The sequence below is a fragment of the Gossypium hirsutum genome, chromosome D12 (genome assembly GCF_007990345.1).
Source record: "Gossypium hirsutum isolate 1008001.06 chromosome D12, Gossypium_hirsutum_v2.1, whole genome shotgun sequence".
Lineage (NCBI taxonomy): Eukaryota > Viridiplantae > Streptophyta > Magnoliopsida > Malvales > Malvaceae > Gossypium > Gossypium hirsutum.
The window spans coordinates 1,870,391-1,932,828 of record NC_053448.1 but is presented as its reverse complement, the minus strand read 5'-3'; the positions used below and the strand labels follow the sequence as shown (position 1 = coordinate 1,932,828).

Here is a 62,438-nt window from a genome sequence, read left to right as displayed (position 1 = left end):
CGAGATTTGGGGACACCGTATTGATCTGAAGGTTTAACCTAATGGTGAACTTAATATCCGCCTTGGTTGAGCGGTGGTGTACGGAGACCTACACCTTTATTATGCCGTGCGGAGAGTGCACTATCACATTGGAAGATGAGCTATGTAACTTGGGTTACGAGTTGAAGGTGTTGTGGTCACGGGTCGAAGCAAAGTGTTGGAACCTTCAGTACTATGCCACAGATTGCTTGGACGGGCCCCTAGTGATAGGGAACAGAATTTCACATGCTTGACATTGGCATGGTTGAGAGCAAATTTTAAGGAGTTATCGAGCACCGTCACTGAGCACGAGGTGATGTGTGCTGCCCGAACCTATATTATGCAGTTGATCGGGGGGTACTTATGCTAGACAACACGTCTAATAGGGTCCATTTAAAGTACTTGCCTCTATTGGATGATTTCTCTTGTGCCGGTACTTACAGCTAGGGATCAGCAATGTTGGCCATATTGTACCGTGAGCTTTGCTGAGCAACAAAACATGGGGTTAGTAATATGGTTAGTTTTCTAGGTCTGTTGCAATCATGGGCTCTATACAGGATGCCGTTTCTAGCGGCTGTTAGGCACCAACCATAATCGTGGCCACTTGTAAATAGGTGAAAACAAAATTATAATTAACATTTAACAACTCATAAGTGTGGATAATATTTTCTCAAGTTTAACTGTTAATGTCGGTGTAGACTTGGCAACCTTGTAATCAATCAACAACTTCATGTTGTACTACTTGATGACAAACACACAGTCTGCCTTGTTCTCAAACTGTTGCCCAACGAACAACTCCTCCTCCAACTGCGAATTTGACGCCAATCTATGAGCAGGTACTATATCGGCGTACCTATGGAACTCGGATGCATGCGCTGCATCTGGATCTACGTCCAACATGTCGCCCCCAAGTTCATTTCATAAAACAATGCCACGACTCGAGTTATTGAATGAAGGGCTGTGAACATCTTCAACCTCCTTCGGGCCTTCATCATCAATATCGCCTGGAACCTCATCAACATTGGGGTCACTAAAATCTTCAACGTCCTGATCAGAATCTTCAACATTATTGGTCCTTTCCCCGACGTCTGCCTCTGTGCTTATTATCACCTCCGAAGTATTTGTAGACAGGGATTGGGGGTAGAGTTGTTATACGAACTCCCACCATAATTTGGATTTTCGGGTATCCGCGATGTCTCTTCGCATTCTAATTGGTCTGTCCATCCGGCATTAAGATTAAAGTCAAATTCATGATGTTGACTCATTGGACTAACATTCTCAACAGGTTTTAAGTCCTCTAACTCAGCAAGTAACTCAACTGGTTGAGAGTTCTCACTTCCAGTCGACCACCATAGTGTCCAAGTCATCATCATCTAATAGTTGCATCTCACAAAATTTCAATGGATCTGTAGAGATTGGAAACTTGTAAAATAATCTGGACATCGCCCTTCCACAACAGATAGTTATTTTCACACTGATCATTTCTGCCAGCTTCACATTTTTTTTGAATCACAACCCTACTCTTTGCCAACCTTGAAATACACAACTAAAATCACCTTCAACAATTTCACCATAAAAAAGAACGTACACAAAAAACACCTCGTTATTCATCTTCAACAGAATTTTTGAGCTCTCCTACTAAATACAACAACTTCACCATTCTATATATACTAGAGAACCAAGAGGTGAAGTCATTCTTATTGGCTCCAAAATAAAATATTAAATTTTAAAATTTTATATTAAAAAAATATATTTTAAAAAAATTACATTTGTAATAAAGTGGTGGAGCCATTCTAGATGAAGTCATTCTAAATGGATCCACCAAATAAAATATTATTTTTTAAAATTTTAAATATAGTTTAAAAAAACTTTTGAATATCTTTAAAAATAATTTTAAAAAATAATTTTTAAAATTTTTAAAATATACATTAAAAATATAATAAAACAAATAATAAATTTGAAAGGTTATATATTTAAAAATAATATATTTTAAATGTTTTATAATATTAAAAATATGTTTGAATTTTTAAAAAAATATATTTAAAATTTTAAAAAATAATATTTAAAATATTATAAAACCAATAATAAACAAATAAATAAAGCAAATAAAGGATAAAAAAACTGAAAAAGTAAATAAAGAAAAACAAAATATAAAAAAAGAAAAAGGACAAAGAAATGAAAGAAAGAATCAGAAAAAGCAACGAATGAAAAAAAAATAAAAAAAAATCAGGTTGTTTGAATAGGTTAGGGTGCATTTCAAAATTATCTGGCTCCACTAAAAAAAGGTAAAATTGTTTAAAGCTCCCTCATTTTTTTAAAAATCACAATATTTCCTTAATATTTATACTAGTGGTATCATTCTACATGGCTCCACCAAACAATTACTTTTTTTATACAGATTACTGACGTGGCATGTTGGTGACACTAAATACTTTGTCTCCACCAACTTTTACTATAGATTTTAGGTTATTTTCATATTTTATAAAAAAAATAGGTTATTTAAGTATTTAATTGTTTTTTTTAGGTTAGTTTTATAAAAAAAGCCGGTAACCTACCTATCTGCATTTGAAAAGGTATTTTAGCGACTCTACCATTTTTAGTCCTTTATTATTGAATTTCTGCGTCCTTATTTGCTCCTACCTTAGTTTAGTTTTATTACTAATATGGTTTATTTACCCGTGGTAGATTAATTATTTATTTGAATGAAATTATACAATAAAATTTTGAAAATTAAATACACTCTAAGCAAAATTTTTAGAATCAAAATAGTAGTTGAACTGGTCAAACTACTAGTTCGTATTATTAGATTAAATGAATCATTAGAAACATAAAAATAAAAATATTTTTAAAAATAAAAAATCGGATCAATTGATTTTTTAGTCTAGTTCTACAAGCATGTACTAGTTCGCAAGTCAACCAATCTGATGCCTTTCTTCGGACTGGCACCTCGAATGGTTCGACCGGTTCAAATAACCATGATTTTAAGTCTCTACACTTCATACATTTGAAATTAAGTACTCCAACTTTTATTTTCAAAAATTTAATTTCTCAACTTTATGGAATTAAAAAATTTGCTTTCAAATACATATAACCACATAATATTTAAATTGAAAAGCTAAGAATTTGAATTAATTAATAAAATTATAAAAACATAGAGACCAAATTAAAGTATAAAGATTAGATCTCAAAATGAAGCATATTAAAAGTACCAAAATTAGAATTTAACAAATTTTCATAAAATGAAAAAAAGAAAAGGTGTTAAGGAGGAAGTTACTCTGTAAACATTGTTTGTGCTCATGGTAGGACAGAAACTATCGGAGAGGATTCTGTCATTGTCCACCATCTAAATAAAAGGGTGTTAATCCCTTCTCAATCCTCAAGCCTTAAAAAAAACATAACACAGTACTTATCTTACTGTTATCAAACTCTCTACTTAATTTGATATCACACCAACTCTTACTTTTGAACCTAAACTAAAATCACAATAATAATAATCTTTTAATGTTTATTAAATAACTAAGAAATAAAACATAACCAATTATTCAATATACTTTTTACATTTTTAAATTGTACCTTTTCTTTCCCTTTTAAAATGTACTTGTTCTTTTAGAATTAACAGGCACAACTTAACTGCTTTAAAATATAGAAATACGAGTAATTATTTCTTCCTACAATTAATATAATATATTTTTGCACAACAAAATATCAATTCACTCCAAAAATACATGAATATTATTCTAAATAACATATATCCATTTTTTCTAAAACTTTTTTTTTTCAAAATATAAAATTCTAGTAAGGAAAAAGGTGAACTAATCCACACTAGTTAATACAAAGATCATAATTAATGCATTCTTTACGTTCAAAAAATAATAATTAATGCCTTTCTAATTCAGTACAAATTTAATATATAATAAAATAATTCTTAACTGATAACCAGATCCTTAATAAATACCATTACCATAATAATTTCTAGAAAAAAAACTACAACACCGTTGGCATGTAGAGTTAAAATAACAAGTAATTTTTTTAACTCAATTTTTTTTTATATATATTAAGATTTGACCAAAAATATCTATTCACTTAACGGAAAAAAGTTAAAATTAAAATATCTGCCCCAATAATTACAACAAGAGTTAATTTGATATGAACCAGCTTCTAACAGAGAAAAAACCAATACAGGAAAAGGAAAGGCAACTCCAGAATCGTTACAAAACTTCCTAATCAGCAAAACAAAATGAAAACAAACAGTATTCCATAACAAATTTGCAGATTCAAGGGGCCAGCGTTATCAAGAGAAAGGTTTAAGACTTACTGTTAGCAGTTGACTTGAGCTCCACGATGCAGCTTCGATCAGAGATATGCTGAAAAGATAGGCCCTTTCTGAATGTTCATCTTCCTTTGTGGAACCGTTCTTTTCAAAGTGAGAAAAATTATGCACCTTATTTTGGTTTGCAAAAATGTACCATCAAACCATGTAAGTCATGCCAACCTGCATGAGATGCGAATGGGGCACACTCAAATTTGCAATGCCCCTCCTGCAATTTTTTCTCAAGAAAGCATAGAAGTAATTGATAACTAGTTTCTTAATAAACCAGGAATCCTTTCTTGCCCTAATATCTCCATGACCAAGAAGATAAACAACTCCAGATTCCTTAGCTTTGCGTATGAACGATAGCTCCCTCTCTAAACCATGCTCCGCATCAGAAATTGATGGATCTACAGGCAAATCTGCCGTCACCTCCTCTGAGGTGCTTGCTTCAGAAATGGGATTATTACTAGAGCTCCCGAACTCAGCCAACAGTGGAACAGCAAGTGAGTAAACACTTCCATTGGGAGCTATGAGAACCCTTGAGAGAGAGGTATCCTCTTCATTATCAGTGTCTTCATCGCCATCACTTTCCAATTGCCTTTCCTGAGCTTCTCGACGAATGAACTTCTCAATACTCTCGATCAGCAGCTGCTCAAATGTCTGGTGATTTTCTTTACGGACATCCTTATAACCATACCTGAGAATGGAGAAAGGGATAAGGCTGAAGAAAAATGAAAAAAAGGAAGGAATTGCACGCATAGTAATATATAATCTACTTTTCCGATTTTATTGCCAGTGTAATATTGACAACTTCCAGTCAAGGTGGCATTTTAACGAGGGATAAGTCTCAAATTTACACCTTAACTTTAATCTAATACGAAATGTGATACATAAACTTTGATTTGATGCAATTGTACATGTAAAATTTTGATTTTGGTTCAATCATACAATTAAAACTTTGATTTTGATACAATTGTATGAATTTAGAAAAATAAATATATCCATTTATTTTCATGTGGGATAATGCAATTGTTTATGTAATATGTAAACATAAAGTGATGTTACATCAATCACATAGTTAGTGGTTTGTAAAAAATTGAATAAAATCACAATTTTTATGTATACAATTGCACAAAATCAAAGTTCACCTATCACATTGCACATTGGACTAGAGTTCTCGTATAATTTTGAGATTTATCTCTTTTTTACCATGCTAGTTAGTTTCTATGATAAATATTGCACTTCAAAGATTGAACCTGAAATGATGATAAATCCCAACTAACACAAAAAGGAACTGGGTTAGGCAAGATAACAGGTTTGGGGTTTCCAGCCAGAGCATCTTACCTGGCAATGCAACGAAAGATATGGTAACTCTTAGGGCAGACTCGCCTGAACAGGAATCTTTCACTCTGAGGCACCATAGGAACAGGGACATACTTTATGCAGACAAAGATGATCATGGAGTGGATTGCAGGGAGTGTAGTTAGAAAATGGCCAAATATAGCTGGTACTCCTTTTGCCAGCTCATTGTAAACCAAACCAATGCCAGGAGCTCTAATTGTCCCAAGATTGCAGCCCAATTCTCGCATCAAATCCATTGAGAGCTTTTGCTTCACTTCAGTTTCATACTTAAGCTTGCTACCATAATTCCAGATATACATAATGAGAAACATTATCACAGCAAAAACCAAGATTATCCAACTTCCATCTGTCACACTCCATAAAACTGAGGAGAAAAAAGTCAGTTCCAAACCCAGGAAAAAGATCACAAAGCTCAGGACAATTACAATGTTTATCTGCCATATGAGAAGCATGACAATGGTGACTAAAATTGTTGTCATCATCATGACTCCCAGCTCTGCTATACCTGAGAAAAAAAACCAAAACCAGAAAGATGAGAAAACTCGGATAAGATTGGCAGTTTGTTTCAGCTATCTTCCCCGTAAAACCAAAAAAATCTAGGTTTTTGAATTACATGACATCACAGATTCATTCAAGGATAACAGAAATTATACTGTCAGTGAAAGCAATATATATAAATATAGAGAGAGAGAGACTATGAGAAAATATTACCATATGCATTTCCAATCTCGTTAATGCTGGAGATAGAGCACACAACGATCAAGCAAACTACCAGCAAAAACCAGTTTATGACTGGGATATAGATCTGACCCATGAACTTTCTAGATGTATGAACGATTTTCAGGCGAGGGAAACAACCAAGAGCAGTTGATTGCTTTATGCATGAAAATGTGGCTGTTGTCATAGTTCGGCTGGCAATCAAAGCGGCAATATTAGCTACGAGGAAGATTGGCCAAAACATACCACCTATATGGAGCCAAAAAGTTCTCATTTAGAGGAAGGCAAGCAAGACAGTGTTCCAAATCAGAAAATAGGAATTCAACTATTTGGAGATCCACTACCCATTGATGATAAAGTTACCTGGAATTGAATAAAAGAAAGGCTGCTCTTCACCACTAGGATTATTAATAAGGTAGGCAGCTTGACCCAGATAACCCAACAATAGGCAAGGCAATACGAGAAAAACAAATGTAAGCTGCAGACAACCAACTATCACACAAATCAAAAGAAGTAACCTAGCAATTTCATCAGTCATTATAATGTATTAAAGTATGTATGAGAACCAGAAGATTGGTAACCAAGTTTTCTAGCTCCATTACCTGGATTGATTGCACCGAAAAATAGCAAAGATCTGCAAACATTGCCTCAGACCCTGAAACACAAACCATCAACAGCATCGAAAGATAAGATACAATGACCATTAATGCTCTACGTCAAATTCATCAAAGTTGAATCAAATGCATAACTTTTAACTTAACTGGGCTAACACCTAAAGACTTACATTCCACTGCAGCAAATTAAGCATTAGGAGATGCAACAAAAATGTACAGGGCAATGTGAGATGATAACTTGAAGGAAAACTTATTCAAAGCTATTATTGTGCAGGACAAATATGTTGCACTACAGCACTCTTGGAAATTATATTTAAGATATGAATGAAATTTGAATAAAATGACAGCTATCTTTTACTAATGTGTTACCTGTTGCACATAAAAGACAACCGCCAAGAGCATACCAAGCTTTAACTGAGTTCCTCTTGAAGTATAAATAGATGTGAACAGGATTAAATGCCTTCAAGACACTGGTGTCATACTTGAGAAGATTGTAAATTCCAATGCCTGCTAGAGAACAAAACCATATGAACAAAGCAGGGCCTACAGCAAGTCCCACTTTACTTGTTCCAAACTTCTGTACACTGAACAAAATCACAAGAAAGGCAACTGATATCATCACCACTTCATCTGCATATAAAGAAAAGATAAAAGTTAACTCAAAAAGCTAGCAATTCACTTGTAATAATATTGCAAAAATCATAAAGGAAAAATAAACTCTTAAAATTTAAAGGCAGGTAGGCAGGCAAAAGAAAAAGGGATAGACATGGGGCTCCATCATAACATGTTTATAGATCCATGCAGAATGTAGGATTTAACCCAACTTACAAACTACAGTCTAGCAAAAGTTAAATCATCGTCACAAATAGCACAAAAACAATTCTAGACAAAGGATCACTCAATAACCTAGAAGACCTACAAGCTAGTCAACCGCAACATGGTCTGATATTAAATGCAAAGAACAAGTAAATTTTAAACATGTGAATTAAGTTTCGCAAAATATTCCTCACCAACATGGTAAACTAAGAAACAAAAGCAACCTATCCGAGAGAATTAGCTAACAAACAGCATAAAATCAATGGATGGAAAATTGGATTGGATTTGAATGATGGGGGCTCTGATCAAATCAAAAGAGATTATATTATTAATATGTTATTTTAGTATTAAATAAATATAAACTTTAGTTAATAGTTTAAAGGTTTGAAACTCACTGCTTAAAATAATTTGAGTAATAAAACAATAAATAAGTATTTAATCCAGGTTTTGTCTGCTCAATTGGATTTTAAGTGGTTTGAGAAAACCAGGTTTACAGCATATTACTGGATTAGATGGGCTACAAATTCAACCGGTCTGACCAGCCAGTCCCATTTGATTTTTTATTAAATAGTGCAAGCAAAGTAATAATGATCTCTTAATGTTGATAACAGCAGGGAATTCCACCTACCTTGCTCAATTGCATCAACTCCAACCTTTAAACCACCAACAGCTGACATCACTACATCAGAAAAAATAAACATAAGTTATCACATAAATGTCAATATGCAAAAGCAGTATAGCAATGCTCTACTCAATCGTACCACAATTATTAAAAAATCAAGAGAATAGCATATGGAAACCTGACATTGCCGGTGTGACAACCCCATCAGCTATCACCATAGAAGTGCCGGCAAGCACTAACACCAGAAGAAGTTTTTTCAGAGTCAATGAAGTCTCTAGTCTCTCCTTTATTTTAAGTGATCTCTCAAGTTCAGCAGATGGCACCTTTAGCCTGAAGCTTGATATGCGAGCATCTGATGGTAGCTGATTTGGGAGAAGGCTGACCTTAGCATGTCGACAAATCAATGAGTACAATGCAAAAGTACCACCTTCAAGAAACCAATTGGAAAAGTTATGAAGCAATTAAGATGGAATATATATTCTACACATGTTTAAGGCCTGCATAAAAGCTCATAAATACTGTCTTGATTGGGAAAATCCAGCATACCTTCACCATCATCATTTGCCCAAAGAACCACAAGGACATATTTGATTAGGGGGATCAAGATTAAGGTGTATATAACAAGTGATAATGCTCCAATAACATCTTCATTCCCATTGATAGGTGCCTTGCTAAACATCACACTGAAGGTATATAATGGACTTGTTCCAACATCTCCAAATACAACTCCAAGTGTCTGAAAGGCAAGAACTATTTTCCTCCCCATACCAAAGTCCTGAGATCAAAATTAAGTGAACATATAAACACGAGAATAAAAACAAATGTACCTGGAATAAATTTAATAAAAATTTATCTTATTTCCAGTACCATGGTTATCATAGATAGCTATAAGAAAGTTTTTCACTTGATCCAACAAACATCACGAGAAACAAGATTTTTTATTTGCAACAAGAAAAGTACGATCTTTCAGTTAAATAAAGGTCATGAAAAACCATTAAAAGTCATATAGTCATCGTAATGCTACAAAACAACCTCCCTGCTAGTTAAGGCACCATTAATTTCAGACTATCCCATCCTTTGGGATGGTAATTCAAGAGAATTTATCAGCATCCCTCATAATCTTGTGATAGAATCTAGACTTTTCATAAAAGTTTAAACATTCAAGTGTAATCATAAATACTGTCCACATGGACAGTGACGGGATGGAATCTAGACTTGCTACCAGGTAGAGTGATAGAACAATCTCGCACTCAATGTAACAGTGCAAGAAAGGTAGAATTCAACAGGAATGTCAAAAGTAACAAAATTATTCCTTGAGTTTATCATGTGTAGCTTTTCTAAAAAATAAAACCAAAGCAATAATAAAACAATGCTAAGCAGTCCAGACAACAGAATGGCAGATGTTGGAAGGACTGAAGGAAGTATGTAATGTTTCCAAAACAAAGTCACAGTTGCCTCGCAAACTTTATTTATTAATTATCTTGAAAAGCATACTAAGGTTAGGCTCAAATTCAGAGTAAATAACTCAGCCTGAATTAACGCATTATATAGAAATACAGCCATAACTTACCTCAGTCAAGATTTCTGTCCAAAATAGACTGTAATTTTATTACCTTAAATTATATATTTAACAACTGAGATCACTAAATACTCATAATGTCAAGGGTTTCATTTCATTCATTCATTAACCTAGACTAAAACCATAATTCTTTCTGCCAACATACTATTGAAGCTCGACTTACCAAAGAAGAAATTATTAACTTCCCGCACAACCAAACAAATTAAAAAATAAGAAGTACTCCTCAAAGATACCAAAGTAAAAACCAATTGAATTCCAAATTCTCAAATTACAGTAAGCCAATAGTTTTATTAGATTAGCATAATAAAAGTGTGTCAAGCAAGTAAATCTGAAAACGAAACGACAATGTACCTCATAATCACTTCTTGGTGCACTGGGGACTTCGAGAGCTTCAACATCGAAGGAATCGATGCGTGGTCCAGTGCGAATCAAGCGCTGATCCTGAGTATCCTCGTCATCGGAATCTACTCCAGCAAGATGCGGCGCATCGTCATAGTCGTCGTCATCTTCCTCGTCATCGATCTCAGAATCGTCCTCATCTTGGAACACCCAACGAGATTCTAAAGAGTCCATCGAAGATAATCCAGCGCCATTAATCTCTTCTCTCCTCGAAGATGAACTTCCGCCGCTGCCGGCGCCGACCTCCGCCATGAGCAAAAAGGTAAAAGAAAAACAAGAGGTTGAGGCAATAAAACAACTAATAGGAAAAGGAGATGAAGGTTTAGAGGAAAGAGGCTCGGGAGATTTTAGGGTTTCGCATTTTGATCTTCGTTTTGATATGAATTTGCGTTTATCCTCTAATTGGAAAAAAAATGGGGATGATGCTTGGAGATCACGCGGTGAACGGAAATGGAAAACGCTGTGTTTCAACTTTCAAGCGTGCGTGATTTTTTAACTACTTCCAGTTCATTTTAACTATAAACCAGAAATAAAGAGTAGGATAAAGGAGGGAGTTGAATTACACGCGCTTGAGGAACTATTCGTCCCACGGTGTTAGCCTATGACTGTGAGGATCTGGCTTTTGACGTACGCGCGGCTTTTTGCGGACAGCTCTTTGAACGAATTTGATGTTGTCACGTTAAAAAAAATAGAAATAAAAGAAAATTAATCAAATTTATGTAAGAAGTATATTCATGAAAATTTACGTAAGAAAATTAAAATAGAATTTTTTATATATAACTTAAATTTAAAAAGTAAGCTTTATAGAACTAAATATAGTTATTAATTTAAAATAATAATTATAATTTAATATGGATATATATGTCTAATTCAACTTGTTATGATTTTATCTATTTAAATTTTATATTTAATAATGATAATTTCATTTTGATTTTAGAGCTTATATCAAACATAACTAAATGCATAAAAATACAATTAATAGTTTTTTAAATTTTAAATTGATAATTGAAAATAAAATGAGATTTTTAATTATCTTAATTATCATATAATAATTAATAATATATGTAACTAGTTAATATACCCTATAAAAATAATATAAATTTAATTTAAATATAAAATTTGATAATACATATTAGTAGTATATAAAATACATGTTTTATTATAAAGTTTGGAAATATTAGAATGATTATAATAAATAGAGGGCTTAATATAAGATTTGGTATCTAAACATGGCATTTTTTCCTAATTCAGTATCTAAATTTTTTTTAGTACAATTTACTACTTAAACTTATCAGCCGTTATCTAAATTACCGCTAACGGTGTTAATATTTTTTATGAGGTAGCACACGTAACTAATATATAGCTGACACATGGTATATGACATCATCAAAATTTCAGGCATAGAAAACACATAAAAATTTTAATTGTAATTTCTTAATTAAAAATTAATTTCCTTTAAATCTGTTTTGGGGAAGTCTTTACAAAACTTAGTCATTGAAAATAAAGAAACCAATATTAAAGTAAGATTTGTATTTTATCTTGAGTAAATCTAATGATTTTTTTTATCTGAAAATTTCTTTTTTTTTATAAACTCTTTTTCTAATTTTTATTTATGATTTTTCTTGTTAACCATTAAAGAAATAAATTGTGTTTTGCTTTCAAAGACCAAATTTTGAAAACAAAAAAATTGGTAGAATAAAAGAGAAATCCAAAAAGGGTTAAGCTATGATTTGATTATTGTACGCAAGCCTTGCTAGAAATTTAACAGTTAATTTTTAAACCATGTTTCGTTTACGGTTAGGCTTTTTATTTGTCTTTAGGAATTTGAAAATCAATAATTATATCATTATTGTTAGTACCGTAAATATCATGTGAATTGATATTTGGAGGAAAAAAAGTAATGTTTTAACCAAATTACTTATTTAGAGTTGGGGCTACTAGGATTTTGTTATTGAGTAAATATGGTGGAGTAAATATAAGCTTATTCATGTGTTGAGAACACGTTGGGGTGTCAATGATAAAACGTTTGGTTGTGTTTTATATGAGCAAGTTGGTGTTGTGAAAATCGGGGTTTCTTTGTCGAAAAAGTTGGTGTTGTGAAAAGTGAGGTCTCTTTGTACATTGGGTCTCCTTGTTCTTTCTATAAGTGAGTAGATTTACAAGAAATATGTGATAGCAGGAGGCATCCAATTATAATTTGTTCACCTCAACAGTTTGTATCAACTTTTTTTTTTTTTTGTTCTGTGATATGATACGAGTCTCATATTTCTTATCCTTTCAAAAAAAATTGAGGAATTGAGTAATTAAAAACCATGTTAAAAAATTGAGTAACTAAATTGATTAAAAATATGCACTATGATACATAAATATATATTGTTCTCCCTTCGTATCTCAAACTAAATATTATTGATTATATTTGAAACTAAAGACATAATGAACATATCTTGAAACATCAAAATAAATTAAAAACAAATGAGGTCATAAACATTAGAATTAAATGTTTCCAACAGTAATGTTTGCAGAAGTTGAAATACTTCAAAATAAACAAGTCTTCAACTAATTAAAGATCTACAAAATGGCCAAAGTTACAACTAAATAAAGGCCTACAAGTTTGCATCGTTTGTAGCCAAAAGTATCCAAAATATTTGCAAATTTTCCCAAATAGTTCTAACATTCATAACGGTTTATTTTTATAGTCAATATCCAAGTTTTATTAGGCAACAACTAACCACATCGAGCAATTAAATCCTAGCAGGTAAGATTTCCAAATATTGTTATTTTTTAACATTGACATTTGTGTTTTTGCTCTCTTGTTTACCTATTGTTGCATCAATATTAATTTCCTTCATTTTGCTAGCTTTCTGCTCTTAGGTAAAGAGATTACTGTTTCACTTTGAAACCCTAGCTTTATAATAAAAAAAAACATAACATCAGTAGAATTAAAATTATACAATAAACCATAAATAAAACTTAAACGGTAAATTACTTACATTCAAAACTTGCATGCTTGTTCTAACATCTGTGTATAAGCCAATGCCTTGCAAGATTTGTTTTCCCCTTCTTCCAAGTCGACCAAAATTTGGCGTAGAAATTAAAGGTGGTATTGATGGACCACCAATTGTAAAGGTTGAAGGTGTTTCTAAAACCTCAAAATAAATAGTAAAAATTCCTTGACCTTATAAAAATCTTAAAGTTATTCATTTTATATAAAAATTCATAGTATTTATAATAAGAAGTTTACCTTAATTATTGGTTGTGATGGTGGAGTTGTAATAGTAGGTGCTCTTGTATTAAGGTTTACTACGTCTCTTGATCTACGTTGGTACAAAATTTCATTGTCCTACAAAAGTATAACAAATGTAAGTTAAATATCTTAGAATTAAAAAATTTGTAATATTAATACATGAATGATTACCTGATTTGAAGTGCCACTAGTAGGGATTGAAGTGTTGTTGATAAAGGTTAGACCACTGCTTATAGGTGTCAGAGTGCCATTAGTAGGCGCTAAAGTGCCCTGCAATAATAACAACCATATAAATTTATATAGATACATGAATGACTAGAATTAAATAAGAAAAATAAATCAAGAAACATTCACACAACTCTTTGCATTGTGTTCGATCTTGAAACACTATTGGCATCGCATTTTCCTTCCTTTCCTTAATAATCAAGTGCCACAACTTCATTCACCCGCCTCCTTCACTTTGCATCTCTTGGGTCTTCCAGGCATCTTTCTTGGGATAGGTGGATCAATTGATCTCATGTTTGTTGTCGTCTAGAATTTTTCACTTGGTAGATAAGGCAATACACATTTATATATATATATACTTGTAGTATATCCAACAAAGACATAATTTTCATTATCCTTTTACTTCCACAATATGGCAACAATGGAATTAGGGCATGATATATCAGTGAGGTCCCAAGCCCTACAAGTGCATTTCCATGTAACAAGGTCAACCACATAAACATCATCTCCACAGACCACTTCAAATCCTTTGGATCCGTTCCATCTTACATGATAAAAAGCACTAAGTTCTTTGTTTCTCTCTAATTTCTCACATATCTTAGGACAAAAAAGATTATTCCATTTAGCACATCTAGCCATATTATTCACTATCCTATGCATTACATATTGCCTCATTTCCTCAAACAATGGAATAATGGTCATAAATCTAGCCCATACTACGACTAAATTAAAGGCTTCAGCAAAGTTGTTATCCACCACATCAGAGTGACATCTTGTAACAGTCCGGTTTTCATTCAGTGGTGACAGAAATAATGGTTTCAGGATCACAAATTTCATCATGTCGACTCGTAAATACTATTTTTAGAATATTTATAGAGTCATTATAGTCGTATTAAAAATTGGTTAAGAAATATTAATGTTTAGTTAGTTAATTAAGAGAAAATGACCAAATTGAAAAAGGTCAAAACTTGTTAATTAATACATTTAGGTGATTAGATGATTTAATTAATAAATGAGGAAGAGCTTAAGTGATAATTAAGCCATAAATAATGAGGGGGACGACAATTAGAGTTAAAAATGAAAGTAAATTTAATGATAATGACATAATTGTAAATTTGTTGAAATTAAAACAAAATTAAAAGAAGAAAAAGACATTTTCTCTTCATCTTTCTATTTTTCATTGCCGAAACACCATGAGAGCTTAACTTGGAGGTTTGGTCACTTTATACTCTTGCATGTGTGTCGAAACCATTTTTATTTTTTGAAAAAATAAAAATGAGTTGTCGATGAAAATTTGGAGTCGCCACTAATCTTTTATTAAGGTATGATTCGGTCACCTAAAAACGACTTTGGTCTACGAATTTTAGAAAAATGGGTCTGGGAGTCGGTTACGTATGAGGAAGGATTAGCACCCTCATAACGCCCAAAAATTGGTACCTAGTTAATTAATTAATGTCTTAATGTCGAAAATTTGAAAATATATAATCCTTAGCAAAAACTTAAAAACGTTACGTATTAAGACCATTATCATTTCAGAGAAAGAAAATGTCACACCCAATGAGTTAGGGCACGGCATTCTAATTTCCTCAAAAATGAATTAGGCCAGAATACTCGTGTAATAAAAATTTAAAAGAATATCCATTTATTCAAGATTTAAGAAATTGCGGCCCAATACGTTAGGGCACAATTCCTCCAAAATCCTAAACTTGGAATATTTCCTTTATTATTTTTAGCAAAAATCTTCATTTCGAGAAATTAATGCGTCACATCCAATACGTTAGGACACAACGTGTTGAATTCCCAATAATGAGTTCTTATTTTATTTTATTAAAGAGAAATGCTTGATTGTTAGATTTAACGAAGAAAATCGGAACCCAATACGTTAGGGCTCAATTTCCTTGAAAATCCTAAATACAAGCATTATCTCTATTTTGGAAAGTTTCATTTTTAAATTCGAGTAAAAATGTGACGTAATGTTATAATGAATGTATGTATAGATGTTGCAATAACAAATACAATAATAGCATAGAAATAATATAAACAAATAAATAAATGAAACAAATATACATAAGGAAAAAAAAGTCAATGACATGCAAATTATTAAATAAACTAGCAAGATAAAAAGGTAATATAAATGAAAACACAAATAAATAAACAAATAGAAAATAAACACAAAAATATAAAGAATAAAAGGCACATGACATATACATTAAAACTATGAATAATACACATGAATTTATATATAAAATTTAGATTATATAAACAAAATACATAATGCATTTATGAAAATAAAGAAAAATATGAAAATATAAATATACATATAAATTATAAAATATATGTTAAAATAAGTAGGTATTTAAGCATTTTTTAAAATAAAAAAACATAGATATATACGTATTTGTAAGCATAAAAGAATATTTGTTTTTTTAAATAATATATATAGATTAAAAATAATAAATACATTATCGAAAATAAATATGTATATATATATAAATATTAGTTTGAGGAAAAGAAATAAATATGTACGTATATACATTTATACAATTATATAAAAATAAATTAAATAATAATTACATTATATTCAAAAATAGGCGTATATATATATATGGACATATATACATAAATATACATATATATAAAAAAGAAAAATAATTACATATGAAAATAATAATTACATTATTGATTAATGAAAAAAAATAAAAAAAAAACTAAATTGAATTGTAAAATAAAAAAAAACTAGGGCAAATTCGTAAATAATTGAAGATCAGAGGATCCATTTAAACGCGCGAATTACATAGAGGGGCTGGAAGGGAAATTTTCTCTTCTCCTCTAAAACGGCGCCGTTCAAAAAGGACTAGATTGGAATTGAAAATAAATTAGTGGGATAAATTTTAAGACATAAAGAAACCAAATTGTAAAAATATTAAAAGGCGGAGGGGCTAAAAGCGCAATTTACCCCTCCGCTCAAAAACACGCGAATCCTAGGCCAGGTCGGGTCGGAGTCGGGTCGGCCTCCCCCAAAACGGTACCGTTTTGGTACCCTATATAAGCCCCAAAACTTCAAAAAATTTCATTTTCAATCCTCCCCTAAAAAAAATAGAAAACCTCTCCAAAAATCCTCTCCTTTAGTGAATCCGGCCTCCAATCCAGTCATCGGCCACCGCGCCAGCCACCGGCCACCGGCGACGGCACCGCCGTATGCGGTGGCTGAAAAGCTGAAAATCTAAAAATCTCAAATCCGGCCTTTTCAAAACCTCTAAAACCAAATCTATCCCCGAAATTACCGAAATATTGACGAAAAAAGGCCCAAATCTCAAGAAACCTTTCGGTTTCCGGTCGTCAATCCTCAGAGATGACTTCCTCGGCCATCCGCGGCGATTGGGACACGAATACATGTTACTTTATTTCTTTTTGTATTTATTTTATTTATATGTATATAAATGATAAAATAAATAAATAAATATAACAGTAAAAATAAAATAGAACTACAAGTATCAACCTTTAATCGATTATGCTCTCTGTATTGCGAAAGTAAAAGCCTCTGTTTTATTTGATTTTTCCAATCGGGATCCTTATTACAGTGTGTTTAATGGCTTTTTATAGCCATTCTCAAAATATGTGAAGTAACGAATCTGTTTACATTGATTTGATTTGCAAATCTCCGATTTTATTTTCCATATACTGTTTGTTTCCATTTTTGTGTAGGTATGAAGATTCGGCTCTTGGTGATGGTTCCGGCGCGAAGATCTGCCCTAGAAACCCTAAGGGTTTTCGAATCTACTTTGGGCCTCTGTTTGGCTTGGGCCTTAGTTAGGTTTGGACTTGGGCCATATAGGCCGATTGTAAATTGGGCCCTTTAAACACGGGCCAAAATAGGGTATTACAATGTGAGTTCAATTCTTATCCGTTTCTTGTAATTTTTATGTTTTTGAGATCGTTACAACTAAGTCCAGCTAACCCGTACCTTTGATTTTGAAACTGTTAAAGATTTTGAATGTTTCCATTGATGAAACTTGTGATTTTAGATGTTAAATGATGAATTTGAGATGTTGGTTGATATTTAAAAGTATTTTGTTAAGTAATTTTGATGAATTTTTTGATTAGGGACTAAATTGTTGAAATAGTAAAAATAAAAGGGTTTGTTGTAAAATTATTGCAAAAATGGGCTGTAGTGAATGCCATGAATATTTGGCTAGCATGGGTTTGCATTAAAAATGATTAATTTGCATGTTTTAGGCTTAGGGACTAAATTGAATAAAAGTAAAATGTTAGAGGCAATTTTGTAAAGATGTAAAAAATACTAAATTTCATAAAATAAATTGTTTTATTGTCTGAATTAATAAATTGAATGAAATTATTAATTTAGATCAAGGTCGAGTGGAAAATCGAGGAGAATAAAAAATTACCAAAATGCCCTTGTACTTTGACATTTCTGTAATTTAGCCAAGTAAGTTCGTACGGTTAAAATTTAACATTTGTATAAATTGATGATTGGTATTATATATATGTTCTATTGTTGGAATTGAATTATTGTTGGAAATATATTATCAAATTTAATACTTAGTTTGGATTGAACACGGAATTTGAGTACTTTTGTGATTTGGTGTATGACGGGGGTTTGGAGTGGAGATGATACTGGAGGGAGATATCGGCATTTTACCCAAGTAAATCGGGGTTCAGCATTTGTTGCGAACTTTTGCGTTTTACTTTCTATTTGGCGTGATTTGGGTGGATCAGCTCTTACGACCTTTTGTTCAGCTCTTTTGAGCTTCTGTTGGCGTGTTCTAGTGGACCAGCTCTATGAGCTTCTGTTGATGAGGTACTTTTATCTGTAAGTCGTTATTCGAATGGAAAATCTCGGTAAGGTAATCTGTTTAATGAATTTTAAAAGATTTGTTATTTATTGAATATTGATCTGAACATAAATGAATTCAATAGTTGAGATTGTGGATGATGCTTAGGTTTATGCTAAGCTTATGGTTACATTATATCATGTTTAATATTAATGATATACAATGAAATGGTAAATGACAAAAATGGGAATATGCTTATATTCATGAAAAGTTGGTGTGATTCAAAATGTGTAAATTCTTATAAAATGATTTATCATGTGATTAACCCTAAATGAGTTATATACATAAATGCACTAACTTGTGTATTGATGATGGTGATTAGGCTTATGTCAAGCTTGAGATAATTATTGATGTATATGCTTATGTCTGGTATTATACAAATGAAACAGTAAGTTCATAATTGAAATATGATATGATGAAAAAGGGATTGATGAGTTGAATAATGTACTTATATATGAGAAATTACGTATGTTATGGTTGAACTTACCTATGTTATGAATAAATATATTAATTAGTTAATTGATGTTGTTATTTAAGTTTATGTTTAGTAAATGGAATGGAAAGTAAGTAAAGGAAGTTATTCGTAGTTTTATGAAAATGTTAATAATGGTGTAAAATGTTTTATAAAATCTTATTATGTTAGGAATGAATATATATATGATGTTGATAGACTTATATTTATCATATAAAGTTTATTATTGAATTGGAATATTATGTTTAAAGTTTGTACGAGCTTATTAAGCATTCATTGCTTACGTAGTTGTTTATCCCTTACTTTACAGATTATCAGAAGCTCGATCGGGTTGGAAGCTTGTCGGAGATCTATCACACTATCCAGCGATTATATCGGTAGATTTTGATATCTTGGTTAAGGTTATAATGGTATGTATAGGTGGATTATGTCTAATTTTTAATTGATGAGTTTGGTATATATATGTCATTTTGATTGATAATTATGGCATGAAATGTTGCCTTAAATTTGAGGTACTTAAGGTACTATTGATATCTTTTTGGTTATGGTTAATATGGTCAATTTGATGCATGTTTAGAAATAACCCAAGTTGGTATATGTTGTATCGATCTCAATATAGCCAAGACATGGTATGTTTTGGAAAAGTCTTGAATGGATGTGCATGATTGAAATATGGTATGCCTAATATGGTAAGGGATGTATGTGTCAATTGTGTTATGTATCGGTATGGAAACAAGTCAATTGGTAAATGGTATAAATGTGGTCAAATGTGGTGAGATTATTTTTTTATATAGCATGGAAATAGTATTGAGATTAATTATGTATGTATGGTTAAGGTTTGAACAAATATGCTCATGTATATATATAAGTTTGATGCTTGATGATCGAGGTGCCTTTTGGAATATTGGTTGTATGGACATTTGGTATGGAGATTAGTCATTCTTTGCATAATTTGAGTATGTTTAAAATCCTTGTATACATGTACAAATTTCTTGTAGGTTTATGCTTGAAAGGGAGAAAGAATGGCTTGGAAGTGGTCATTTTCTTGTCCACATGGCCTAAGACACGAGCGTGTGTCTCAGCCGTGTGTGACACACGGCCATGTGACAAGGTCGTGTGTCCCCTGTAATTTCTAAAGGTTTCAAGTAAGCTAGTTATACGGCCTAGCACACGGCCTGGCACACGAGCGTGAGACCATTTCGAGTGTTACATGGCCGTGTGAACCCTATAGTTTGAAGAAAATTATATCTTTTTATGAAATTATAAATGTTTTTAATTTAGTCCCGAATTGTTTCTAAAGTGATTTTAAAGCCTCGAAGGCTCGAATTAGGGACGTCATGCATGCTTTGATTGGATATTGCAATAATTATGAAATGTTGGAAATGAATGATTTGAGTTATGTATTTACGGTAATGCTTCGTAACCCTATTACGACGACAGATATAGGTTAAGGGTGTTACACATCTAGTTTGGAAGAATGCTCAACAATAGTGTTCCATTTTAGAACTTTGAAGATTTACTATGGCTTCATATTTGATTCACCTACCTTCTGTATATTGTTCTCATATTCGACCTTAGTTGTTGATTTACAACAAGCTTAGAACGCATGTTGTAAGTCACCGCAAGTGTGCTCTTTCCTTCAATTAGTGTAACAATGACTTGCACAAAATCGATGCTCCACTTGTGGCAACATGTACGCATTCTCTTGTTCCAAACCCTTACATAACAGAAATATTAAACTTATTAGCACAAATATGGTTAAATTTGCATGAAAACCAAATAAATAAAAATTAAAGAAAAGATATTAACCTTTTTCATATCACTCATTATGGTGAATGTTGGAAAAAATCCGATTCAAAAATGGTTTTCTTGCACATCAGAAAATAAAAATTTTGAAAATTGAGCCAATTTGTGATATGTATTATAGGGAGAAGAGGTGAAACCCAAGTTGAATTGTAGAAGTCTATTTAAAGTAGAAAAACGAACTCCTAATCTAACTAGGAGTATAGGGGGTGGCAACCCTAGTTAATTATACTAGGGTTTGTTGTCCCTAGCATTGTCATGAGGGGCTTTTGGGCCTATACTATATTGGGTCCAATTGCAAGTACTTACTGAACATTTAACCTAGTATTTTATAATTTGATCCAACCCAATATTTTTTTTTCTATTTCCCAAAATAAACATCTTAAATTAATTTAAATAAATCAATTTCTCAATTAAATAAATTTCTCAATCCAATTCTAATTCTGTTAAAATCATGACGACTTTACTGTAAAAGAATCTATGAGAAAATATATTAAATATTTATACATTCAACGAATTCATTATGACCAAATGATTAATTTTCATTTTCGAACTTCATTTAATTTCGAAAACCATAAATTCATTTCCAGATCATTTTCATTTTGGAGAAAACCACATTCATTTCTAAATGTTTCCCATTTCTCCATTTTTACCATTTCTATCCATTTCTGTTCATTTTATTCAACATGCAATTCATTTATGGTTACAACAAGCTAACAAAGAGACTGATTGGACATATGTGATTAGAGCTCAAATGATTTATAATTAAGTTCCAACTTTTTTCCTATTAATTATAAACTTATTTAGTCACTAAGTCATTCCACTATAGTATCATGATTGAGCTCTCCCCAACGACACACCATTATGAAAGCAACTTGACCAGTGCTCGTCTAATGACCTTATCATAAGTGTGTTACCCTCATAAGATATTTTTGATCTCTTTGGGATAGATCTGTTCTCCCAATATGATCTTATTTTATCTCATGGTAACCATTACATTTTCCTTCATGAAAATCCAATTACTATCAAATTGTAATCAAGTCATTCATCACAAAGACGAACGACCCATTGCCACGTTTACTTTTCATCAACCTTTTAATGCCAATTTGATGATATCATTTACCTATGTCTCGAGCTATGAATTCCAGTATTGTGAATGATGCTATATATTGCAGAAGTCGTATACCTAACGCACCAGCTTTTGATTCCTTATCTATTTGAACTCAAACTTTTACTTATATCAAAGTATATGAGTCATAAATACATAGTCCATTCATCCACTCAGGATTAAGGTATGCCAAACTTTGAACATCACAAGTGAATAAATCCATAAACTAATGTAGGATCTATTCTGCTTGGGCCCAGTTCGATGTACTGTTAGTCTAGTTAGTCATATTGATGTCTCTATCTTTTCGGAGTCATTCGCTTCGATGCCCAAGACAAGATATCTCCCAATTGGACTTGATAGACGACATATTAGTTTTTCAATCGGTTTGATCATTTCTGATTAGACTAAGGACATGTTTAGGTTCATCCACTAATATACGTTGTCTTTCTGTATTACGATCTAACCACGTAATACCGCTTATTATTAGTTTAAAAATTAGACAACTAGTGAGCCAATATTCACTTCTATTTTTCTTTGCATAAAAAAATCACATGAGAACATTATACAAAGTATATTATTGTAATCCATGAATTATTTTATTAACCAATTTGTTCGAAAAAATTACAAGTGTACATAAACAAAAATACTACACTTAAGGCACCAAATCCAACGGTGAATCCATCACCTAACTACAGATCTGATTACAAATTTTCAAGGAACCACCCCCATGTTTCCCTATTCTCCAACTCAACAACAACCCATGCAATAGGGTATATTTGATCATTCTCATCTTTTCCCATAATTGATAAAATCTTACCTTTGTAAGAACCTTTCAAGAAACATCCATCTAAACATATAACAAGCCTACAAAATTGATTAAACCCATTTTTTAAGGTTGTAAAACAAACATACATTCCCTTAAATTTTGGGTGTGATTAATAGTAGGTCGCTTAACCATTAGCTCTATATTGGCAGTTGGATTTATCTTTCTTAGAATAAAAGCGTAATCATACAAACGGCAAAACTCAAACTTCACTCTACCTTTAATTTGTTCTAAGGCACATGCCCTAGATCTACCATATACACTTATTTGCAAGTCCACCTCTAACTCTTTTTTTTTGCAAGCCTTTGCATCTGAACTAGCTTTAACTAAGGTAACACTCCCAACTTGCTAAGAAAATGCCTTCCAACTAGCTGACTCAACTATTTCAAAATGTTACAAAACATTGGTGCTCATTCAAAAAGGTCTTAATCTTGAAAAATCCATTAGTACTATCCTTAGCAACATATATAAGAAAAAGACAACCAACACATTTACACTTAGCACTTGTCCTAAACTTTTCGTTCCTAATGTACTTAATATCAAATCTTTTAGCTACATAAGTTGTTAAAGCATTCTTGAACTAAGTGTTATCAGTAAAACTCATTCCAAGCTGGAATTTAGGTTTTGTGGCCGATGTATCAAATAAGAAACTTTTCCCTTTCTTACAAGCTAACTCACTTTCTGAATCAATTTCATAACTGTCCAAATTAGAAGACCCCAAATACTCAATGTCATCTTTATTAGACCTACCAAAATATGCTTCTACGTTATTTACTTTCCTACCATTTGTTTTCTTCCTCTCAAGTTCAATATTGGGATCTTCAAATTTAGTTTAGGTTAAAGGCCAATCTTCTCATCGGGACATCGCAGTCGTCTCATTATGACGTCGTCTCTTCCTCGTCATGAAGCTGGCTCGTAAATACGAGACACACTTCACAAATCTCTATATTGACTCGTATTTTCTCATACCTCTTTTTTTGAGGCCGTCACAGGCTTATCTAAACCTTTATAAGATACTAATCACATCCAAACCGATGTTTGAACTTGAAAACTAAAAGACTCTTAATTGGAGATCCACTGTCTAACCTGAAAGAGTCAAATTTCTTAGACTAGCGTCGAGTTCACTTCGACTCCATAATTGTCAAGAGACATTTTGTTTCATTGGTCACCATTTGTCCTTACAGAATGTAAAGATTGTAAATATTTCCACCTTTCATCAAAATGAGATCCCTACAAAATATCTTAATGTCGCTTGAGTCGATGTTAATTCTAGAACCTATCAAGTCAAAAATTCCCAAGGAGATGTGATTTCTTTTTAAATCAGGCAGATATCTAACATCTGATAGTGTTCTAATTGTCTTATTGTGCATCCTAATATGAACGGTACCAACACTGATTACCTTGTAGGGTGAGTCATTCCCCATAAGCATAACTCCACCTTCAACTGAACTGCATATGAAGAACCAGTCCCTATTGGGACATATGTGAAAAGAACGCCCCAAATCTAGGATCCACTCGGACGTAAGCTTGGAGTTTTCGCTCATCGACACCAATAAGAAATTATCACCCTTGTCGTCGGCCAAATTAGCATTAGCTAATTCTTTCTTGTTGCCCTTAGCAACCTTCTTATTTTGTAGTTTGTAACAATCTGACTTAATGTGACCTAACTTATTATAGTAGCGACATCTCTTGTCTCGATTCCATGATGCTACCAAAATTGAGGCTTGCATATCTAACTTGCTATCTGAACCAAACTCATTGTTGAATTTGTTTTTGCTCAACAAGTAACCTTTTACTTCCTCAAACGAGAGTTTATCTTTTCCATAAATTAATGTCCCCCTAAAAGACTTGTATGAAAGGGGTAATGAACATAATAATAGCATAACATGGTCATCATCATCAATTTGAACCTCAACATTCTTTAAATCATTCAAGAGAGAAACAAACTCACTGATGTGAGCCTTAATAGATTTATCTTCTTTCATACGGAATGTGAACAGTCATTGCTTCAACACTAAACAGTTAACTAGAGACTTTATCATATATAGAGATTCTAACTTTTTCAATAAGCCTGTTGTTGTTTTCTCTGAAAGTACCTTTTGCAACACATCGTTCATGAGGCATAACTAAATTACAAACAGGGCCTTCTCATCTAGCTCATTCCATTTTGATTGATCTAGCTTTCCTGGCTTTTTCTCGATAATGACATTTTTCAAGCCGTTTTGAACTAGAATTATCGTCATTTGAACTTGCCACAAACTAAAATTTGTGATTTCATCGAACTTCTCAATATCAAACCTTGTTGATGCCATCTTTGAATGGGTTGAATGCGAAAATTGAACTAGCTCTGATACCAGTGTGTTGGGGATCGACCCATATAAAAAATGGGAAAATAAAAGTAAAAGTAGAGAAGATCAAACACAAATATTTGCATGGAAAAATTCCTCCTAAGAAGAGGACAAAAAACTATGGGCAAAGAAGACTTCACTAAATAAGCAAAAACCAAAAGAGTGTAAGATATAGATAATCTTAACAAACAACCCTAAATCTCGAAAGAACAAAGCACTTTGGCTAAATCCCGAAAGAACAAAGCATTTTGGCTAAATCCTGAAATAACAAAACACTTTGGCTAAAACCTGAAATTCTCCAAAACTCACAAAGCTCTTTCAATCTCAAATATGATGAAGATAATTATTTTAGGTTACAACAACCCCTTTTATAGGCTAAATTCGTAGATTAAATATGACTAAAATAACTTAGACTAATCAGATTTTAACTGGGAAGCAATAGCAGAGTTTAACTAGGAGAAGAAAACCCAGTTGAATTGGGGAACACGTCGCAACGTCTCATGCTCTTTGTCAGGACACTGTTCTTCACGTTGTCAGGATATGGCCAATCTTCTCGTTGAGGCATTGTGGTCGTCTTGTTGCAATGTCATCTCTTCCTCATCGTGACATCAGCTTGTAAATACGAGGCACACTTCACAAGAGTGTTAATAGGGACAACTTTGGTATTTAATGTAATTGATAAGATAATCATAGTATTTAAAGTAGTTTTTATATTATATTAATATTAAAAAATGTAATTATTAATTATTAAATGTATTTACTTAATATTTTCTTTTTACAATTCATTATTTTTGGTTTCATCTATATCTATATTTATATATTATATATTTCCAACTCGAAGTCATAGAAATTAAATAAGGATATAATTGCCATTTGTTATTTTTAATTTAAAAAAAACTATTAAAATTAATAGGATATAATGACCATTTACTATTAAAACTAATATTTTCTTCTTTCAAAATTCAACAGAAAATGCAAAAGGAAAACTTAGTTCCAAGTTGTTCAAGAATAATGGTGTTGTTGAGTTTCTCGATCTTTTAACTTAGGATTGGTCAATTCTATTTCTTGATGGGGTAGGGAAGGGATATAACTCAGCGGTAGAGTGTCACATTGACTTGATGGATGTCACCAGTTCGAGCCAGATTATCCCTAAACCTAATGTGAGTTTTTCTATTTTGCCATATTGTTATCAAAACTTTTTATTATTACTAGCCCATCGATTGGAAAATCTGTCAACAATGCTACATCTTTCGCTATTATTGTTGCTTGGCCGCATGAGAGATGAAATGTACAGGTCTCAGGTGTCTATCGTTTAATCAAAGTGAATAATTTCCAATATGGAAGTAAAACTCTCAATTTGACTAACATGATAGAAACCAACATCTCTTAGATGATAAAAGATTCTGTAGTCATTGCTTTATTTTCAAATCGACACCAATACACTAGAGATGCTCCATTATTACTACATTTTGAGTTATTACTACATTTTGAGCAACATATCCTTCTCTAATCTCAACAAAGAGGTGGTCATTATAGAACTTCGAAATTCAAATTTAGAAAATCTTTGGTATGTAGGATGATATAAAATATATAAGATGAATTATTTTTTGTCAATAATAAACAGAGAGGGTTTTTAATAGGACTTCCACACTCATAAGTCACATGGTCGTTTTAAATTTCTAAAATTGTCTCTCTTTTTAAATGTTGTTTAAGTTCTTAAAAAGATCTTAACACCTATGTACATCTACTTCAAATTTCATGCTTTTAATTTTAAATCACGTTTTAAGGCTTAGGTTTTGTTAAGATTTTTAACGAGACTTTGACACCATTTTCTCTAATTAAAAAGAAAGAACCTTAACTTTTAAATTTTTTAAATTTTACATAATTGTGGTTTTGATGCTAAAGGATTAAGGAAGTATATTCAATGTCCAAAATTTGTTCATTGATTAGTTCTTTATCTCAATTAAAATGTTAGGCAAAGTTTTTTTTTTTAAAAATACCGCTCTAACATATTATGACGAGATAGATTTTTGTGTGTATGTTAAGAAGGTGTTTTTAAGAAGAATTATCTATATACATAGAAGGAATGCCCTGAGGGCTTCTCTCCATGACACTTCTACAACTCTTCTACTTTTCTCATTTTTAGCCATTATAAATAATGGTCAAATTGAAGTTTTGATCCCTTTAGTATGCTCATATATTGGATTTAGTCTTTATATTTTAATTTAACACAACTTCGTCATCTAATCTTACATTGACATTAGTTAATCTAAGTTGTTAACATCTTTCGTCGTTCAAGTTAAAATGATGACGTGATTTTGTTTAAAAGCACATTTTTAACACACACACACAAAAAAATATATCCAAATTTGAGCATGATAAGTTTGAATGAGTATCTTTAAGAAAAAAAAGTTGACTTCAACATCTTAACCGAATTGGTTAAGGGTATCAACTATTTGGACTAACTAATTATATTATAAAATTACAAGAATCAATTTATATCAAAATAAAGTATAGTTATTAAATCCTAAATTTAAACATAGTAGTAGGACCATAACCATAATTTGACCTAAAACAATCTATGCCTCGCACAATCATTTGTCATGTGGTTTAATAAAAGGTTTGATATATATATTTTTTAAATTCAAAAATGTTAGTAAGCCTGAAATTTTAAATTGGAAAAAGTAAATGAACTAAATTCTTTAAAATAAAAATTTGAGACCAAATTTCAAATATGCCAATTGTAAAAAATACTTAACATTATATCAACCTTCAAATTTTTACTCTATAGCTTAACCCAAAAAGATAAATAATCCAATGCAAAGCGTGGGTAACCATACTAGTATACATAACATGTGCATTTTTCTATTTCCGTCTACATTAGGGAATAGTGATTAAATTTTAATTTTGACTCCTATAACATATTGAAATTGGAGATTTAATTTATATAATTTAATTTTTGATATAATGTCGTCTTCTACTTTTATAATATCGTTACTTAATCTAAACAATTAATATAATTATTTCGATTAAAATACTTATGCCAATTTTTCTTAATCTTAAAAACACTATCCCAACAAAAAAATATTTTATTATGATGAGTTGAAATAAGTATTTTAAATAAAGATTCACAGAAGTATTTTCAATGCTATTTTTTATTACATTGTTATCAAATGAGTATTTTTTTAATCAAAATATCACACTGGGGGATTTAACATAAACTTTTTAACAGTAGTAACAATTGAATTTAAATTTTTAAATTTGAAAAATAAAGGGAATAAATTCTTAAAAATAAAACTACATAAACTAAATTCTAAATAGAAAAGGTTAAAATATGATGTTAGTCGTTGTACTTCTATAGAATTTAAAATTTAATCCTATACTTTAAAACTTAAAAATTCAAACCCCATATTTTTTAAAATTTAAAAATCATATTCCGATCATTATTGTTGTTGTAGTTTCCGTTAAAATTTGTCAACATAATATGTTTCTTTTTTGTAAATCATATGTCATATCACATGAGAGTAGCCTAATTAACATATCAAAATTTTAAAAAAATCGATGGAAAATACTTATGATTGGAGTAGAATTTTTAAATTAAAAAAAATAGGCTTAATTTTAAAATTTTTAAGTATAAAGATTAAATCTCAAATTTTACCAAAGTACATGGACTAACAATATATTTTAACCAATATAAAAAAAATAAAAAACTTCTACTCTACCATTAACAAAAACGGCAGCGTTACCTTTCTTTAATTTTGCCTTCTTTTCTCTCACTGACTCGTTTTGGAAGTTTGAACCCCTTAATTTTCATTAATTCTTTCAAATTCACCCCCCTTCCCCCTTTCCCCTTTCCTTCGCCACCCAAACGACTCCCCGATCTCCTGCAACTTTTCCTTTCCAGGTATGTCTGGCAATGACGTTGTGCATTGATATAAGGTTTAAATTCTGATTTGTTCACTGTTTCTTAACTTGGTTTTGCTTAATTGTTTTCGCTGGACAAGAACCCTGTTATTTACAATTGACTCTTATGAGTAAATGAATATTTTAACCTTCATTTACATATATTTTGGCTATTACTTTGCTGGAAAACAAATTGCTTTGGATGCTTTTTGTTGCTTTAATAAGGATGCAGTTTCGCTCACCTTGTGTTTGTTGATTTGTCTGACACATAAAACTTTCATATGCTTGGTTTTCATTAAGGAGAAAAGTTCGGCCGAAGATACCCTTTTCATTATAATAGAAAGTACCAGTCTCTAAACAATCAAATCTTTTGACTCTCAAGCCTAGTAGATACGGTTTTTTTTTTAGGTATGTTTTCAGTTTAAGTAGTCTAGATTCGAATTACTCACAACTTTATGTCGGTTTAAATCGTGCTTCTTTGCTCTGTGCCTTGATGGAGACAACCCTCTTTTTTCTGTACTATTTGAAACTTAATAATTTTCAGTTTCACTTGGATAGGTTCAATGGAAGTTGATGATGACAACGGTCCATCAACTTCAGCTGCAGTTCCGGATGGCGAAACCACGGTGCCTACAGCTAATAGCACACCGGTTCAGCCTCCAGCGGTCCCACCTGCAGTTGTACCTCCAACTATTGCTCCACTACCGGCAGTTGTGCCACCTATTGCTCCAATACCTGCAGTTCGCCCTCCCGTCTTTAAACCACCTGTGCCTCAAAATGGTGAGGTGAAAGCTGTTGATTCAGACTCTGACCATGAGGTTGATGGGCGAGCTACAGCTGGTGAATATGAGATCTCAGAAGAGAGTAGACTGGTTCGAGAGCGGCAGGAAAAGGCAATGCAAGAACTTTTGATGAAACGTCGTGCTGCTGCACTGGCAGTTCCTACTAATGACATGGCTGTCCGGACTCGACTTCGCCGACTTGGTGAACCCATAACACTTTTTGGAGAAAGAGAGATGGAAAGACGGGAAAGGCTGCGAATGATTATGGCAAAGCTGGATTCTGAGGGGCAACTGGAGAAATTGATGAAAGCTCACGAGGAGGAAGAGGCTGCAATTTCTGCTAAGGCAGAGGACATTGAGGAAGACATTGAATATCCCTTTTATACTGAGGGTCCAAAAGAGCTTCTGGATGCTAGAATTGATATTGCAAAGTACTCTATTGTAAAGGCAGCTGCACGTCTTCAGCGTGCACGGAGAAAAAGGGATGATCCAGATGAAGATATGGATGCTGAAATTGATTGGGCTCTAAGGCAGGCAGGGAATTTGGTTCTTGATTGCAGTGAAATTGGTGATGATAGACCGCTTTCGGGTTGTTCTTTCTCACGCGATGGAAAACTTCTTGCCACCTGGTTTAACTCCGACTCGTTATTCTTCTCTCCATTAAACAATAAAGCTTAATCTTAATGGAGATCCTTTCTTGCTTTGGTTTACAAATTTGTTTTTCCATTGTAAAAAAGAGTGGACACAAGTTTAAATTCTTCAAATTTCCTGTTCTTCAAAGTGCTAAGTTTGATCCTCTTACGGTAGTTATAAAATATGGTTTTGGAACCACTAAAGTTGACAAGAAGATTGTAACTTGATTGTTTCCCTTTTCTGCAGCTCTTTGAGTGGAGTTGCTAAGTTGTGGTCAATGCCTAGGGTAAGCAAGGTTTCTGCCTTAAAGGGCCACACAGAACGTGCAACTGATGTTACTTTTTCTCCGGTGCATGATCTTTTAGCAACTGCTTCTGCTGACCGAACTGCAAAGTTGTGGAGCACTGATGGATCTCTCCTGAAAACATTTGGGGGCCATTTGGATCGCCTTGCACGTATTGCCTTCCATCCTTCTGGGAAGTATCTTGGTACAACAAGCTTTGATAAAACATGGAGATTGTGGGACATAGACACTGGCATGGAGTTGCTTCTCCAAGAAGGTCATAGCAGGAGCGTCTATGGAATTGCCTTCCACCAAGATGGATCTTTAGTAGCATCCTGTGGACTTGATGCACTTGCTCGTGTTTGGGATCTGCGCACTGGGAGAAGTATTCTGGCTTTGGAAGGCCATGTGAAGCCGGTAAGTCATCATGGTTATGCAGTTCTTTCACTTTTTATTACAGTCATGGTTTCCAAATGCTACATGCAGGAGTAGCATATTGTGTTGCCCTAGTAGCAAGAATACACTGAAGTACCTGACACATACAATATACCTAGTAGTAACTAATATAAATTTAACATGGATTCCTTACAGGTTTGAAGTTTGTAATGCATGGAAAATAATAATTTTGATTTTAGCACAAATGGCCTCAATGCTTCAAAAGCAAGTTTTTTAAATTTTCCACCAGATTCCCAGATATGGGAGGAAATGCTGCTACAATTATTTTGAAGTTTTTAAGGTTTAATTAGACAAGTAGAATGCATAGTGTTTAGTTGCATTGCCTTGTTAATATCTTAAACATAAATCTATAGAAGTTTTTAGGAGGCAGGAAATTTTTTCTATTAGTTGAAAGATATTTGATAGCTAAAAGTCCGCATATCTCTGCCACTCTTTCCAGGTTCTTGGTGCTAGTTTTTCACCCAATGGCTATCATCTAGCCACAGGTGGTGAAGATAACACTTGTCGTATATGGGATTTGAGGAAGAAAAAGTCCCTGTATATCATACCAGCCCATTCAAATCTTATATCACAAGTTAAATTTGAGCCTCAAGAGGGATATTACTTGGTCACTTCTTCTTATGACATGACTGCAAAGGTACGATTCCTTTCTGAACACAAATGCCTTTATAACTGAAGTATAATTTTTTAATATGCCATGTAAAGCTTTGAATGTGATTTACCAGGTTTGGTCTGGAAGAGATTTTAAGCCCGTCAAAAGCTTACCAGGTCATGAAGCTAAAGTCACTGCTTCAGATATTAGTGCAGGTAACTTTCAGAAATTTAAATAAATTATGCATGAATCTCTCCTCTTTTTCCTCTCCGTCTTTTTGCATTTATTCTTGAATAAGTAAAGCATGATCTCTTCTTTCATTTGTATACTGCTGGGTGCTGGTTATTACTCTTCTTCCCTTCACCAGAACTTCTAGATCATAATCTGTGAGCATTGGCTTTAAAGTATTTTGACATCTTACGATGTATTATAGTAGTTATAGATTGGAACAACTTAAACCATATGTTAGCAGTGACTCTGAGGGGAGGGAAAGAGAGGAGGGGGGGTGAGTAATGCACCTTCCCTTTGTTTCTATGGGTGATATCAAGCTTAAGCAATAAAAGCCCCAGACCCTTCATTGAGTTCTCTTTTCTTTTTTCTCCCCTAACCACTTTCAAGGGTGGAAAGGGGGGTTAGGGTCATCAAGTTTCTTATTTTGCCTTTAACCTGGATGATTTCTTAGCTTCATTCGATGGAAAATTTAGTGGTCATCTTTATTTTTTGTATAACCATTTGCGTTAACATCTTTGCATGTTTTCATTTTCTATCCTCCCTTATTGACTATCAAATACCAAGCAAATAGCAATACAACTAATCCTATATAAGAAAACTGAGCATTGATTTGGTGTTTTGCATGGCAGATGGGCGATATATTGTGACAGTCTCTCATGATCGAACTATAAAGCTATGGACTGCTGGTAACATTGAACAGGAAAATGATATGGATTGGACTGAGGGTTGATTTGGAGAAGTTTAGGTGGTTTTTGTAGGAGTGTATCTTTCAACATAATTTTTAAAGTCAGATTAAAACAATATTGTTGCTGTAATGGATTAGAAAGGGACTTGCTTAAAACACTTTTTTATATGAAAATCCGGCTTCATAGTTTTCGCTCTTTGTTTTATTGTCAGCGAGAAAGGATCCGGCCTCGTGAAAATGTTAACGCTTTGGTTTAGCTACCAATTTGTATAATGCCGCTTTCCTTTTTCACTCGCAATAAATTTTTAGATAAGTTATTACTCAACTTTGATCTCAATAATAAAACAGTCACTCAACTTTAAAAAAATAATAAATCAATCACACTAATCATTTTTTGTCACAGATATAACGAAGTTGTCATTTTTTGTTACAAACTTAACGGAGTTGTCATTTTTCATCCCGCTCTCCCCCTATCACTGCTCTCTTGTCACTCTCCCTTTTCCCCACCATCCCTTCCCTACTCCGATTCTCTCTCTATTTTATCATTGTGATCAAAGTTGAGTGATTGTTGATGTAATTTATTTCAAATTTTTTGATATGTAAATTAGTTAATATGGCTGATATTTACTGCAAAAGTTTTTTAAAAAATTGCTGAGAAGCTTCAAATCCAATCCTTGACAATTTTATTTTTCTCAGCATCGCTCACAATTTAAAGTAATACTATTATTCATCTATTTTGTTTTGTTTATTATGAGTTAATAAATTTTATGATTTTGTAATTTTTAATTTTTATTAGTATTTACATTAATAATCAATAATAAAATATCTTAAATAAAAATATATAAATTTAGTCTTTAAGTGATCCTTTATTTGACTCCAAAATTGGGTGTCAAGATCCACCACGTTGTAGAATATTAATTGGTTTAAAAGAATTTTCATTTTTATATAGCACTTTTTTTTAGAATCAACATGAAGTCAACACAATATGCAAATTTTGAAAGAGTTTATTAATATGATTTTCATTTTAAATTAACCTTAAAATTTAAAACATTTTAATTTCATCTCTAAATTATTGAGATTATATCAATAAAGTCTTTTAATTATTAGAATCGTTAATTTAACCGTTAAATTAAATGTCATATCTCATCTAGCATAATTTAAAATGAAAATTAAAAAAATATATATTTTGTAAAATCTTGACTGTGAGCTTTTAATTTGTTTTTAGTTTTTGCTTTTAAAAATTACATGACAAGGTTTTATTTTTCTATAAAATTTTTATTTTAAATTATGCCAAATAAAATTTGACATATTACTTAACAACTAAATTAACGATTTTAATAATAAAATAACTTGATTGATATAACATCTATAATTTAAGGATGTAATTAAAATATTTTACAGTTGAGAGACCAAATTAAAATGAGAGTCATAACTTAGGGATATCTAATACAATTAACACTTGAAAGACTAAATTTGTTATTATGTCAATTTATAAAAGGCCACATTACCTTTCAATTATTGACTTGGCGAAAATAGATAAAAAAGATAATTGAAAACATGGCGGTTATATTAAACTTTTTACAGTTAAGTGACAAAAATAAAAATTAAACATAATAGTGTGATCTACAGCCTAATTTTCCCAAATTTTGATCTGAATCAATGATATAATTAGCTTACCATCACACTGCTAATGACTTAGGTGGGTTTGGATGGTGATTGGGTGCGGTACAGTGCGTTTAGCATACTTTTTGTCTCACGCTACAGTATTGCTACAATATCTAATCTCACCGCCACCGCTGTTTTTACACTGACCGCAAGTAAACGCACCGCCCATTCAAATTCACCCTTAATGGCTTAGTCATCGTAAAGCAACAAATTAATAACATTGGTGATAAGTAAAGCAAGCATAAGTGATGGTTTAATCGATTCAAAATGTTTGAGACATAAATACAAACAAGTTTCGTAAGCGGGTGCGGCATCGAGATGGTTGTGTTAGCTATTTGGTGTTAACAAATGTTGAATCCTGATTCACAGTATGGTCAAGTAAAGCCATTTTCATTTTCATTTTCATGGTAGAGCCTCCTCCCCCCCCCCCCAAAAAAGGAAAAAAAATCCCTTGTGAAAATACAAAGCAAACTTTCGTTACGATGGCAGTAAAAGATTTGTATAAACTGATTACATTACACTAAAAAGAAAAATTGATACGTAGTATGATGAGAAAACTAAGTTTTATTGTTTCCTTAAATTTCTTTTTTCCTCATTCAAGGTTGGAAGAGCGAGAATCTTTACCGCCAAGTGTTTGAATTATTGCTTCAAGTAGTTTAATTTCCTTATCACGCTTAGAGATCTCTTCTTGCTTTGCTCGCAACTCTTCCATATGAAGTTCAAATACTTCTGCAATCAAAAAAGGTAAATCCAATATGAACATATATAATCATTACCCTAAAATTGGGAGGGGGGGAAGAAACAAGAGATGAGATTTAGGTACTTGTGGTGTTCTCGAGCTCCTTTGTAACCTCTTGAGCACGCAATTCGGCGGCCTTTTGCGCAGCCTCAGCCTGTCGCTTCTCGGAACGAGCACTCGCCGCTGCTGTGATTGCAGCATCTACCTCTCTTTCAAGCGTCTCCACCCTTTGTTCAAGGACCTAAACTCGCTAGAGCAGGTTTCAATTGATTAGATCAAAAAATTATTATAACCTAATTAATGATGTTCAGATCAAAACAATAAAAACACAGATCACAAATTCAATAATTAAGACCAAAAAGAAAAACCTTGATGGTTCGGGCTTGTTCGGAGGTAAGAGAGGCCTTGGCGAAGGTATCTTCGTCGACGAAAACAGCTTTTTTGAGAAGTAATTTCTGAAGAGAATCGAGATTTGAAGCCATCTCGGTGAGATTTGCTATGGCTCCTGTCCATCGCTCTTCGCTTCCTTTGCCCTTCACCTCCTGCTCCATTATTTCTGATCCTGCAACTGTTCTCAACAAATCCATTTTAAACCTTTCTTGGGCTTTTCTTTTTCTTTTTTTAATGGCCTTCAACGTCTTCTTCTTTCTTGATTTCGGGTTAGTTGAGTTGGGCCGTATCCTTAATTTTTATTTGGGTGAATGCATTATTTAGAGCATGAATTCAACAATTATTCTGATTTTTTTTCAATTTAGTCCTTAAACAACGTGTAGGAGCAAAGTTGTGTAATAGTCTCCAATTTGTAATTTTATTTTAGAGGGCACCTTGAGCTTCCACAATCTTTGTATAATTCCCTATTAGTCATATTAGGATTAGGCATCATAGAGCTTGTCAATAGATATTTATATCTGCTACACATCATATACTCTCCTGTATTTTCTACCTGTCAGATTAACACGTCATCTTAAAAGCTAATGGATAAAGGAATATGATCTGTTATAATTTGATCTAACAAATTAAGTCATTTTTTTATATTTAATGAGCTTGTGTTTAAGCATTTTATGACTTTATTTTATATTTTTTTAGTATTTATTAGATTTTTATTTTAGAATTTAATTTTATGCATTTTTAGTGTGTGTTTTAACCTAAATGACAAAACTATGCCTTTGGAAGTTTAACAATCAATTTGAGCTTTATGCAGGAGGTGACCTAAGCAAAACCATAAAGAGATCTTGCCACTGTGCCCCAAGTCGTGACACCAGATCTTTGGTGTCGCGACACCGAAGCTATCTGTCATTTTGAGAACTTGAATTTCAACAACAAAACACTACAAGTGAACTGATGATGTCACGACATTAGGTTCTTGGTGTAGCAACATTGAAGCTTGATGAGGAAAATTGTTGAAGAACATTTCGCTGTTGAACAAGCCTCAAATTAAATTTTAAATAAGGGCATTCTTGTCTTTTTTAGGTTAAGTTATAAAAGATTATAAATAGCACTTTATAGGGTTTTTTAGGGAGAGTAGAAAATTATGTTAGATTTTTAGCCATTAGACAATTTCTCTTTTCTTCTTATTTTTAGAATATTTTATTTTATTTTAGAGTATATATATATATATATTTTTTATTTCTTCTCTTCTATTGAAGATTTTTGCAAATGAAGATGGATTAAAAGCGTGTGCTTCATCGGATTCATATTATTGATTGAGCATTTTCTAAATAGTTACCCTTTTTATTTTCTTGTGCCTACCAAGTGGTTGATGAAATGATTATTTTGTTTTTAAGTTTAATCATGTGCTTAAATTGTTTGTTGGTTGATTGATTAAGTTTATTGTTAAATTAGGTTGATAGCTATGTTGATTGATTGGTTGTTCTTTTATATCGAAATTCTTAATATGTTAGAATTGATGTCTCTAGCGGAATATTTAGATAAACGAGACCGTAAGGAGAGTTTATCATTAGATAGTTCGATACAATTGTACCAGGCAGTGAGACCGAAAGGAGAGCTTAGTTGGTAATTTCGAATTAGGATGAGATTGAAAGGAGATTCCTAATTAAAAGTAGAGAGTGATTTAATCGGGATAAGTTATTAGCTTAATTAGAAATTGACTAATCAATTGACCATCATCTTATCATTTGCATTGTTCAAAGTAATAGGGAAGAAAATTAGATTAGTTTATTTTATTTCTTAATTCAGAATTACCTTAAATATCCCTTTTATTTGGATGCATTAATAATTCCTGCATCGATTAGATTTGCAATTACTTAATTTTTGATTAATTTGACGAACATTTTTACCAATTGAAAATCCCTTGGGTTTGATCATCGGAATACTTTCGTATTTTGTTGTAATAAAAAACTATATTACAATGTGACATTGTATACTTGTAGTTACAAACTGCTTTTAAATTGTTTTATTTGTTTATTTTCTGCACATGCGGTCAAGTTATTGGCCTCGTTGATAGAGAGATTTTGTGTTTGGTAGTTGAATTATTTGGTGATAATTTGCATGCTTTGTAGTGAGATAATTAGTAAACTCTAAAATTATAGATATGAAGCTTTAGTTTTTATGCATTGTTTTATTTTCCTTTGTTAAACTTTTAGTTTGTTTACGTGTTTAATTTGATTGAGTTTCTTGTGTTTTTATCATTCAGTGTATGAATTGGAGCAGAAACGAGTTGATTCTATTTGATCCCGAGCCGAAAGAACGTTACATAATGCGAGAAGGGGGTTATTTCCTAAGAAGAACCCATCACACGTTGATCCACTAAGACAAAACCCACTTTTTGAGGAACCATCGTTGCAAGTTCAACAAGTAGAGGAACCCAGTCCTTCATTTAGACTAAGACAAATGGCACACTATATACTAATAAACTATGCTATGCCTAACTTAGATGTTATGCAAGGCAATATCAATAGGCCAATGATCAACGCCAATAATTTCGAGATTAAGCCAATGATGATCCAGATAGTCCAGAGTAATCTACAATTTTAGGGTTCGATGAATGAATACCCTAACCAACATTTTAAGTGCTTCTTAACTCTATATGATACCTCTAGATAATGGGGGTACTTGATGACGCTACTCATATTTGGCTTGTCCCTTTTTCATTATGTGATGACGCTTTTATGTAGTTAGATTTGTAATGGGTAGATTCCATCACAAAGTGGGAGGAACTCGTCAACCGATTTCTTACAAATTATTTCCCATCAAGCAAGACGATGAAGCTGAGGATGGACATCACCAACTTCTGGCAGTTAGAGGGGGAATCACTTTATGAGGCGTGGGACCGCTTTAAAATAATGTTACGTAAGTGCATTTATCTTGGCCTATAGGATTGGTTGTAGTTAAAAACCTTTTATAATGGTTTGGATGGAAATTTAAGGTCTAGTTTAGATGAGACATCTGCGGGGGCATTCATGTCTAAGACATATGCTAAGGGTTGCCAACTCATCGAAGATAGAGAAATGAATTCTTATATGTGGCTGACTAATTAGTTCACGTATAGAGCTAAACTACCGACTATGAATACAATCAGCGGTGAAGATAAGTATCAAAAAATCTTTGAGAGGCTTAACCACCTCGGATTTAGCTCGAATAGACCTCATATTCCTGACCAACACCGTTTTGTGGGAGTCCATGTAGGTGACGAGAATGAAAACACTATTTAGGGGAATAAACAAAAGGAGAATTATGTTGAGGTAAACTGTATGGATGACCCGTATTCAAATACCTATAACCCAGGGTTATGTGATCATCCTAATCTTAAATGGGGAGGAAACCAATGGGGAACTTCCAACCAAGGTGTAACACCCCTTACCCGTATTCAATACCGGAATAGGGTACGAGGCATTACCAAAACACATGCACTTGTAAACGTAGTTAACCGAGTTATAAAATTTCATCTAAATTAAAACTTTCAAAATAATTAACATGCTCCTATAACTTTTCACAATATATCCTCAAAATGTTATAATCATAATAATTAGGTCTTACGAGACCCGATACATACTCATGCAATTCAATGCTTCATTTCCATTTCCTTCAATTCGCAATTTCTCATGCTCACGATTTAGATCATATCACTAGCAATTTCCATTTAATTCACGTACAATTTAATGACATCAAGTTCAACACTAATACGTATTTACCATTTAACTCAATGTTTATTGATTATACCATTCAATAACACATTTATAAAATTCTCAATTTTGCAATGAAAATATCACTTTAGCTTGAATAACAACATCGTCCTGATATAAATACACTACCACTTATCCATTTACTTTAATTCTTTTGGGTCCATTTGTCACTTACCATCCTTAATCAAATTAGGGAACAGTTACGGAAAATTGAGTACTTCACTTTCACTTTGCCATAATATAACTATGGTCTTACGTATGATCACTTATCACTTGTCCCTAATCAGATAAGTGTAGCTAGGCTACCACTTATCACTTTGTCACTTGATCAGATAAGTGTAGCTAAAGCTATCACTTATCACTTTGTTACTTGATCAGATAAGTGTAGTTAAAACTACCACTTATCACTTTGTCACTTGATCAGATAAGTGTAGCTAAGGCTACCACTTATCACTTTCTCACTTGATCAGATAAGTGTAGCTAAGGCTAACACTTATCACTTTCTCACTTGATCAGATAAGTATAGCACTTATCACTTTTTCACTTGATCAGATAAGTGTAGCTAAAGCTACCACTTATCACTTTATCTCTTGATCAGAAGTACTCAAATCCGGTGTTCCGCTTAATTTGATCATTTATTCGATTTTTTTCACATTTTTATTTTATTCTCATTTTAAAAATGAATACATTTCATCATACATTGTATAATTCATGAAATTAACATTTAATCATTAAATTTCAGCCATATGAACTTATTATTTCATTATCTTTCCACACTTGTTTCTATGCACATCACACAAGATATAAGCATATCATTCAACCATAGTTGCAAGCTAGTGTATTTAAACATGACTCTTTTTGGAACTAACCACACGATAAACCATTTCAATGCATAACTTATAAATTTAACGTGGCATAATCTAGCCACTACTTGGCCAAAGTCTAAGCATATACATCAAATATGTTAGCCAAATACACGTATAGCATAAGCATTATAAGCATGGATGAGCACAACATTTATTCATGTATCAGGCTTACCAACATGTGTTAATTCATAAACCATTCATGACATTATTTCATGCCAAATCATACACCGAATATACCATACACACATACTATGAAACTTTTATTTTCACACATGAGCTTAAACCATGACCAATAATGCACAAATATAAGCATTATTTCTATTTCATCGTTTATCAAATAAAATCAAGCATATGACCAATTATACACAAATCATTCATATATTTCCCAATTTTCCTCCTCCTCCTCTCCATTCGACATCCTTAATGTGTATAACACACTTAACAACATTAGCTATAATTTCACTATTCACTCACATGTATATTCAAAACTGTTTATCCGAGTTAGAGTCACTAAATTATTTTTATCCGGAGATACAAAGCTCCAAATTAAGATCTGTTAATTTTCCCTGAAACTAGACTCAAATATCTTGATACCATAAAATTTCCAGAATTTTTGGTTCAGCCAAATAGTACAGTTTATTCTTTAAATTTTCCCCTGTTTCGCTGTCTGACAGTTCCGACCACTCTTCACTAAAAAGTAATTATCTCATTGTACAGAATTCGGATGATGTTTTCATTTGTTTCTTATAAAAATAGACTCATTAAGGATTCTAACCATATAAATTATAACTCATAATAATTTTTTTAAAATTTTTAATGATTTTCCAAAGTCAGAACAGGGGAACCCGAATTCATTCTGATATTGTCTCACAAAATCTATTATATCTAATGATTTACAATTCCATTGCTCACACCATTTCTTTTATAAAAAACTAGACTCAATAAGCTTTAGTTTCATATTTTATTCATCATCTAATTCAATCTCTACAAATTTTGGTGATTTTTCAAAGTTACACTACTGCTGCTGTCCAAAACCGCTTTAGTGCAAAATGTTGATTTCCATTTTTCCCCAAATTTCACAGTTTATACAATTCGGTCCTTTCTCAATTAACCCCTCAATTAATCTAATTTTATGAATTAATACTTTACCTAGACATTATAAGTTGTTACACAACTATTGAAATTTAGAATTTCCACATATAACTCTATCTTCAAACTCTTTTACTATTAGGTCCCAAACATTCACTTTCTATTCAATTCTTTCAATAAAATCAGCATATGAACAATTTAAAGCTCTAATTTCATGATAAATCATCATATAATTCCAGCACATATTCATATCAACTTTCAACTTCTTTCATAAAATTAAAAACTAATGAATTTAACAAGTGGGCCTAGTTGTAAAAGTCATAAAAATACAAAAATTTCAAGAAATAGTCAAGAATTGAACTTACTTGTAATAAAAATATGAAGAAGCAGCTTGAAGAAGCCCTTCCATGGTGTTTTAGCTGATGAGAATTCAGAAAAATGAAGAGAAATCTAGAAAATTCCACTTTGGTCCTAACTTTATTAAGCAAATTTTGCAATATTCCAATTTTGCCCTTAATTATTCTTACTTTCTTGCTGATTTCATGCCTTTGCCGTCCAGCCCAAATAGACCTTGGGTCTATTTTCCTTTTAAGCCCTCTTCTTTTTATCATTTAAGCTATTTAATCATTTCCCAAAATTTTGCATTTGTTACAATTTAGTCCTTTTTGTTCACTTAATTATCGGAACTTTAAAATTTCTTAACGAAACTTTAATACTAACTTTTTAACACTCCATAAATATTTATAAAAATATTTATGGCTCGGTTTAAAATCCCCGAGGTCTTGATACCTCATTTCGATTCTAATTATTTTAATATTTATTTCTAGTGCACTATTCACTATTTCAAAAATTTTCCTAACTTCACATTTAACTTATACTTACTAAATTAATAATATTTTCTACCCATTTGTCGAATTTAGTGATCTCAAATCACCGTTCCGACACCTCTGAAAATTCAGGCCATTACATTTTTTTTCGTCGGATTTGTGGTCCCGAAACCACTGTTCCGACTAGGCCTAAAATCGGGCTATTACACAAGGAACAAGAAATCTTAACCACAGTAGGCGGGCTCCTCCATACCAACCTCCACAACCTTTTAGACCCCAAGAGAAAAAGAGAAAACCCACCTTTCTGATAACCATTCGAGTGAACAAGCTGGAAGAAGTGACGCATTTAATGTATGCAACTCTGTGTCAAATGCAAATTCAAATGGAGTAAATGCTTGAAGTGTTGCAAAAAAATGACAACACGAGCATCCCTAGTAATATTGAGAATATCCTTAAATAGGAGGGTAAGGAGCATGTGAAAGCTATTATTCTTTGTTCAGGAACAGTAGTGAAAGACCCGATTAGGTAAACCAATGTGGTTATAGATGATAAGATGGGCGATACCCCAATACCTAATTCAAAATAGGGGTCAATAAGGATGAAGAGGATGATCAACCTAGTATGAGAAAAAAATTCATTTCTAACTAGGTTAGAAGAGACAAAGAGAAAGGATGATGAAGGATTTTTAAGTTTTCTAATTATATTTAAATCGTTGAAACTCAATCTACCTTTACTTGAATTAATTGAAAAAATGCCAAAGTACACTAAATTCCTTAGAGAAATAATGTCTAGGTGCAAGAGGATAGGTTAGGGCGAGAAATAGTTGTGAATGTCGAGTGTAGTGCGATTATTGCTAGGAAAATTGTTCCTAAGCTTAAAGACCCTAGAAGCTTTACTATACATATAAAGATAGAGGGAGTAAATTTTGGGAAAGCTCTTTGTGATTTAGGAGCTAGCATTAATCTAATTCCTCTTTATATTTATCATATATTAGGCTTAAGGGAGTAAAGAGATACTTCGATTACCATGCAACTTGCTGATAGATCTTTAATGCATCTTAAGGGTGTGTTAGAGGATGTGTTAGTCAAAGTTAGTCAATTTGTTTTTTCGGTTAACTTTATTGTGCTAGATTTTGAGGAAGATTTAGAAATTTCCATTCTTAGGAAGGCCATTTTTGGCCATTTCTAAATCCACCATTGATGTAGAAAAAAGAGAGCTCATTATAAAAATCAATGGTGATGTAGAGGTATTCAAATGTGTTAATTCCTATTCAGAAATGAGAAATTGTTTTTATCCTATTAGTGCTTGTCATTCACTTAATTCATCAAATTCTCATCATACTAATAGACCTGATCAATGGTATTTGTAGTGGTTTGAAATTTTAGGTGTACATTCGCAACCATGAGGGAAGAAGCTTAGGAAAGATCTGAAGATTTGGCGGTGTTTTAGGAAGAAGGGACAGATGACTAACTTGTGGAAAAAGTGGAGAAGTCAAGCATATAACACTTATTTGATGGATTCTCATGGGGGCACAGATGATTGGCCTAAAAACATTTTTAAATTATTTGGCTATTTGGTGGTTGTGTATATTATTTGAATTTATGGATTTGAATTTGGATTTTTGGATTTTTAATTTTTTTCATTTAGGACTAGATTTTATTAATATTTTATAGAGGTTTTATGTAAGGGGTTGATGAATTAACATTTGGAGTAAATTGTATCGAAACTATGATTGGTGTCACAACACAAGGGTGTTAGATGTTGCGACACCGTGCTATTGTAGCTACAACACTATGAGCAGACTGTTTGAGAATGTCGAGACATCAAGACCCTGATGTTGCGACGCTTAAGTCGGATATTGTGAAATACCCATTTTCAAGTTGCGAGCTGGTTCACTTTTAGAATTAAAATCTCTGAATCCTCATTTACTCCATTTATTTCAATTTTCAAGGTACTTGCTTTATTTGAAACCAGAGTAAGTGAAGCAAAAGCAAATTCTATGATTTGTAGGACAAGTTTTAAGAACTTGTTTCAGGTTGAAGCTTAGGTGGAATATGGATCATATGCAACAATAGCGTTAGCATGGGAGTTTTATCTATCTCAAGACAAATTATTCAATCTGTGTTGTAGTAGAGGGTCTAAAAGTCACAAGAAAGCAATATTGCACAAAAGAAACTAATTTTCAGAATTGAAAATTTTATTAATGAAAAACAATTGTGTTTTTAATGAAAAATGAAGAGGCTTTTATATAGGCTAGCTAAGTACATCCAAATAAAACTCTCAAGCATAATAAAACTCTAATTAATCTAAATAAGAAGTAGTTTTAAACTAAACTTTCTTGTTGACTAAGAAACATAAAACTTCTAAATAACTTAAAATGCTTAAAAAATCCTAAAATTCAAAATAAATATATAATAAAACCTAATAAATATAATATTGGACTCATATATAATAACTAAACTTAAAAATCTAATCCAATATGATTTAAACTCAAATTAAAGCCCGAAACTCATAATTTCCCGTAATAATCCAATCCAAAAATTTTACTCGCGTAGCCTTCACTAAAATAGTAATAACTCAAACTCTCGAACTCAAAATCAAGTGATTCAAAGTGTATAGTGAAGCTAAAAGATAGATCTTCGATCAATATGAAGACATATTACCCAGCAATGCTTGAATCCCATCCAAAAACTTGTCACAAGTCATTGATTTTCCAAACGTAAAAATTGACACATTTGGTTAATGAAATTTAATAAATTTCACTCCATCTATGCATGTATCACCCATCCCCATCTTGCAATTCAATATCATTACCGAATTTTCACGCACCAGAAGATTCAACTTTATTATTCTCAACCATAAGTTTATCTTTAAACGTTGGCTTTTCCTTTACAACATTCACCATTAACGAGCCATCATTTCCTTGTGACACTCCATTTCTGTGCTTAAACTTTTTGGTTGCCCTTTCGAGAACAAAGGGCACAGGGGATCTTGGACGCTCAAGCACCAAAGACAGAGAGTCGGCTCTAACATAACGGAGCAAATAGTTATAATAAATATAAAAATATGATTAATGGTGTAATTATTGAGTTTTAAAAATAAATTAAATCTCAAATATATGATGATTTAATTGAACTCGAATAATTTAATTTAATTCAAATTCTATTTCACTCTTTTAATTTTGAAAAAAATTCAAATCAAAATAAAATCATAAAACCAATGACCAACTCATATTTCTTTTACCCTATTAACCCTAACAGCAGGTAATAGTAATGTATGCAAAGTCAGCAGTTTCTCCGCAACATCTCGCGAAAGAATCAACAGAGCGATGGTCGCCCCCGTAACAACTCGATTAATATTTTAGTATTAAAAAATTGAAGAGTCGGCAGACAAAGGTAATTAAAAAATGTTAAACTTCTAAAAACCACCCAAATCACGCTAAACCACGTGAACGGTGAACTCCATCTTTCAAGTATTCCTCGCCAAGTGTCCTGGACGCGTGTCCACATTTCCCAATCTTGTACGTACGTGGACCAATCACGTCAAAGAAACTGATCGGATCTCATCGCCTTACTCTCGTCCACTAATTATGGTATCTACCCGTTTTAGCACAGCCGTTGTTTTGATCTCCTCGCCACGTTTCATCTTTACCATCTCCTTCCTTTACGTTTTAGCCTTTTTAAAATAGTTTATTAAATTATTATTTTATTTCCATTCACAGAAAAAACAAAAAAATTATAAATTTAAAAAAATCGAGTGCTTACTTTGTTCAATTGTTCTCCAGAACCTACTGGAAATCACATCTTTTGAATTTAGGGTAAAAAAAAGGGAGCTGGCTTTGTTAACTGGTGAATAGCTTTTACTGTGGATTTCGTAGCCTTCGTTTTACGGTGAAGTTTTACGTTTATTGCGGGAAAAAGAAATTTGTTTTTTCATTGGAGTAGTTGATCTTCAGGTGATAATTGTTTGCTTCAGACGAGTCTTCTGTTAAGTGATCGTTGATGTTTTATATTTCGTTGAAATTTGATTTTATTGTTGATTCCTTTAGATTTGGCTTTTCTTGTAGATGTGTATTTCTGTTTGGTTGCTGAGAAAGTGCAGGAAATGAAACGGAATTTTATATTTTTTTAAACTAAAAGCTAAGGTAAATCTGATACTTATAGCGTTTACATTATTATCTTTTTTTTCTGTTAATAAAATTAGATTTTTTATTTTCTGAATTCGTCTGCGGTTTAAGAAAAAGTTCGTTATGGAAATAGATTTACACGAAACATAATGAATTTGAAAATACTAGATTACTGTGTATATTCAATGCTATAAGGGATGCAGATTGAAGAAAATTACTCTTTTTTCTTCTTATTTGTATCCGTAGCTTTTAGATTTTAAACTTGATCATGATTCAAAATTTTGAGTTGGTTTAATTTCTGCTGAAGGGTTTTCCTAATTTGTTATAATTATTCTGTTTTCTTCGTCAGAAAGCTAAACCGGACATCATTCTCTGCTATAAACATGACAGCGGATCAAAAGGTTGAATTTGTGTTTAGTGGTGGCTAAGGATCTTTGAGGAATGACTGACTTGTGCATGTTTGAGGTAAGTTTCTTGAAATTATCTTTTAAGTTTATTCAGTTTACTTTCATGTTTAATTGTACACCATGCCAATAAAGCTTGTGCGGGATGCCATAATTTGAGCTTCTTGATTCAACTTGAGATTTGGTTGTACTTTCAGTTGCTCACTAGATTTCACATGTCAATAGAACTTGCAAGTTTCAAGTTGTTTAATGTGGATTAGTGCCTCTTTTGTTATGATATTAGTAGTGGTATTTATTAAAAAATCGAGGATGTGACGGATTTGAAGCTTTTAGGCTCCTTTGTTTCAGGGTTTTCTGTTGGCAATTGACGTTGTTGATAATTTGGGATTTCAGGGTTCAGTGTGATCCCTTATTTGTTGGAGCAGGCTAGGTTTAAGTTCTAGTTTGATATTTATATTCTATCAGTGATGGATCTATTTTATATGTTTATGTTATAAGCATCAATGGACTTCACCCCGACATGGTTTTATTGTTTTACTTCATGGTGCTTGTCAAGGATTGAAGCTAAGCTTATTAGTTGGAGATTAATAGCATTGTACTGAAAAATGGAACCTTTATACTAATTTCTTCTTCAGAGTGTTGTTTTAGCAAATGTTTTATTCACTTTAAGGACTAGATATGCCAATATTAAATTGTTTTATAATACCAATTTTTGTTGCAATAAAGCCATTATCTAATTTAATGGTTAAAACCTGGGGGTTGAAGTGTGCAAGAATGGGTTCAAGCATAATGTGGCTGACTTACAAAAAATTACTTAGGAATAGGATTTAATCTGATTGGCTCATAACTGGATGGCTATTCTTTGAAGCATTGTTTTTTCAGATTTGCTCTGAGACTTCTTAGTTACCTTAATGTTTTTGGTTGCATTACCATTATAAGAAATGTTTGTTCCATCTAAGGGATGTATATCTATTGTTCAAAATTATTAAATTTCATGTTCTTTATTTTAGTTTCCTTTGATGAAGAATGACTGACTGACTAAACCTGACTAATTCATGTTACAGCTTGTAGATAATGTTTGGGATGAATTTGGTGCTAGTAATGATCATATAGTGCCTCATACTGTTGATGAATATGGATCTCAGTTCGAAGTTCAAGGTGATAGTCGAAAGAAACCACGACATGAAGTGATTGAAGTTAGTAGGAGTTCTGAGGATATGACTAAATATAGTATTGTGGGGGAGAAGGAAAAAGGCATACATACTTTGACCAAAAACAGAATGTTAGAGAAGGGCCTGTGGTCTCACAGTCCTGATGGTATGTTTCCCACTGCCGGTGATAATGAATCAATCAAAGAAGTAACAAGCTTGGCTTCTGATGATCCAAGGTTGTCCAACTATGGTCTAAAAACTGTCAATATAGATTCAGTGGGGAGTGAGTTTTATTCTGATGATTCTATCTTGGTTGATAAGTGTGATACAGAGGACAATAATGTTTACCGTTTTCCACTAAATCACATATCCAAAGCTGATGATGATCTCAGCTTTTTTAATAATAAGAATGAAGACAAAGAAAACAGCGATCTTTTATATTATGGCTGGGGAGACATCGGCAATTTTGAGGATGTTGACAGGATGTTCAGGTAGTTCATAAAATCCCATTATTAATTATTTTTCATGTTATCCTCTGCTATGCAACATCTGATATGTAGCTTGAGTAGGACCTCCCTTGTTTGAGTACCAAAATTCATACATCTATAGGTATCAACATATATGTACCTGCACCTTATATGTTTGCATGTGTATATTTAGGTTTACAGAGTACTATTAATACTTATTCATTCCTATTTTTCTGGAAGGAGTTGTGATTCAACATTTGGGTTAGGGAGTCTCAGTAATGAAGATGATTTGTGCTGGTTTTCGTCTTCACAAGTGACTGAAAGTTGTCAGGATGCATTGAAGGCAGATACTAAACTTAATAATCTATTAGAGCATTGTGCAAGTTCAAGACCAGACAGTGCAGCTTCTGCAACAATTGGTTCCAGCAAGAAAAGTGTATGTCTAAGTGACGGAATAAGTTCCCTTAATGTGAAAGGTGATAATGCTGGTGTAGCTCAAATGTCCTATTTAAATGTATTCAATGAAGAACCTGAAACTAAGGATGAGTTGACACCCAATGAGCAGCAGGTTAGTAAGCTGTTCCTTGCTTCTAAATGTTACCTCTCTGTTGATTTTTATTTTTAATTTCACATTGTGATTACAAATATGTAGATATCTAGCTTTTAGCACTTTTTGCAGCTAGAACTTGTCTTCCTCCAAAAACCTTCTAGGCACTTTCCCTTTCTGAATATAAATTGCATTCTACAAAGATTAGTAGAAATATGACTATGGTGGGACTTTGAAGGAAAATGCAGCTTGCTATCATCCAAGAATTATATTTTCTTTACAGTGCATGTTCATGATTGATATAAAAGGTCCAATTTATAGTTAGATAATGATCAACATACTCCACTCTTGAGCTGGTTTCAGAGGAAAGATTCTTCTCTATAGATTTTCCTTGACATATTGTTGACGTGTTGATTTTTTTTCCAAATTATAGATCAGTCGAAAAAAGCAGTCAAAGCAACTGAGTGCATCAGGAGAGAGAAAAGATCAACATCTGGAAAATGGTGGTTCCTTTAACCAATATGGTAATATCAAGCACTCTGCAGATGTGAAGCGCACCTTTACTGATTCATCTTGTCAATTCTTTTCCCCATCAGACCTTCAGCAGCACAAACAAAACATTGGACCTGATTCTGTGAGTTGCGTACAGACAAACATTCCTTATATGCATCTCAACTATAGCAGTCCTTTGGATCAACTTTTAGGTTGTCGAACTTTTTCCAGTATCAAATCTGAAAATAATGGTTACCCTTCTTCGACAAACAAGTCATCTTATGCTTCAGATCAGGTGCAGTCTATAGAAAGCTCTAGTGGGCCTTCATTTGGGGGTCCTGCCATTATAATGAATGAGAAGAGAGAAGAACTACATTACCAACAAGATAAACAAGCCCCACTGAAAAAGAATGTCAAACATGCAAAAGTGGGCAGTAAGATGGCATTTTATGATCCAGTTACTGTTCAAAAGCAGGTCCGTCAATCTGAACAAGATGAAGGTCATAGTGAAGTTGAAGGAGTTAGTGTAGGGAAGCTGACACAATTAGATTCTTCAAATGATCAGCTAAGCTCTTGTATGAGCTCTGTGTTGGATGAAGTCTCACTAGAAGCATCTAGTTTTTGGCAGCTTCAACAAGTCATGGAAAAGGTATCATAGATGGAAAGATTTTGTGATCACATGTTCTTTTTGGCGGTTAATAAACACTGTAATTGATCAAGTTAAACTACTTGGATTTTTCAGTTGGATATCCGGACAAAATTGTGCATACGGGATAGTTTGTATCGTTTGGCTAGGAGTGCTGAACAAAGGCATAATTGCACAAATACGAAAGGTGGCATGAAAGAGGAAAAAGATGAAGCTGGTTCATTTGTGGCCAATGAAACAAACAAGTACGTAGTTGTTGCTTGAAAGTGAATTTCTTAGTACCTTTTACATTGCACTGTCGCTTATAAGGTACATAATGATGATGTGGAAGTCAACACTTGAAACCTATGGTGGGTAGAAATATTTTTGAATTGTTTATATATTTGGCTTCCTGGAGATCAGGGACAATCCAACTAGCTTGTCCCAAAATCGTTATATTAATAAAATAAAGGCACTCATAATTTTGAATTTTGAACCATAGTGTAAATGCCGGATAAATATGGGTATGCTAAATCTTTCTAAAGCCTTTTGATGTGCTTTTATGGTATTTAGAATGTTGCATTTCTGTACTCATGTCCAGATATGCGGATATGCGTTAGTATTAGATATCCCTTTGGAAAAGCCGTAAGGTGGGAATTTATTAGCAATTTGAGCATATATTGATTCAAGTCCTCTTCCACTTACAAGCCTCCTTTCTGCTACTAGTTTTGTGAATAAAGAAATTAATAGAGGTAAATACAGCGATGGTCGGTTTGGCTGTTCCAAACTTTAAACTGCATGTTGCATCTTTTGAGTGTCATGTGTGTATATTTGTTCCTTAATTTTTATTTAATCCTGTCTTCCAATCAGTTGTTCTTGTAATTCTAAATATTGGGTTCTTTCCAGGTGCACGCGATTTATGGATATGGAAACTGGCACAAACTCTATAGATAGATCCATAGCACACTTGTTATTTCACAGGCCTTCAGGTCCATCTCTAAACCATACTACCGATAATGCGTTTAAGCCTCACGGCTTGGTAAGCATATATGCTTTATCACATGTTCTTAAAGTTGAAGAAATTTCATGTTTCATTTCATAACCTCAAAGCCTTTAATGAATAGCAGATTCATGGCTCCATCATGTGATATGCTACGGATCGTGGACAACAACAAAAGCAGGTAACCACGAATTTGTTAATATCAGTGTTAACTCCTTTTAGAGTATATAGTTTTTTTTTTTTTTTTAATTTATGGTGGTGTAAAATGGTCTTAGTATGGCCTTCAACATAAAATGCAGTTTGGTTTAACATGGACGTAGTTTGTGGTGTTGTAAATGGTTGTAAATGGTAATGGTTTGTGACCCTTTTTATCCGTCACTAATACGTCAGTTTGCTTTTCTCAAACTATTCAGCGTGCTTGCCACCAATTCACTGGACTCTCTTTTTATATCTGATGATGACAATGAAATCTTTTTCATGCTATGATTTAATCATCCAGAATGACTGGTTGTAGTTCCACTTTTTATTTTTACTATCCAGAAGATCCTTTCGGATCAATTTAAGCCTCTGTTTACAGCCATTCCCAAATGTCAGATATCAATTGTGCTCAGCTGGCACTGTTTTTGTTCAAAGCCTGAAACGCCTCCATAATGTTGTGCGCCACACAATTAATCTGATTCGCGGCTCCAATTGGATTGAAAAAAATTGCCATTTTTCGCATTTCCATATGGTCCCAAGTACTGATGCTTCTGAGTTCGTCTTGTCTCATTATGGATTTCTAATGTAATCCAGTTTGTTAATCAACGCATTATCCCAACTTTCAACACGGAAATTCAGACCATGCAGTCCTTGGAAAATTACGATCTCTAAGGAGGTGATCCATTGCTTACATATCTATATTGGACATCTGTCATTTAGCTCTATGGATTTTCTTTTAAGTTTTTTGCCTAAACATTACCATAAAAATATACATACCTTAAAAGGAATCTTCTTTCTCCGTGGAACCTGAGGCATTGAATCCCATACCAGTTGTGCCAAATGTGTTGGAAGGCATTTTTAACAGAAAATGAACTTGAGGAATTAATTTCCACACAAATTGCTCAACATCTTGGAAAAGGGGAAAGTCCGTTTTTGTCAATTGTTTACACTAGTCCTCGTCCAACCCCTGTGGAATGAGCTGATAATTCCATGTTTGTTGTTTAGGATGTATAAAATTGGCAAGGCTTCTTACGCCAAGTTGATTTTGCGGATCACTCGCGTGTAACATAGAAGATTGAGTCTATTGAAAACACATTACCTTTCCATTTTTGGATCTTCATGCCCTCTTTACATACATCTCACTATCGGATTAAACCCCTCCACACTCGACTCTAAAGCTTTTTTTTTCATAGAGCATTTACCCAAAGCTATTTGTTGGGTTAAACCAAGGTTCGGTGAACATTCATTAAGTTTTCTTCTTTCATAATGCTGCAAAACTCTTTTATATCTAAACCCATGTTCTTTTGAAATCGATTTACATAACGTGTCTTAATTACATATCCTTTAAAAGACATTTAAGAATGCGATCAACTCTATTAATTATGTATTCGGCACCGTAAAGCAAGATAGCAAGTAGATGAGAGTAAAGGAAAATATTAATTTGATAAGTGCGTGTCTTCCACCTTGGGATGTACATAAGGACTTTCAAGTTGCTAGTTTCAATTGCAATTTTCAAGGAGAGGTAGAAAGAGAGACTTCATTTTCACTGTACAAGTAGTGAAAAACTATCCCCTTTCGTTTACCCAAATATTTGCCTGGTTGGGTAGTTTATTTTGCGTCAAGGATACTTGACATCCACCTTCCACGCTTGTCCTAAAGGGCTGAAGAATAATTTAGACTCGTTCGAGTCAATTGACAATCTAGATGACTCACAATATTGGGCAAGTGTTCCTTCGGGTACTCCACAGGAATGTATGTTTGCATTGAAGAAAAGGTAGCAGCCATCTGCGAATAGTAAGCGAGAGACTAGGGACAACTTGTTGCTTCTATTTTGTTGATTTTTTTATCACCTCAACTTTCATTAACATTAGAGAGAACACATTTTTGGCATAGGAGAAATGAACAAAGAGATAAAGCATCAACTTGTTCATAGTCCTCGTCTGAAAATGACTGATTTTGTAGGGCTACCATTCAGTAGGACCTAATATGAAACCGTGTTGGCACATGAAAAATGATTTGACACTATCGCCCATTGGAGTTCACCAATTCCACAACAGCAAATATAAAGTTTTAGCTAACACGATCATGTCTTACACATACAAGGTGCCCAATATCTTTTCTCTCTAACGAATAGTATGGATAATCTTGTTGCCCAAAATTATATTATCAAAGATATATATTTCTCCTATGCACAAATGCATTTGGTAAGGGATGGTTGTATCTTGCATGATTAGTTTAGGACGATCAAAGCTTCCACAAAAATCTTGTAGGCAACACAGACAAAAGTGTGAAAATTCATATGTAGAATTGCTGGAATTCTTGATTTTTCATGTATTCAGACTTTGACTTGAATCGCGACGGGCTTTATATATATTATGCATTCTTTGTTAAAAAGATAAAATATATTCATGATTTGTTTCTTTATTATGTTTGAATTTGGGGATATTATTTGTTGTTAGTCCATTAGACATTTTTCATGAATTGATATTGAATTGATGCAAATAAATGATTCTTGAATTTTCGCCGATTCATATTTTGTTAGTTTTGTAAAGCGATGATTTTTAGATTGACTGCATGCTTCCAGTTTGGTTTTAGTCGACTATTAAATTTTTTTTAAAGAAATCTCAAACACATATATTTTGAATATATATATAGAGAATTTTTCTTTATAGAGAATTGTTTAGGTTGAATGCACGTTGAACCTTATTGATTGAACTTGTTATCTTTTTTTTATATGAATATATATTTAATTTTTGGGTGTTTTGACTGTACATGTTTAAAGAATTTGGTTTTAAGTTTGGTTTTATAAAATTTGATTTTGAATTTTAATCGTAAAAATTTTGATGGCGGCTTGTTTAAGTATTAAAAGAAAAGTCAAAGATTAAGGTTTTCGATTTTTTTTTCTTACGCTATTTAGGCAACCTTATTTTAGGTTATTTCAAAAATTGTAGTGCAATAACAAATTTTAGTTTTGACCTTTGACTATTGGGTAGTTTTTAAATTTGAATATTGGTATGTTAATATGTATTTTAAAATAACTTAATCAAAGCAATAAGTCGCCAAAGTGACCTCTGTTGTGAAAAATTATTTTATTTTAAAATATAACAGGTTGTGTGCATGTAATTTAAGTTAACTTAATATTGATCGGCCCAAAGGAAGGTTAATATTTAACAAAATTACATGTACAACCCTGTTAATAAACATGTGACAATTATTTGACTTTGCATGTGAGCAATAAATCGTCCCAAATGAAGATTTATTATTTGATATGGTCTTATTGTCAGTGTTCGATTACTACACCAAGATATCACTTACAAGTTAATGTTTTGTCCAAAGATGAGATATTAATAGAGTGTCCAATATTTTGAGATAGGGTTTAGCTTTATTCAAATTGTTTTGGTTTAAATTTAAAGTATTATGTAAGCTTATTTTGTTTTATTCGGCTACTATTATACCTACCATTGAAACATTCAGGGGATAAAAGCCTTCTTATCCTAGGAGTAGTATAAATAACGGATAAAATCCATTGAGAATGATTGTCATGTACCTTAACGATGGTGTGGATCTTCTACTCAGTATCACATAGGTGCTTGATAGAGACAGTAGCCAAGAGCCAAAGAAGCCAAATGCCACCCTTGCGACCATCAGTAGTGGTATCTTTCCATCCATCAAAAGGCAATCTATTCACAACTGCTGAAACTCTAGCCGCTCGCATATTCATTTCAGTTATTATCATAATTTAAGGGTTATGGATTCTAACCAGTTCACGTAACGTTGGGATGAAATCATGATGATTTGTTTCCCTACAATTCCATATCAAGACTGAAATGGGTTAGTTGTAGGGAGGGAGCTCTAGATACTTGTCAAATCTTATAAGGTCATTGTCAACCTCATCGAAAACATCTCCACTTTTTGAAGTAGGCTTTCTCTTCCTTGAACAATTAGTGAACTCAGACAAGCTTTGAATTTTTCCTCATCGTTCTCCACTTTCAATACTAGGGTAGCTTGTAGGTCGTTTTGGAGGTGGGTCTCTGTCCACATGTTTCGAAATATCGACAGTGGTATCCTTCGAATCCATGGCAAGTTGGCGTTGCAATAGCTTTGGTTGTTTCATTAATCCCTTGATGGTGAGAAGGCTAGCTTTAGAGATGGCAAAATGGGAGCAGAGAGGATCAATGTTTGTGACAACTCGATTTTCAGTGGTACTAGAAAAAGTGCTTTTGGAACCCTATTTTCGTAAATATTAAATATGAATATTTACGGAGCTAATATAAAAATATATTAAATATTGGTCCAATAATTTAGCCGAATTAATAGTTAATAAAGACTCAGGGACTAAATTATAAACTCCAATCGCTATAGAGTTTTAATTGACCAAAGGCTTGAAGACTTAAATAGCAATTAGTCAAAGCCCAAAATGATAATTAAACCATTTTAAAGTTGGAGTTAATGGATGATGATCCATTTCATTAAATTAAACTAATAGTTAAATTAATATAAGAAATCATGATTAACCTCAATTAAACTAGATTAATTAGTCCATAATTATTATATATATATGAAGTTGGTGGAGGAAAGATGTTATCTTCTTCCTCATTCCTCCAATACTGTCCAAGCAGAGAATAAAACATAAGGAAAAAATTCTATGGCATTCAACCATTAATTGTAAGGTAATTTCAAGTATTTTTCTTGTAATTTTTATGAATTTGGGGGCATGGGAGCTTGATTTAACTAGCCCATGTACCAATTTGGAAAAACTATTAAAGTTTTAGAAAGTTGTCATTGTTGATTTCTTGGATAATTAGGCTTAAAATTGATAGATTTTAAGCTTAGATTATGAAAATGACTAGATTGTAAAGTTAATTTAGCTTTATTGTTAACTTTTTGTTATATTAGGGACCAAATTGAATAAATGTACAATTTTTCATGAATGCTATTAGAAATAGAAAGTATAAGGTCCATAATTAGAATATATGAAATTGGATTTTAATCCGAAGCTATGAACCAAAAGTTATGCTTATCCTAAGTTTAATGACTAAATTGAATAAAATGTAAAATATGAGGGAAATCGAGAAATGAATTTATGTAGGTTCATGCATATCATAACCTTGTATGAAAGCGATTGATATTGATTTGTATATAAAATAATTGTATAGGCCAAGATTTGGACCAAAGTGGAGCTAACAGGAAAAAAACAAAAATTACAGATTAATTCTTGAAGTATCCACTCTTTTCACATTTTGAACAGGTAAGCTCATATGAAGCTTACTATCTTATTTTATGTTATGTGTAATTTTGTGTTTGATTTCGTATATGTGTTTGGATATAATTAGAACACTAGTGAAATTGGCATGTATGGCTAGTAATGGACTGAATTGAAATGTTATATGATCGTTGATTATTATATAATAGTACAGGGTACAAATGTGAAAGTTGATTAGTTATAGGGTATGTAAATGAAATATGTGGTCATGTATAGGGTACAATATGAATTATGGTTGATTACAGGCAAGGGCGAAGTTAGAAAATTTTTTTTCGGGGGGCCGAAATTAAATTGTAAATTTTATGATAGTAAAAATGTAATTTTTAAAGGATTAAATCAAAATTTTATCATTTTGGGGGGCAAAGTGTAATTTTACCTTTAATAATTTAAAATTTTTATGGGGGACTGGACCCCTGCTAGCCCCCTAGGTTCGCCCCTGATTACAGGGATTGTTAATGATATATATACAAAAATGATGCCCGTGAGAACTTAGTAAAAGGGTCGTATAAGATTGGCATGCTAATAGGGTTATACACGCACTTGATCAGAGATTTTACATGTTATAATGAGATTTAGCATTTATTGCAGATTCTTGGGTTATATGTAACATATGTTTAGCTTGGACGGGTAACCTGATATAATTTCAGCTTGTATGAGCAACCTTGATGTAATTTCAACTTGTGTGAGCAACTCAGTTCACTCGTGTATCCAAGTTTATTTTACTATAGTTCCATCGGGCGATATTCATTTTAATTGAAATGAAAAATTTTGAAAATATATTGATATGAAATGATATATGTTTATAATTTGTTATGTGACATGAAATTGGTTTCGTATTAAGCCTGTAAGTATATCTAACTTATTTGAATGTTAATGTTGGCAAGTGACTAGTTAAGGCATTATGTACCAAAGATAACCAAATTGTATTCCAAACTGATTGATAATTGTTATTATTATAAGTGATCAAAGTAAGCGTAGTATTTCCATTTGAACTTACTAAGCATCCTTAATGCTTACTCTAGTTGTTTCTCTTCTTGTAGATTTCTACTTTGCGGAACTTGCTGAGTTAGACTAGCGAGAAACACACATTATCCAAAGACGGTAGAATTATGTTATTTTGAGTCTAGACATTGTGACATGTACATAAGGGCTTTTGTTATGCAAATGGTCAATTTGGAGTTAATGATTATGCGGTATTGTGGTAACGATTGAACTTGTGGATTAAGTTTGATATGTGATCTAATTGATGCATGGTTTGATCTTATGTGATGCTAGAATGTGTAATGATCTTCATTTGTATGATTTGGCATGTTAAAGATCAAAAGTAAGATAGTTGGAGTGCCTAAGTTGTTAAATGAGTTAAGAAATGGTATAATTGAATGATAAGTATGAAATGTAATTGAATGCATGCTTTGAGTGCTTCATGTTAGAATCATTTAAGTGCTAGACTTCCAAGTTGTACAAATATAACATGTTTGAATTAGTAAATGATATGTTTTAGATATGGATAGTTGATATGGGATTGATTATGCTTTAATGTTGAAAGGTTGAATTGTATAATGTTGAGTGATTGGTTCAGGTGATTACATGCTTGAATTGGTTTAGATTGGCATGGTTTAGAAGCATCGTATTTGTGATAGGTTGAAAGAAGTCATTTTGATATTGGATTGAAAGCGGATGAATATGTATCAAAGTGTTAAGTTGTCAAAACAGGGGCAAAGTCATGACCTCGGGATTTCGATGTTGCAAAACATGGCCTGATAGTGAGTGACGTCACAATGTAGAGGCCATGAAATCGCGACATCGATTCGAAACTTTAAAAACTTCACAATCTGGTCCTAATTCATACTCAAGTTAGTAGAAGAGTTTTCATAAGCTCGTGTGAGACCCGAAAATGATTGTGTAACTTATTATGATTGTGAATGATATTATTTACATGTTTGAATGATTGAATGATGTATAATTTTTGGTAATTACTCCGACAATGAATGCAACATCATGTAGTTTAGAACCAATGATGAGGTCGGGCAAAGAATGTTACTGATAAGAGGTGCCACCCAAAATAGGTTCTCTTGGTTTCCTTCTACCCCTTGAGAAACCTCCCTCTCGTTGCCTTGGCAATATCGAGCGGTGACGGTTCTGGAAGGGGAGTGTGTCACTCTCATTGCTGCTCGAGGAAGGGAGACCAGAGAAAGAGAATTTAGTGGGCCATTGACCGATTCTGATGTCCGGAGGATGGGGTTTGGTTGTGGTTGTTCCGTAGTGGTCTTGGAGTGGACAAGTAGGCCCTCATTCTTTGACTGTCATTCATTCCTCTCCATTCCAGCATGTCCCAACTCCTGTTGAAGCGACGAATCTCATTTGAGGTGCTATAGGGGTCGTCGGGAGTTAGCAACAAGGACTTGGAGTTTGACAGAAGTGATAGGGTTGATAGCGGTTTTGGGCATTGGAAGGGAAACCGATTGAGTTTTAGGAAGGTCCTCGCTAGTGGTCGCACACGTGTCAGCTTGGGGTGGGGACTTCTTTTTCTTTTTCTTTTTCCAATGTTTTCCAGTTTAGAGGTTTACTTTTACCCACATTTTTTATGTAACCGGGTTGCATGGTAGTACCATGCAATTTTTAGGTGACATGACTTGCTACTTTTTGCCTAGGGCAGAGCTTTCCTAGTTAATAAGACCCGTTTTCAAAATTAAATTTTCTCCCTCCACAATGGCTTGTACTAAAGCTGCTAAGCCTTTTTGTTTTTTTCTCTTTGTAGTCAACGTTAGAGCCGCTGGTTGACTTCTTATCTTGCATCTCAAGGCTAGCATGGATCCTTGAAGATTCACCAATTTGGAAATTTCGATTACTAGTCTCTCGTCTCCTGGTAGCTTTATTTCTTGGAACAACCATCCAAGGACCAAACCCAGTCCTATGACCTTCCTTCTCATCGTTTCTTGGTTCTGTAACCTTTTGACTTTCTATTTCGCTGTTGTACCTCCATCACACTATCAACCATGGTCGAAACCTTCACTGTTTTATCCTCAGGCTTGTCACATTGATCCTTGACTGCACCTACATTCCCTTCATTGCATGGATCTTCAGCTCTGATAATTTCGAAGCACAAAAACTGTATCGTAATCTTCGGAGCACAAAAACTGTAGAATAATAAAAGAAAACTGCTCAAGTATATTGGATGCTAACGTATTGTTATATACAAGCAGGGAAAGGAAGTAACAGAAAATAACAGAAAAATAACTACTAACTGACTAACAAGAAATTAATTTAAAACTATATGACTAATAGCCCCCCTCAAGCTGGAGAATGAATGGGAAACAGTCCCAGCTTGGACAAAATAAGCTGGAAGGGAACAGCAGCCAGAGCTTTGGTGAAGATGTCAGCAAGCTGGTCTTTGGAAGAACAAGGAAGCAATTTGACAACACCAGACAACACTTTTTCACGAACAAGATGACAGTCGATCTCAATATGTTTAGTACGTTCATGAAACGTAGGGTTTGTAGTAATTTGGAGAGCAGAATTGTTGTCGCAAAACAAAGCAGTAGGCCCAGAAATAGACAGATGCAAATCAGACAGAAGAAATCGAAGCCACTAAATTTCACAAACAGTAGATGCAAGAGCCCTATATTCTGCTTCTGAGGAAGAGCGAGACACGGTGCTTTGCTTCTTGGCTTTCCAACTAACAAGGGAATCTCCATAAAATAGGCAGTAACCAGTCACAGAGCGACGTGTAAGAGGACAACCAGCCCAATCAGAGTCACTAAATGCCTTCAGTGTAGGCGAGGAAGAAGCAGAAAAGAAAAGACCAAAGTCAATGCATCCTTTTAGGTAGCGAAGAATGCGATGGGCAGCTTGAAGATGGGTGACTGTAGGTCGGTCCAAGAATTGACTTAACTGTTGAACAGCAAAAGCAAGATCAGGTCTAGTAGAAACCAAATACAATAAGCGTCCAATAAGTTTTCTAAAAATAGTGTTATCAGGAAGTAATTCGTCAGAAGCATCGTGAGGGATTTTGGTAACCATAGGAGTTGTAACAAGCCTGCAATCTGAGAAACCAAAATCAGCCAGTAGATCGAGAGCATATTTTTGCTGACAAAGATGAATACCAGCAGAACTACGAGCAACTTCAAGGCCAAGAAAATACTTGAGATCCCCCAAGTCTTTGATACTAAAGGCAGAATGCAAGAAGGTTTTTACCCGTGTGATTTCTTCCAAAAAATCACCGGCTAGAATAACATCATCAACATAAACCAATAAGGTAGTAAAGGAAATTTCATCTTTTTTAACAAATAGAGAAAAATCTGAAGTAGATTGAACGTAACCAATTGAAGTGAGGGCTGTAGTGAGTTTGGCAAACCACTGTCGACTAGCCTGCTTGAGACCATATAATGATTTTTGCAACTTGCAAACCTTATGGGAAGTGGAGGAAGCAAAACCATGAGGCAAAAGCATGTAAACCTCTTCAGTCAAATCTCCATGCAAAAATGCATTGTTAACATCAAGCTGGTGCAAAAACCAGTCTTTGGAAGTAGCAATAGCAAGCAATAATCGAACAGTAGTAATCTTGGCAACAGGGGAAAAAGTATCAAAATAATCAACACCCTCAGTTTGTGTGAAACTTTTAGCAACCAAACGAGCCTTGTAACGCTCAATAGAACCATCGGCTCGATATTTCACACGATAGACCCATTTGCAACCGATTGCAATTTTGCCAGGAGGTAAGTCCATAATGATCCAGGTGTTATTTTGTTCAAGAGCAGAAATTTCAGCTTGCATTGCTTCTTGCCAATGGGGAATTTTGCTAGCTTGTAAATAGGTTGTAGGTATGGGAGAAGCATAGGTAGCAAGAGTAATAAGTGTGAGACATCGAAGATGATTGGCAACAGCTTTGCTGGAAAAGCAGTGGTACTGGTCTAAATATGAAGGAGGTTTCCTAAGACGAGGTGGCCTAAAGGGTTGTAAAGGAATGGGAGGTGAGGGTTGTGATTGAATTGGCAAGTCATAGGTAATGGTGGGGTCAAAGGTTAATTGTGGGATGGAAGAGGAAGAAGATGGTTGTTGAGAAAAAAGGAAAACGGACTCATGGAAATGGACATTTCTGGATATAAAAATGGCATGGGTTGATAGGTCAAAAAGAATATAGCCTTTGACATGAGGTGGAAAACCAAGAAAGACACATTCACGTGCTCGAGGATCCAACTTATGACGATGAGCAGTAAGAGTGGTTGCAAAACAAAGACAGCCAAAGACACGAAGGTGCTGAAAAGATGGCTTAGTTTGGTATAATTTGTCAAAAGGGGTAAGTTAGCCAAAATGAGAGTAGGGGTACGATTAATAAGAAAAACAGCATGAAGATAGCATGGCCCCAAAAATGCTTATGTAAATGAGAATGAAATAAGAAAGCCTGTGCAACATTAAGAATATGTTGGTGCTTGCGTTCTACAAGACCGTTTTGTTGTGGGGTTTCAACACATGTAGTTTGATGAATTGTGCCTTTGGAAGCATAAAAGGCTGGAATGGCAAACTCACAACCATTGTCAGATCGAATGACTTTAATTTTGGATGAGAATTGAGTTTCAACAAGTGTGAAAAAATTCTGAATGTGAGTACGAACTTCAGATTTTGCTCTCAATAAAATAATCCAAGTAAAGCGACTAAAATCATCAACAATGGTTAAAAAGTAACGATGGCCAGTAATGGAAATAACATCAGTTGGACCCCAAATATCAACATGAACAAGTTCAAAAATTTTATTGGAAACGGAAGTGCTTACAGGAAAAGATAATTTATTTTGTTTGGCCAAATGGCAGGCTTTACAAGGTGCATTATTTGACAAAGACAAAGAAGGAATGTAAGGGAAAAGTAGTTTTAGTCGAGAATCGGAAAGATGACTGAGACGATGATGCCAAAGGGAACAGGAAGATGTGTTGGCTGACAAGGCAATGGGAGCAGAAATGGAA

The 62,438-nt window shown here is 33.2% G+C and overlaps 4 protein-coding genes across 11 annotated transcripts; 2 read left to right on the top strand and 2 right to left on the bottom strand.

Moving 5' to 3' along the window:
* Window positions 1-4,101: 4,101 nt before the first annotated feature.
* On the bottom strand, window positions 4,102-11,027 carry LOC107929120 (potassium transporter 7). The gene is made up of 10 exons (XM_016860470.2): window positions 10,392-11,027; window positions 9,008-9,236; window positions 8,640-8,888; window positions 8,468-8,518; window positions 7,393-7,653; window positions 7,012-7,064; window positions 6,773-6,887; window positions 6,404-6,658; window positions 5,675-6,197; window positions 4,102-5,027 (listed from the first exon to the last, which is right to left on the bottom strand). Exons 1-10 carry the CDS (start codon window positions 10,689-10,691, stop codon window positions 4,487-4,489), a joined length of 2,577 nt encoding a protein of 858 aa, XP_016715959.1. The 5' UTR covers window positions 10,692-11,027; the 3' UTR covers window positions 4,102-4,486.
* Window positions 11,028-29,038: 18,011 nt separating this feature from the next.
* Window positions 29,039-33,069, top strand: LOC107929129 (U4/U6 small nuclear ribonucleoprotein PRP4-like protein). 3 transcript variants are annotated; one of them, XM_016860491.2, is made up of 7 exons: window positions 29,057-29,219; window positions 29,519-29,626; window positions 29,777-30,629; window positions 30,880-31,333; window positions 31,812-32,009; window positions 32,098-32,179; window positions 32,825-33,069. In XM_016860491.2, exons 3-7 carry the CDS (start codon window positions 29,782-29,784, stop codon window positions 32,923-32,925), a joined length of 1,683 nt encoding a protein of 560 aa, XP_016715980.1. In that variant the 5' UTR covers window positions 29,057-29,219; window positions 29,519-29,626; window positions 29,777-29,781; the 3' UTR covers window positions 32,926-33,069. The 3 variants fall into 3 exon arrangements, with proteins under 3 accessions (XP_016715971.1, XP_016715980.1, XP_040964104.1); XM_016860482.2 differs by lacking the exon at window positions 29,519-29,626 and having other exon boundaries at window positions 29,039-29,219; XM_041108170.1 differs by lacking the exon at window positions 29,519-29,626 and having other exon boundaries at window positions 29,763-30,629.
* Window positions 33,070-34,999: 1,930 nt separating this feature from the next.
* Window positions 35,000-42,569, bottom strand: LOC107929141 (uncharacterized). Its single transcript, XM_016860502.2, has 5 exons — window positions 42,509-42,569; window positions 41,747-41,800; window positions 35,653-35,852; window positions 35,369-35,525; window positions 35,000-35,274 (listed from the first exon to the last, which is right to left on the bottom strand). Exons 1-5 carry the CDS (start codon window positions 42,552-42,554, stop codon window positions 35,138-35,140), a joined length of 594 nt encoding a protein of 197 aa, XP_016715991.2. The 5' UTR covers window positions 42,555-42,569; the 3' UTR covers window positions 35,000-35,137.
* Window positions 42,570-45,894: 3,325 nt separating this feature from the next.
* LOC107929152 (protein LNK1) lies at window positions 45,895-51,425 on the top strand. 6 transcript variants are annotated; one of them, XM_016860546.2, is made up of 10 exons: window positions 45,895-46,163; window positions 46,275-46,352; window positions 46,684-46,799; window positions 47,803-48,380; window positions 48,597-48,924; window positions 49,337-49,406; window positions 49,500-50,044; window positions 50,138-50,286; window positions 50,927-51,059; window positions 51,145-51,425. In XM_016860546.2, exons 3-10 carry the CDS (start codon window positions 46,776-46,778, stop codon window positions 51,166-51,168), a joined length of 1,851 nt encoding a protein of 616 aa, XP_016716035.1. In that variant the 5' UTR covers window positions 45,895-46,163; window positions 46,275-46,352; window positions 46,684-46,775; the 3' UTR covers window positions 51,169-51,425. The 6 variants fall into 6 exon arrangements, with proteins under 6 accessions (XP_016716035.1, XP_016716027.1, XP_016716002.1 ...); XM_016860538.2 differs by having other exon boundaries at window positions 49,337-50,044; window positions 51,148-51,425; XM_016860513.2 differs by having other exon boundaries at window positions 49,337-50,044.
* Window positions 51,426-62,438: the final 11,013 nt, after the last annotated feature.

What these genes read in the sequence shown, in the direction of transcription:
- LOC107929120 (XM_016860470.2), bottom strand. Translation starts at nt 10,691, where the DNA reads ATGGCGGAGGTCGGCGCCGGCAGCGGCGGAAGTTCATCTTCGAGGAGA. An exon ending in CACCAAGAAGTGATTATGAG is followed by an intron (nt 9,237 to 10,391) that starts GTACATTGTCGT and finishes TTTTGATCTCAG; the next exon opens with GACTTTGGTATGGGGAGGAA. An exon ending in TTTCGGTGCAATCAATCCAG is followed by an intron (nt 6,888 to 7,011) that starts GTAATGGAGCTA and finishes GGTTGTCTGCAG; the next exon opens with CTTACATTTGTTTTTCTCGT.
- LOC107929129 (XM_016860482.2), top strand. Translation starts at nt 29,782, where the DNA reads ATGGAAGTTGATGATGACAACGGTCCATCAACTTCAGCTGCAGTTCCG. An exon ending in GGAAAACTTCTTGCCACCTG is followed by an intron (nt 30,630 to 30,879) that starts GTTTAACTCCGA and finishes CCTTTTCTGCAG; the next exon opens with CTCTTTGAGTGGAGTTGCTA. An exon ending in TGGAAGGCCATGTGAAGCCG is followed by an intron (nt 31,334 to 31,811) that starts GTAAGTCATCAT and finishes CACTCTTTCCAG; the next exon opens with GTTCTTGGTGCTAGTTTTTC.
- LOC107929141 (XM_016860502.2), bottom strand. Translation starts at nt 42,554, where the DNA reads ATGCGTCACTTCTTCCAGCTTGTTCACTCGAATGGTTATCAGAAAG. An exon ending in CTCGAATGGTTATCAGAAAG is followed by an intron (nt 41,801 to 42,508) that starts GTGGGTTTTCTC and finishes AATTCTCATCAG; the next exon opens with CTAAAACACCATGGAAGGGC. An exon ending in AACAAGCCCGAACCATCAAG is followed by an intron (nt 35,526 to 35,652) that starts GTTTTTCTTTTT and finishes TAGCGAGTTTAG; the next exon opens with GTCCTTGAACAAAGGGTGGA.
- LOC107929152 (XM_016860513.2), top strand. Translation starts at nt 46,776, where the DNA reads ATGACTGACTTGTGCATGTTTGAG. An exon ending in CTGACTTGTGCATGTTTGAG is followed by an intron (nt 46,800 to 47,802) that starts GTAAGTTTCTTG and finishes TTCATGTTACAG; the next exon opens with CTTGTAGATAATGTTTGGGA. An exon ending in CGTTTAAGCCTCACGGCTTG is followed by an intron (nt 51,060 to 51,144) that starts GTAAGCATATAT and finishes TTTAATGAATAG; the next exon opens with CAGATTCATGGCTCCATCAT.